At 36.7% G+C, this 72089-nt stretch overlaps 1 protein-coding gene across 1 annotated transcript; it reads right to left on the bottom strand.

Annotated features, from left to right (window-relative positions):
- Positions 1–15342: 15342 nt before the first annotated feature.
- LOC141394100 (uncharacterized) lies at positions 15343–71275 on the bottom strand. Its single transcript, XM_073967959.1, has 6 exons — positions 69425–71275; positions 35042–35616; positions 34219–34542; positions 33962–34136; positions 31055–31156; positions 15343–30987 (listed from the first exon to the last, which is right to left on the bottom strand). The coding sequence occupies exons 1-6, from the start codon at positions 70380–70382 to the stop codon at positions 17291–17293; spliced, it is 15831 nt and encodes a 5276-aa protein (XP_073824060.1). The 5' UTR covers positions 70383–71275; the 3' UTR covers positions 15343–17290.
- Between the last annotated feature and the right edge of the window lie 814 nt (positions 71276–72089).

Below are 72089 nucleotides of genomic sequence, written 5' to 3'. Positions count from 1 at the left end.
ATGTGTCAATCTCTGAACCATGCTAGCTCATCGTTTGGGAAATCTAGTATAAATTTGAATTCTGTTATTTTATTTCAAAAGAAAAAGCTTATCGTATAGTATTTACCATGTTATGGTCTCTTTTATACTTATTTTACCGGTCTTCTACTTTGCATCTCTAGCTTTGTATGCCATGTTTTGTGATATCGTGATCTTTCCATTGGAGTTTTGTTCCCTCGGGTCACATAACGTCAAATGGCTCGTATTCATATGCCGGTGGCATCTTTATCCATCCTGTTAACATGGCCCAACCAACCCAATAATTGCAGCTCGATATGTTTTACTATATCGGTGTTGGTCGGCTGGGGAAGCTCGTGGTTTATAGACCGGGTCTTTTTCATACTTCTTTTTAATATCCACAAAACGGAACAGGTTTCCAAACACAAAATATATTTGTCTTTTGTTTTATATCAATTTACATTGTATTTTTAATTAAAGTATGTAAATTTTGCCACTATCTATCACTTTCATCTGACTTTTTTTCATTTTAACAATTACTTTTGCAAGTACACAATTATTCGGGTACATGAGTATTTGATAATTTAATGTGCGGGTACTTATCAATTTATTTAAACTCATGACAATATTATGACAAAGATCGGATCTTCCACCACTTCAATTTCACTCATGAAAATTCAATGAAAAAGGTCGGATCTTTCACGACTTCAATTGCACTCATGAAAATTCGATGAAAAAGATCGGATGTTTCCCGACTTCAATTGCACTCATGAAAATTCGATGAAAAAGATCGGATCTTCCACGACTCCTTTCGCACTCATGCAAAAGAACCAGTGAAATCATGATTTCACATGGAATCACTTCCATTTAATTTTGCTGGGTTAGGTTAGGTTTAGGATGCGTAGCTGCCATGTTGGCAGCTACTCCACTCGGAGACCTTGAGGTCCATTGTGATCATCCAAACTATTGAATTATGTGTGTTGTAGATGTGAAAGATGTTGTAGTGATATGTGATTTGGGCTATTTGATTGTAGATGATGGATATGGCTATGTGTGTTGATGTTGATTGGGCGATGGTGTATGAGAGATGTGATGGTTATGCATTGTGGTACGGCTATGTGGTGTTTTGTACTTGTAGATAGTGATGATGTGTAACTGATGGCTATATGGTGATTTGTGCATTCAGGTGATGACAAGGAGATATGTTATATATCTGTAGATGATGATACGTGGCTATTTAGATGATGATAGTGTGTGTGAAGATATTAGTGGTGTGGAAGACAAGTGATGTGGTGCCTGTTGGGGTTAGAGCTATGTGGTGCTGCGTGACTGTGGGTGATGATATATATGTCTGTTGATGTGCTGTGTGGGAGGAAGATGATTAGGTTGGAAAGGTTGGACAGGAAGGGAAGCGGAAGTTGGTATGACAGAGAGAAGAGTGAGAATAAATAGAATAATTAGTGACTGTATTGGAGAAGTCAGGTTATTTAAAGAAGGAAGATGGTTTAGTAGCTAACTACGATCTAGTTACTAATGGTTTTAGGTCTGTGCTGGCCTGCCCCAGAGCATCTTAAGGCTCTTACAGTAAACCACCAACACTGTAGGGTCAATAGAGGCGAAGTAGGAAAGAGATTCAATCACATATTCACCAAATAGTCTATGTCTTTTGACCATCAGTCTAGGACATCTACATAGAAGGTGCTCGATTGTCTCCGTTTCCTCCTCATCCTCACATAACCTACAGTACTCAATGTTATTGCCATCCCACTTGCAAGTCATGGATCTTATTCCGCAGTGACCGGTTATTACCCCCACAACGGTTCTGATTTCTGATTTGCACAGCTAGAGGAGGGACGAAGTTCTACGCCATGAGATAACCGGCCAGATTGACTTAGATACCTTACATTCAGGCACATCTTGCCAAACTTTAACGGTTTTCTCAGCGTAGAGCTTACTGAGTTTGTCGAGGAAGAAGCAGAGAGGTGGCTTGACACTATCCTCTACCGTGAGGTCCGAGGATTGGGATCCCCTTCTAGCCAATTCATCAACTATCTCATTTCCCTCAACATTGCAATGCCCTGGAACCCAACAAAACCTAACAACTATGTTACATGTTTTTAAGAGAGACCTGCATCTTTGAACTATCCTGGATTTAATATTGTCTGACCCTAACGCTTTTAGAGCAGCCTGACTGTCCACATAGACAGTGACTGCCTTATCTATATGGTCCGTCATTCCCACTATTAATTCCAAGGCTTTCAAAACCGCATAAACTTCTGCCTGAAAAACACTACAATTGTCATTAAGCTTATATGAGCTCCTGATGTCTAATTCTTCGCAAAACACGCCAGATCCCGTGCCTTCCTCCATCTTCGACCCATCGGTGAAGATCGACAGACTATCGGGAAGTGGTCTGCCTCGTGCCCACTCACTCCTGTCGGGGATTAATACTTCAGCTGTGTCAAAGTCCAGGCTTGATGAGATGTAGTCAGTCTCATCTCCCCTGGCTCTTAGTCCAATCTGGCTACATATCCGCTGTAAAACACTAGCATGTCCAAGATGTGAACCACGCCACAGATTTAGCTCTTTAAGCCTCAGGGCAGATCGTGAAGCTCGATACTGTACAAGAATGTCCATAGGTTGGACATTCAGTATGGCATTCAATGCGGCCTGAGGGGTGCTTCTTGCTGCTCCAGTAACGAGTACTGACGCAGCTCTTTGCACAGTAGCTAATTTGGACAGATTGGAATTGTTGCCTAGGGCGTGCCACCAAACGAGACAACCATAGGTCAGAATGGGACTGACCACTGTCCTATACAGCCAATGTATTAAATGTGGTCTGAGGCCCCAGCTCTTGCCTATGGAGTTCTTACAGGAATAAAGCGCGATTAAACCCCTCTTGGTGCGCTCCTCCGTGTTCCTATTCCATCTTAGCCGATGGTCCAGAATCACTCCTAGGTATTTCGCCTCCGTAGAGAGATCCAGCCGCACTCCATCCAGTGTTGGGGGCACAAATTCGGCAATATTTCTTTTTCTGGTGAATAGTACCAGCTCAGTCTTCGCAGGGTTCACCCCAAGACCATTGTGGTGAGCCCAGCGAGAGAGCTTAACCAGCGCACCCTGCATCAGTTCCGACAGCGTCGACAAGAATTTTCCACTGATTAGAAGGACAACGTCGTCAGCGTATGCTACAACTTTAGTCCCTAGTCTATCAAACTCTTTGAGTATCCCATTCACCACTAGAAGCCACAGCAGTGGAGATAAGACTCCACCTTGTGGGGTGCCCCTAGTGACTGACTTCCTTACGGAACTCTCTCCAATACTGGAATTGATCAGTCTGCTTTCCAGCATTCTGTCAATCCAGTTGATTAGGATAGAGGGGACACTCAGAAACTCTAGAGAAGAATGAATGGATTCAAGCTTCACATTATTGAACGCTCCCTCTATGTCTAGAAAAGCGGCCAATGTGTGATCCGAGTTATCCATATTTTTCTCTATATAACTCACTACCTCATGTAGCGCTGTTTCTGTCGATTTCCCTTTCATATAAGCATGCTGAGAGCTGCTTATAAGGTCACAATTTATGTACGATCTGATCTCCAAGTCAAGCAGCCTTTCTAAAGTTTTTAATAGAAAGGAGGAAAGACTTATCGGTCTGTAGTCCTTCGGCAACGCGTGGCTTGGCTTCCCAGCCTTGGGGATATAAGTCACTGTTACCTCTTTCCACAGTGCCGGTACGTGCGACAGCAATAGACAAGCCCTAAAAATAACCTTCAGTATAGTGATCAATATCGGCGGTGCGTTCTGAAGCATCGCCGGAATGACACCATCTGGGCCAGGAGATTTGTAGGGTTGAAAAGTGCTGATCGCCCAAGAGATCCTTGATTCACTTATAATCCTATCGACGAAGAACCTCTCATCGGGTGTATAGGTTCTGTTCGTTTCCGAGCTCGGATACGAAACAGCGTCCTTGCATCCCGGGAAATGAGTCTCTGCCAATAGATCAAGAGTCTCTAGAGCAGAGTTCGTCCACGTGCCATCATTTCGTTTGATACTCCCAATAGGTTTGGGGTCCTTTGAGATTACCTTACGAAATCTTGCCGCCTCGTTTACTCCCTCTATCGACTCACTAAAGTTAATCCAGGAGCTTCTCTTAGCTTTCCTGACCTCACTTTTGTACTTATTGAAACTGTTCCTATACAGATCCCAATCCGTACTAAGTTTGGTCCTGTTCGCTTTATTATATGCTCTCCTGCTAACCTTCCTGAGGTTAGCTAGATCTTTGTTCCACCAGACAGGCTGTGTTCTCCTACCTGGATAAGTTAATGGGCATGTCTTTTCATAGCAATCCCTGTGGACATTTGTGAGATCTTCAACCCTTCTGTCCACTTCCCTCTCTGTGTGAGGTTCAGAGGCCATGGAGCTGAATTTCTCCCAATTAGTTCTCCTAGGATTTCTATGAGGTTGTAGCCGTTTACATCTACTCGGGACTCGAAAGTGTATCGTCCTATGGTCCGAAAAGGAACATTCCTCCGATACTCTCCAGTCCGTTATGGAAGTATCCTCCATATTTGTAAGGGTGAGGTCTATTACCTCCTCCCTTACCCTATTCTGGAAGGTGGCCGTATTTCCCCTGTTACACACTCGTAGATTATTAAATAAAATAAAATCGAATATGGACTCACCTCTCGTATTGGTGTCACTGCTGCCCCTGTGGAATAGAGTTGTACTTTTTAGCTCTTTTAGCTGATCGCTCTTTTTAGTTCAGCTCTTTTCAACGAACTAGGTCGCTCTTTTAGTTCAGTAGCTCAATCGTTCGTCGAAAAGCTCTCGTCAGTCAGCTCTGACTCGTTCGCTTGCAAGTTCGTTCATTTGTATACAAACACATGTATACATACATATGTATGTATACAGAAAAGGAACAAACAACAGGAGAATTTTTTGAAGAACTCAGCAACGAAAATTGCTTTGGTGTGACTAAAAAGCAAATTTGGAATTTTAAAAACTTTAAAATTGTAATTATTTAAGTTTAAATATAAATGAAAATATTAAAATTACAAAAATTACGATGAATAAAGTTGTGTGTACATATGCGTGTAAAATACAAAATGTAAAAAAAAATATTACCTTTACAAAGTCATCAGTTAATTTTGACGACGGCGTCATCGACGTGCTGAATCGTTCGTTCTTTAATCGTTCCTTCTTTGATCGTTATTTTTTTATCTTTCGGTCGGTGCTCAGTGAACTACTGAACTATAATGAACTATATCGACTGACCTAGTTTGTACGCTCTTTTCAATGAATCGTTCAATTGAACTAGTTCGTTCGTGAACTATACAACTCTACTGTGGAAGTGATGGGCATTTGCATCACAGCCCATTATTAGATTAAAACTGCCCGAGATCTCATCCACTAGCTTGCGCACCAATCGACTAGGTGGGTCAGGTACCTCGTACGGCATGTAGACCGAGGCTAGCACCAAGGCCCTTCCGGAGCCTACTTCCAGCCTCACTACCGCCGTGTCACCATCACTGTAATTATAGAGATGAATAGGGTTTAAACTTTTCTTCACTATAATACAAGATCTTACCTTCTCCCCATTCGATGAATAGAACAGGGAGTACCGCCCATCGTTTAGTCCAGAAACCCTATTTTTGTAGAGATAGGGTTCCTGGACCAAAGCGATGTCAATTACCGAATTTGTAAGGGAGAGAAGGAGCTCTGCAGCCGCCGCCTTGCAGTGATGCAGATTGATCTGCACCACGCGAAGGCCCTGCTGCCCGAACTCCTTACTGGGGCTGCGAGAAGCGGAACCGAAGCCAACCCAACCCGAAGTCCAGCTCTCCCTTACAATTCTTAATGAACTCTGCACTTGCACTGTCCATGGTGAACTTCATCACCGTGCCTCCGCCTTCTGGATAGGATTTCACCAATTTCCAGCTGTCGGTCTGGATGGGCCTGTTTTGCTTCCTGATCAGCTTCAACACCTGTGCCACATCCGAAGCAGGAGGTGGCACCCATGTTGTAGCCGCTACTCTTGATGGGATCTCGGCGATGGGAATCGCAGCCAGCCTGCATCCGTCCCACAGAGCGTCAGAGCTATTTACTGTTTGGGTGAGGAAATCACGCGATTCCTCATCCTTGCAGTTGATAACTTTGACGCCCTTGTATACGGGTGCCCTGCCAAAGCCGGTCTTCCTTTCATCCACATCATCGGAAGTAATGACCTTCCTCAGAAGACCCTCTACCAGCAACCAGTGATCGTCACTGATCCTACCTTCAGGATCAGTTCTATCAATGATTGCCACCAGAAGGTCATCTGGGGCCGTCATTCTTGTAGGCCTGTGTGGCTCATATGGCTTCTCTCCAGCACGTTTAGGAAGTTTTTGGCCCGGGCTGCCCTTACAGGCCCTCCCTGGTTGAGCTTCCTTAACCGTCTGTCGAGCGGCCATTTTTGCGTACGAGGCCGGTCGATTATCGGACTGGCGACCACCCAGCCTCTTAGCATCTGGATGCGGATCCTCAGAAGACCTCACTCTCTTCATACATGATTGTAGCGAAGAAGTAGTCTTCTGACCGCTAGCCAGCTTTGAGGTTGAAGAGCCGTCAGTCCCATCAATCACCCGTCCTCCAGCACAGCCGATATTCCCTTTCGGGCCAGTTTTGTTGTTCCCCGAGGGGCTGGGTTTGTTCCTCGTCACTGATACCGCAGATGCCTGTTTATCAGGCTTCCGCAAATCAGCGGCCTTAGAACATTTCCCCCCATGTTTTCCCCAGCAGCTTTTGTGGAATTCACCGGCGGGGCTGTCACAGTAGCTGGGGGCTGATGTGGCAACTCCTCCCGTGACTTCCCAATTCGCTTCTCCGACTTCGGGGACCGTGTCGGTGGGGCCAGAGAGGTCCGGGTGTCTTCCCCTACCGCAGACACCTTAGGTGTCCGCAAAGGGTTCAAACAGGCCGGCACTACTGGATTTTGTACTATGGCTGGTTCCGGGGAAGTCAACCCAGTCATTGGCTGGCGCCTACCTCCGGAACCGGCCTCGGAATCCGGTCGATTGGAAGTGGAAGCTTCTCAAAGTGAGGGTATTTCCTTTCAATACGCCTCAAAAAGCGGAGCTTCAACCTTATCTCCCGGAATTCCGCCTGGGAGACCTCACTTGGAGACTTGTCTACAAATCTAGAGCAGTAGTTAACTGCTCTTTTGTAGCCATGCTTGTCCTTTCTTTCCCGGGCCTTACTACTCTTGATGGATGGGGAGGTGAGAGAATTTCCATTCTCCTCATCCATAACCTCATCCACCAAGGCGTCCTGCCTGGGAAGACTGGGTCTATCGGTCGCGACCGACGTATCATCCCCTGACGGAGTTACTCCCTTCCCATCCGGTTTTGTGCTCCCAGAAGCAACCGAGGGGGACATCTCCTTGTCTTTCTGAGATGGGATGACCGTAGTATCCATCTCGTCATCAGACAGGGGGATGTCCTCCCAGTTGCTTATGGGAGAATTTTCCCGACTCAGGTGAAGGGACGCACTTTCCCTCAGGAGATCGAGCAATTCCCTGCCCTGCGAGTTTATTGAGTCGCTAACTCTGTCCAGGGTCGGTGTGGAACAGTCGTCCCCGCCCAAATTTAGGTTAATTGCACTAGGTGCAGCAGTGTCCATTGTCATAGCAGGGGTCGTTATCAAGGGGGTTTGTTTTTTTGTTTTTTGTTTGTTTAATTTTGTATCATCCATAGAAAGATTTTTTGACTGGGGGAACTGAGTACAATCATGGCATAGCCCTCCACTACCATGATTGGGGCTTGACAACTAAGCCTGCTACTCGTTGAGGCGCCCAGGTATCAACGAGGCTCCGTTATAATACAGTCGGTACCCTGACTGCAAACCTGAAAACACCGATGGGCACGTGGTCGCTTAACACCCCGATGTTAGGGGATCTCGAATTATTTTGGTAGGAGATCAGTTACCAAATATATGTCACTCACCCCAAAAATACACTGTAGGATTTCAGTGTATTGTGTAGGTCTTCGACAAGGAGTGGATAACCTTTGGTCAGTCACAACCCCCCAGTTCAACACTCAAAGAAATTGAATGAGCAGATTGTGGCGTCAAGCCCCCGCATCGCGCCAAGATTGTTATCCCCGGCGGGGGATAACCCCTCTCCAGCAGCATATTAAAAAGATCATACGAATGTAGCCTTTTTGACAACAAAAATATTATAAGTGCTGATGTACATATTTTAAATCTTCTCAGATTTTTTAAAGATATGTATATAACAAGTCAATAATGTGATGCATCCTGACCTCATTCTTCCTGGGAGGTATACATTCAATACTATATTCTGGGATTGAGTCATCGCTACTGACGCAAGGGAGAAACCACGCTGTTGCTCATTTGAAACGCACATTGCACTGAAAATAGCCATCAGATAGAAAAGTGATGCATTAGGTAGATTTTGCAACGTTGTGCATTAAAATACTTTTACAATGCACGAACAATAACTGAAAATCGCGTTTTTGTGATAACTTAGAGAGACAAAGTAGGGAGCTTCTTGACCAAGTGGAAAAACTTGTTGCCAGCAAAGTCTACTACGGAAGATGAGGGTAAGAAAGAGGAAGGGAGTATGAACTCAGATGTCCAACTATCAGAAAACACAGTTCCACAAGGTAATAAAAACCCTGCAGACAAGCTTTGAGTGGCAATTATCGAGATAGCTGAAAAATCCAAAAAAGTCACTGGTTGCTAGTCGAAAATGTGCCATTGTTTCGGTGATGCTAAACCAGGCTGACTGGCAGTTCGGCAGCGCCTTCCTTCAAAAGGGCGTCAAGGTCATTAGTTGTCATAATAAGAAATCGCGAAAAAGAAAGAAAATACCATCCAGAAAGGTGTTTCCAGCATGAGTTCTCCCACCTACCGTCGACAAGGAGCTCATACTGAAAATGCTGGAGCACAGACCTTGACAAGAATTAGAGTCAGATAGTCGAGCGCTCCATCGTCCCTTCCAGTGACAAAAAATGTCGCTTTAAATTCAGGGGGGTTACTCTCTATTGCGATGCGTAAGAAAATCAAATGCGTATCCATTGCGTTTTCGTATGTCCTTTCGCAACTATTTTTTCCTTTCTGTAATACAAAAGCGTATGTCAAAATCGTACGTTAACGCAAATACCTTGCGCTAATAAAATATCAAACACAAACCCATCGCAATACAGAGTAACTTACCCTCCAGATCATATTTCAATCCTGCGTGTTATTCCAGCGGATGGAATTCCTCTTATGAGAGCAAACTTTCTATCACGAATGGTAAACAATTCAACCAATTACGTCCCAAAAACCCAGCTAATAGAGAATTGTGTAGCTCAGTGCCGAGATAGACGTGCTTGAGCATAATAGATGAAACATCTAAAGCAGTCAATTCGAAGCAGCTTTGATATACAATATAGAACTTATCTGGTTCTAAAATAAATAAAAATGTAACTGTTATCGTTTTGGATAATATCCAGTATTAGAGTTATCAATTACAAATTCTTTAGCATAAGTGAGAAAAAATGTTTTTGTTGAAAAAAAGCAACAAGGCAAGTGATAAGAATCTGTGGCGAGATCCAAAACTATAGTCTTCCCTTTGTAAACAATGTCAACATTTTCAACTAATAAATAAAAGTTGTTTTAATAAAATATTAAAACCACGAATCTGGGTTTAAGCCTATTAACAAAAATAAAATAAAAAGAAGGGGACAAATGACTCTTCTTTGGAAATAAAAAGCTTCAATTTAAATTCTCTTCTTCTTTATTTGCACATTCGTTTTTCGAATATTAGCGACCAATACAATTTAATTACAATTATCATATATGTATACATTATTTGTTTTCATACAATTATTTATCAAATCCGCAAATCCCTCTCTGTCTCTCGCCATGCTTAATAGATTTGTGACATCTCGAATACCAGTCCATTCCATGATGTTATCAAGCCATGTTAACTCTTTTCTTCCTCTAATGGGGTTTCCTTCAATTTTTATGCGGGTTATATTTAGTAATAATTTATATTTCTGATTCCTCATAATTAGACAGCGGAATTTTATGCAACCCCTATTTTTGGGCTTTTGGTTTCTGATTACATTGCAATCGAAACATATGACAAAATACCGAAAATCGGGAGGTATCGCTCTATGGGGGCTATATAAAGGCCTGAACCTCAACCGACAAATTTTAGGTGGAAAGTTTTTACCCCCAAGGAAGACTTAATACCAAATTTCAGCCATTTCGGAGGGATATTGAGGCCACAACCTTCAAAATACCGAAAATCGGGAGGTACCATTCTATGGGGGCTATATGAAGACGCGGACCTATACCGACAAATTTCAGGTGGAAAGTTTTATACCCACAGCGAAGACAAAAAGCCAAATTTCAGTCATTTCGGTGGGATATTGAGACCACAACCTTCAAAATACCGAAAATCGGGAGGTACCATTCTATGGGGGCTATATGAAGACGTGGACCTATATCGAGCAATTTCAGGTGAAAAGTTGTATACCCCCAAGGAAGACTTAATACAAAATTTCAGCCATTTCGGAGGGATATTGAGGCCACTACGTTCAAAATACCAGAAATTCGGAGGTACCGTTCAATGGGGGCTATATGAAGACGTGGACCTATGCCGACAAATTTCAGATGGGAAGTTTTATGCCCCCAACGAAAACTAAAAACCAAATTTCAGTCATTTCGGTGGGATATTGGGACCACAACCTTCAAAATACCGAAAATCGGGTGGTCCCATTCTATGGGGGCTATATGAAGACGTGGACCTATGCTAACAAATTTCAGGTGGAGTGTCTTATACCCGTAACGAAGACTAAATACCAATTTTCAGTCATTTCGGTGGGATATTGAGGCTACAACTTTCAAAATACCGAATATCGGTAGGTACCGTTCTATGGTGGCTATATTAAGACGTGGACCTATGCGGACAGATTTCAGTTGTAAAGTTGCATACCCCTAATGAAGACTTAATACCAAATTTCAGCCATTTCGGTGGGATATTTAGACCACAAATCCTTGAATATATTTTTGCATATAGTTTTGCATATGCTCATTTTATGCAGATATGTACAAATATGTCAAAATATGCACGATATGCAGAATATGCAAAATATGCGAAAATTTCTGGGCATAATTCGTTTTATTTTGTAATAAAACGAGTTTCTGTCTAATCAGATTTTCTCTACGACCATCCTAACCATATATGCATTTGCATAGGATTCCGCTGTCTACTCATAATATGTCCCAAATAAGCAGTTTTTCTTCTCTTTATGGCTGTGATGAGTTCTCTTTCGCAATGCATTTTCCTCAATACTTCAGCATTTGAAACATGAGCAGTCCAAGGAATTTTTAATATTCGCCGATATACCCATATTTCAAAGGCTTCTAACTTTTTAATATCGGCAGATTTCACTGTCCACACCTCCATTGCGTACAGTAGGACTGACCAGGCATATGCTTTGACAAATCGAGTCTTCGTTTCAAGATTGACGTCATGGCTGGTAAAAACTCTCTTGTATTTCAAAAATGCATCTCTCGCCAACTCTATTCGGCATCTTATTTCCTTCGAGGAGTCCCATTGTTCGGTAATTGTAGCTCCAAGATATTTAAAAGTCTTAACTCTCTGTATGTTTGAATTGTGTATTTTTAATATGGCGTTATTGTGTTCTTGTTTTTTGCTTATAATCATAAATTTTGTTTTCTGAATAGTAATTTTTAAGCCATATTTTTCACTGCAAGTTGAGAGTGTATCCACAAGGTTCTGAAGTTGGGATATGTTATGTGCCATCAGCATATCTAATGTTGTTTAAAACCGTGCTGCCTATATGGATGCCATTTCGCAATCTATTGATCGATTCGTGAAATTCACACATCCAAATTAGGTATAAATAAATTGAAAATTGTCTAGCAAAACAAATTTCCATTACAATTCCATTTGAAAAAATTAAATTTTTTTGCGAGTACATCTACGATTTTTTGTATAGAGTTTAAGGAACAAATTCTGGTTTCAAATCTGTTCGCGTTCACAAAATTGGCCACTAAAGTTATAGTGCTTTTTATTCTCTTATAAAGAAAACATATTTGAAGCATTGTGGCGTTTTTTTATTGGGATAGCGTTTGCAATTTTGTTTTTTCAAAATAGTCTGGCTTAATCCCATTGTTGTTGTTTTAATATTTTAAAACAACTATTTTATTAGTGGAAAAGATTTGGCATTGTTCGCCAAGTGATAAGGCAGGGAATACTATAGTTTCGATCCACGCCACTGGATCTCATCAGTTCCGTTGTTTCTTGTTTGTGGATATTCTCCACAATAAAAAACGCCACAATGCTTCAAATTGAAGACACTGGCACGACGTGTGTTGTTTTTGCTGTAAAGCAGACCAACCAAATTTTGGTGTGTGCATTCGTCAAAATTCGACGACACATACAAGTGGAAGAGGTTTGAATTGTTTTCGCAGACACTTTCGTCGGAGTTGTATGAGGTTGCCAAGGAAAAACTTCTCATTGAACTTTTTTCTTTGCTTACCTTTATACTTCGAGCTGACGATTGATGTTTGGGTATAAAAAGTTTCTTGTTGAAGAAGTAATTGAAAAATAACTTCGGTGGAGAATATCCACAAACAAGAAACAAGGGAACTGATGAGATCCAGTGGCGTGGATCGAAACTATAGTATTCCCTGCCTTACCCCTTGGCGAACAATGCCAAATCTTTTCCACTAATAAAATAGTTGTTTTAAAATATTAAAACAACAACAATGGGATTAAGCCAGACTATTTTGAAAAAACAAGAAAACGTATTTTAAAATTTCTTTTTTGTTGAATTACCTTAAAGTGGGTAAAAGTCGCGCAATGTGCATACGATTTTGATGCGCATCCGATTTCAGTAGCACCCATCAAAAATACTTCAATATACACCTATTTCAAATAGATTCTTCAAGAACCGCGGATGTGCCTCCACTTTTTATTTTGGGTAAAAAACCATATTACTCGCATTTCTCTGTAATTTATGACACGCATTTTCGCAATTATAATCGGCTATAAAGGATTCCATTTATGTACAAAATTTTAAAGAAAATCGCGGTTTAGTACGCGGATTTGTCAAAATATATTTTTACTGATTTTCCTATTTCTAAGGTAACTATATCCGCGGTTTTAGTGGATGGATCACGGAAGGGCTCTTAGACCCGCCGCGTAAAAAAACTAAATTCACGCGGGGTTCAAAGGAAATTGAATGACACTTGTAAATTTTAAACGCAAAAATAGGTTTTTTAAAATTCACGCATCAAATTTTGGCCATTAGACTCCAATTACTGGGATACTGTAAGGAGCACACACATATATAGATATACATTAAACGACGTAAAATCACGAGTTCTATAATCCTATTATCAGTTTGGAATATTATCGTGTTGCGCGTCCGGATTATTAAAAAACCGAAATTCCGGCTTCAAAATGTCAGCATAAATTTTAGGTGGATGCAGTGGATTTATCGAAAAATCATGTTGCCCATGGAGTATTCTGTGATTCTTTCTTTGGGTATAGGTCTACAAAATGTAAGGTTAAGCCAGAAATCGAATCGGAAGGGAACATAAAAAACTTTTTGGCTTCAACCCATTTTTCTACATTGATGCCAACACAGCTTCCACGAAAATTACAGTCGAAATCGCTTATAACGTCGTCGTTTATAACGTCATATCGGTTATAACGACGATGTCCAAAAGTCCCAAATCTCTGGGGCCCTTTATAGCCCTATCGCTTATAACGACATATCGGTTATAGCGACAAATTCCGTCGCCCCTTGACCGACGTTATAAGCGATTTCGACTGTAATTTTAATGGTCGACATTACTAGGCGTTTACACACATATAGTATTGGTAAGACAATAGCAAATTCAGCAAACCAATCGTACCGACATCGTAACGAAATCGGAACAAAATTCGGACGATACGTCCGATATCTGATCCGAAATCGTAGCGATATCTTAACGAAAGTTGTATGAAGTGGTTGACATAATTTCGGAACGAAATGTCGGAGCGACATCGGATCGATTTCGGTCCGATAACAGAAAAATCAAGAGACGTCAGATAAAGTTAAACATGTCATAAAATCGAAACTCCGCCAAAAATGTTTTTTTCGGCGCTATCGTAAAAACTATCATCTTTCATTTGCTAATAATATTATTAACGACATTCGAATTCGAAGGTTTTCCTGCCACAAACTGAGCGACGAATGAATCGTTTTTAATTCGTTCTCGAGTGTCGTTTTCGAACAAAATATCCGCAAAACTATCGAAAAACATTCGAAAACGGATCGTTTGCGATAGCAATGGTATGGGGAGTTATTCGAATGTTCGGCACAACTTTCGAAAACGATATCACATTCGAAGAATTGGCAAATGTTTTTCGGGTGTACACAAGCACGTTGTTCTTTTGTTCGTCAAAAGTTTAAAAACGATATCGTTTTCGAACATTTGGCGAATGTTTTTTCTTCACAAGAAAAAATGTTACGAGAAACATTTTTTACTTCGGAATTTTTTAGTTTTAAAAAATAATTTTATGTAGTTCGTATAAAATTCCCATTTGTTTTTTTCAAATATTTTCGATATAAATGCTACTTATAATATTAACAAGACAACAATGTTTATAAACTGTTACACGCATTGAATCGCAAACATTACAAAGAAGAAAAGGTACATAACCGAAAAATCAAGAGACGTCAGATAAAGTTAAACGTGTCATAAAATCGAAACTCCGCCAAAAATGCTTTTTCGGCACTATCGTAAAAACTATCATCTTTCATTCGCTAATAATATTATTAACGACATTCGAATTCGAAGATTTTCCTGCCACAAACTGAGCGACGAATGAATCGTTTTTAATTCGTTCTCGAGTGTCGTTTTCGAACAAAATATCCACAAAACTATCAAAAAACATTCGAAAACGGATCGTTTGCGATAGCAATGGTATGGGGGGAGGTTTGTATTTTTGCTATTGTCTTGTCAATACTCTGGCATTTGTAAACGCAGGGTTATGGGATCCCTCCTAAAACACTTCATTTTAAAGAATTTCAGTGATACCATATAGAATATGTTAACAGTTCGCGAATTGTGAATGGGTGAAACTCGGATTCATCGATTGTAATACATTATTGGTTTTTACCATACATATTTAGATCGAATTATTAAATTAATAAAAAATTTAGAAATAATGGCCTTCGCCCCAAAAAATACAAAAACTTAAGTAATAGAAGTCGTCATCCTAAAAAACACCAAACCTCTCCTAAAACTTTCCTTTAAAAATAAACAATTTAATTTTTTATAATTTTTATTTATTTATTTTTAGTAGTACATGTTTATGTTGTGATGTGATATATATTTTTGTATATATTGTATGTTTCTGTTTGTAATTATTTATTTGTAATATTTTCATTACATAATGCATACAGTTAATGCATTTTTCTTACAAACTATAACATTGAATTTATATTTAAGTATGCTTTGAGAAATGTATGTATTATCTTAATTTTATATATGTATGTGATATATGATTACATTTAAATGTATATTATATATGTATTTATGTTGTAGTTATCTAAAGCTATTTTTTACTAAAGATAAAGATAAATTGTTTTATATTTGATATAAAGGAAGTATGATATTTGCATTGGGGCATGCAAATTAAAAAAATATTTGGAAGTAAAATGAAATTCACTTTTTTGTTTAAAATATTATTTTTATAAAAGCCTTATTTATTATGTACATGTGTATCTTATATGCTTTTGCTCAGTTCCAGAGCCCTGCATGAGTCTACTTTCTTAAAATTTTGACAATTTTTCCTTTATAAAATTGTCAAAAAATTAAAAAATACATTCTTCAAGGTATTGGAACAGAGATTTTTCTTTATATTATATTCTTATATTTTTCATGAACAATTAAAAATATATTTATTTTGTTTTAAGGAACATATAACTTTTTATATTAACAAAAAATATGTTGTTTTTCAAAAAATATTTAAAAAATTGTTAAACATTGTTAGGGAGATATTTGTGTTAACGGAAAACTCAGTTCTCTTTTTACCTATATTTTTCTCTGTCGTTCTTACAGTACTGGAAAACATTTTGTTTTATTTTTTCGCAAAAGCATTAAAAGTCTTTAAAAATGTTTATTAACAATAAAAAACAAAAAATAAATATTTTTAAAACCAATTATCCTTATATTTTGATTTTTTGACGATTTTGTATTAATTCCCATATTATTGTTAACTTTCTAATTTTTTTTAAAGGATTTGAATATTTTCTCCATTATATCTTCTGGGATATTTGTGGAAAATATGCACTATGTTTTGTTTTGTTGTTTTTTTTTAAAAAAATGTAATATTTACACAAGTCATATTGTAAAGCTTTAGCTTTTTCTTTCGAAAACTAGAAATTGTATTAAAATATTAATGTATACATTGTTGTTGTGCCTATCTTTTATATGCGCATTAATAGTAATTTTGCTTATTTTTAGATGTGCTTTTTGTAATATTGGAATACATGCATTTTTATGTGTGAGTTCATGTATGTATGTACATACACACATGTAATAAAATACAGAAATTATTTGTCTGCCTGCAAGAATCTACTATTTTTATTTATTTTTTTCGATAATATAAAGGTTAACGTAGTAAAAATTTGTAGATTTTTGCAGGTTCTGGTACAGACATTACCTTATGTATATTTTAAATTTCAGTGTTTCATTTTTAAACGGACAAAATTCATATTACAATAATTTGTTTTAGCAGCAGGATTGAGTGTCGAGATTTCTTAAATATAATTGTTTATTGCATCTTTTGTTCATCATCTTTCATTTACATTTGTTTTCAACTAACTTATTTTTTTTAATCATCACTTTAATATTTTTCTTCGTCATCTTCACTGCAACACCAGACACAGAAACAATTTAAAAAGTATTTCTATAAATTGGGGAGCGGGTCGAGATAAACGAATCCACTCTCCTCCATTCTTATCCATAAATTCAGAAATATTTTATTAAATAGCTCTGTTCCAAGCTTCGGATTTTCTAAATTTATATAATTAATATGCTTCCTCTTAGTATTTTTTTTTTTCTTAAGTATTTCTAAATATTTACACAGTATATAATTCCAACACATCATCTATTTTTAACCTATTCCCGCTTCAGACTATCTATCACCACCACACAATCATCATCTGTTTTCATTAACAAATGTACGACGACGTCCTCATCTTGTTCTACACTATCATTCCTCGGGACCATAACATTCTTCAAAATCTTCATAATAACTACTATCATGATCTTCAAGATCATTAGGTGATATTAAATGACGTACCAATGAACCTTGGCTGCTACTGCCACGACTATTTTCAGCACCACCCGCAGCAGCAGCAACAGCCGCAATTAATAACCCCGGCATAAAATCATTATTGCCATCCTCATTATGCTGCTGCTGTTGGTTGGCGGCAATGGATGGTTCAAATTCATGTTGTAACTGATCACTATGACCCAAACACAGTGTGGGTATGGCCTCTGTCTTAAGCGCAAAATTTGCCTCAAAACATGCAGGTGTAAAATGTCTACGACATATTCTATAGTGTTCGACACGATATTGATTGAAATCCAATTTCAAATTAACAAACCATTTTTGACATAAATCCAAGCGCAGTGGAAATTTATATAACGGTAGTAGAGGTTGTATACAACCATATACCAGACACTGTTCACTGGGTGGATCATTGTGATGAATAAAAGAGTTTTCAGGTAGATTGAGATTTAATGTAGGTACTGCCCAATTGTGTAGCTTTAGATCGCTGTCACTAAAACAAATGGCCTCAAAATGTTCACTACAAATGGCATATTGATTTTCTTTATAATTCCGAGGATCAATTTTTAAATTAAAACACCATTTAATGAAAATTTCCGAATCACTGGGAAATTCTGTGTATAGTTTAATGCCTCGCGTCTCCGAGGTATTGGTGCATTTATTTGCACAGCAAAGATAAATGTGGGATTTTACCTCGGATATCACCAAAGAGGGGAAGATGGCTTGGTGTTGTTGTTCCCCACTGTTGGATGTTGTTGCATCCTGCTGTTGATAATATTGATCAGTTTCATCTATTTCAATTATTTCTTCTTTAATAGTTTGTGAGGAAAACATTAGAGATTGGTCTTGTGATTGCGATTGTTCTAATCTTTCGTCCTCTAGCCCATATTGATCCTCAATTAGTTCTTGTTTAATTTCGATATTATTAGTATCCTTTGTTACTTCAAAACAATAATCATGATCATTGCCATCATTCCAGTTACTTTCCTCAATATCAGGTTGTTCCTCCTCATAATCAAGTAGTTCTTCTTTTATTACAACATTGTTGATGTTTGGCATATCCTCATCATTTTCCGTGTCCAAACCCAATTTCAAGGTAGGCACTGCATCTTCAGATAATCTCTTTTGTTTAATAATATATTTAGAACGAAAATGTAATCCACAAATTTTCATTTCATCACCTTGGAAATTTTCACATTTAACATTTTTCAACCATTTGCCAAGCCTTTCTGGATCGGAGGGAAATTTAAAGAGCCGTGTCCTAGTTATTGCTTGAAGTCCCTTACTATTTAAACAAGTCGCTATGCAACATTGTCCAGTATATGCACATTTATCCTCTGGATTATTTTCTAATATTTCTTTAGAGTTAGGCGGCAAATTAAGTGTGGGTATGGCCCAGGAGTATATGGATCTTGCATTATAGCAATATGCCTCAAAATGACGACTACAAACTTTGTAATAATGCATTTTGGATTTGTCCATATCATCGTAATTCATCGAAAAGTTGTGACACCATTTTCTAGCCAACTCTTCAGAATTCGCAGGGAAATGATGTAATCGTATCTCATTATTTGTGTGTACGGGAGAGTAAAGGTCCGTTGTACATTTCGGCACCATACAACGTTTAAATACAAATTTACATTTTCCCGATATTTCCTTGTGGATTTTATGCAACATTTCCAATTCCTTTAGATGATGTTCCCCACCTCGATTATTGTTAAGTTTCTTGATTTGCTGTTCAAATTGCTTATAAAGTTTGTAATAATGTTCGTCACAGAAATGAATTACTTCTCCTTCTTTGCTTATTTTAAGGTTAATACTATTTAACCACAATTTCTTTAAACTTGCAATTTCAGTACATTTGTATATCTGTGCCTTAGGTTGTTTACAATCGGGATAGTTACAACCGTACCGTATGGGTGGTGGTGTATTCTTCTTGGGGAGTTTTTCAAAACTCAATAACTTTTCTTTTTTAATGGAGTGTAATTTCGGTAGAGACGCGGCAGAAGATGAAGAAGCTGCATTAGGTTCCATCACTTCCGTGGACGTTACATCAGGGGAAGTGATAATGTCGAATAATGGTTTATTTTCTGGTTCGGGCTTTACTGGTAAAAACTTTTTACCAATTTTTCTTTTATTGGTGTTTTCCATTATCTTGGCTATATTTTCTGGTTGTTTTTGGGATTTTCTTTCTTTAATATAGTTTAGCAAAGGTTTGTCTTCATCATCCAATGAAACTTCTTTAGCCAAGTTAGTTTGGGCAATTTTTTTGGGTGGTATCTTGAGAGAGGGAGGTTCAATGGTATCTGGAGACTCTACATTATCTAACAGAGCTTCTTTACTTAATTTAGATTGTGCTGTTTTTTTGGTTGGCTTCTTGAGAGGTGTTTCTTGTGATTTCCGTTCCTCTAGTGAAATTGCCAAAGATTTCGCACCACACAATGAAGTTTCTTTAGTTTTTAAAATTCTTTTGGGTTTCTTCAGAGGGGCTTCATTTGATTTCCCTTCCTCCAGTGTAGTATCCAAAGACTCTACATCACCCAATGAAGTTTCTTTGGTTAATTTAGTTTGTAAAACTCTTTTGGCTTTCTTTAGAGGGGCTTCATTTGATTTTATTTTCTCTGGCAAGTTATCTAAAATTTCCACAACTTCTTGTTTTTCAATCTTTGCAGACTCTTCTCTGGAAATTTCATATTTTTTCTTATTTTTAGAAATAAATTTAATAGGTTTCTCCTCTTTTATCTTGGTTGGTACAGTTTTTAACTTTGACTTTTCTGGCTGCTCTATTAAAGTTTCTTCCACTTTCTTCTTCTTCGGAATTTTCACTTTTTCTCCCTTATTTGAATTCGCTGCAAGTATTTTCGTTTTAGTCTTTTCCAAAAGTAAAGGATTCTTAAAGATACGAGTGTCGTGACCCAAATTAAGAGTGGGCACTGCAGTGTGCCTCAGCACCCCAAATGCATTCAAACATTTTGATTCAAAATGTTTTTCACAAATTTTCAATTTCTGAGTACCATCTAAATCTTGTTTTTTCAATTTTAAATTAAAACACCATTTCTTAAGTAAAATTTTCTCTCTGGGGAATGTATGCAATTGGGACCAGGGTCCCTCACAGTTCTCAACACAACATTTACGCCTAGGATTTCTTTTGGGATTTTTATATAATTCGCCGGGTGGACATTTGACACCCAAGGTGGGCATAGAATCTTTGCGTAATGCTTTCAATTTTGGTTCAAAACATTCCGTTTCAAAGTGGCGAATACAAATACGCATTGACGGTCGATAGTGATCATGTGGGATTTTAAGGTTATGTAACCATTTATGAAATGTGGACATGCGAGAAGGAAAACGAAACAATTGCAAATCTTCAGCTTTACGTTGTTGGCAAATACAACAAATAAATAAATCCATTTTGTATTGGGGATTTGTGTGCAAATCGGCTTTTTGATTATCACTCAAATGCAATGTAGGCACTGCCCAGTTTTTAAGTTTTATCACTTCTCCCCGATGATTTTCAATGAGACAATATCGTTCGAAATGTTTATAACAAACTCTTAAATTTAAAGTACATTGTTGTGGTCCCAAATTTAAATTATAAATCCATTTCTTGATTTCTAACGACTTTGAGGGAAATTTGAAAAATGGCCCCACATCAGTGTTACACGAGGAAACACAACAATGTTTGAGGTTTTCATGATGGGAAGGCAATGCTTCGGGAGGATTAACATACTGGCTCAAATTGTAAGGCAGCAATAGGGTGGGCAGTGACCAACGATGTAATTTTTTCTCACTAAAACAACGATTTTCAAAATGCAATGCACAAATTCGATATTTGGAACGCTCAGATGCTGGGAATTCCACCGAACTATTGTGTAACCATTTTTGCAATAGCGATTCATCTTTGGGAAATTTAAATAAATGTATATTTAAATTGAAACCTGTTTTACATTGGGGTACAGAGCATCTGAAACATTGTAGTTCTTTGAGATTTTTCAAATTTTCATATAAGTTCACAAGTCTGGGTGGTATAAGCGAACAATTTAGTTCATTAAAATAGCATATGAAATGTACACAACACATATATTCAACATCATTGTTTTCTATGTGATTTTCCAATACAGCTAAACATTTGTTTCTAAATTCATTCTCCTCTTCCTCCACAGCCTCTTCTTCTTTTGCGGCTAATTTAAAGCATTGATAATTTAACCAATAATTACAATTTAATATACAGCATTTTTGTATATCATTATTGTGGATATTTTCGTTGTCATTATGACCTAAATTTAATGTGGGCACAGAGCCCAATAGAAGGTTTTGTTGTTTATCTACGCACCTAACCTCAAAGTGATGGCTACAAACCCTTAGATTTTTTAATTCTTTAGCTAAAAAGCTTTCATCATAATTGAGTTTTAAATTAAACAACCATTTATCAATATCTTCTTTGTGTTTTGGAAATTTAAAAAGTTTCCTACACTCACCCATATCTTCAGCGGGTGAAACTTCATCACACGTATTATTGTGTTCTTCATAGTTACAATCCAAAACACAACATTTGTAGGATTTTTCCTCATATAGTTCCTCTTCATTTTGATAGAACCACGACTTGGCTTTTAGGCATTGTGTGGGTATGGCTTTTTCATGTAAAACGCCCTGCCTTAGGCAGGATTTTTCAAAATGTCTTTGACATATGCGTGTTGATTCTATATCTATATCTTGGCGTAAATTTAAGTTGTGTAACCATTTTTCGAGTAACTCTTTATTGGTGGGTAATTTAAATAGTTTCACCTTATCTACACTACTGGACTTTCGGCAACTTTCCACCACACATTTGCGACAATCTTCTTCATTTTCAATTTTTATTAAAACTTTTTGATTATCTTCTTCCTTTATGCCCAATTGCAATGAAGGTATGGCATTCATTTTTAATGTTTTGGTGCCCAATTCAAAACTATCTGCGGTGAAATGTTCTGCACACAATTTGTAATGATTACTTAAGGCTTGCCTTAGAGGGATTTGTAAATTGTTACTCCAAATACGACGTAGCTCTGAATTTTTGGGAAATGCAAAAAGTTGCTGTGGAGACTCACGATTGGGACAGGAATTTACACAACATACATCCTTTGGTTCTAAACGTATTTTCCTTCTTAATTTGGCATCATTTTTGATTATACGATCCGTGTGGCCTAAATTTAATGTAGGCACTGCACCTGCCTTTACATTTTTCTGTTTGTAAAATACATACGGTTCGAAATGATGATTACATATTTTTAGATCATCATGTGGGACTTTTGAACTTCCCATTTTAAGATTTATACACCATTTTCGACGCATTATACTACCGCGTGGAGGGAAATTGATTAAAAATGTATTTGTCCCAAGATCCTCTTGGACGCCACAATGTGGCACACAACAATGAGGTTTATTAGCTGCAGTGGGTTTAAGAGGTGCTTTAATTTGTGAAGTTTTCTTATTAGGTTTAGCAATTTGCACTTTTTGTGTTGTTACTTTCTGCTCATCGCCTTCATCTTTAGTTTCATTTTTGAATTTCCTTTTACTTTTTTGATTAACTGGCGGATCCATGGGCAAATTAACACCACTTGTTTCTGGTATTGTTGTGGTTGACTCATCATCATTTTCATCTTTAGTTTCCTTTTTCAATGCCTTTTTTCGTTTTTGATTAGTCGGTTCTTTTGTTTCTGCTACTGATGTTGTTGTTGTGGCGGTCGTTTCATCATTTTCGTGTTTAATTTCACTTTTCAATGTTCCTTTCTTTATTTTTTGTTTATTGGTTTCCACATCATTATCATTTATTTCCTTTATCTTCTCATTTTCATCTTTAGTTTGAACTTCTAATTTTCTTTTCCTCTTCAAATAGGGCACAGAACCAGCCTTTAATTTCAAAGTGCCTTCCACAAAACATGTTGGCCTGAAGTGTTGCCTACAGACCATTAATGGTCTCGGTAAAATTTCCTTTCTATTAATTCTTAATTTTCGAAACCAAATTTGCCTCAACTCCTTATCTTTGGGAAAGGAATAGCACTTAAGTTTTTCAAGATTATTGCAATTGGCCACACAACATTTATGTTCCAGCCTGGACATATTTTTAATAATTCTCTCACTGTGTCCCAAGTTTATTGTGGGCAGCATACCGCGTTTTAATTGCATGTCGTCCTTGAAAGCACGTTTTTCAAAATGGTGATTGCATATCTTGTAATCACCATAATCATCCTCACATGTTAGTGGCAGTTTAAGATTCAAACACCATTTTTTTAATGTGTTGGGGGTATTTTGTGGAAACTTAATTAGAAAGGTATCATTTTCAAAGTCTTCACGGCGTTGACAGTGGGTTAGAAAACATTTTTCCCGCGATTTTACCTTGGAGGGACATTGAGATTTATTTTGCTTTGATTCGTCCGCTTTATTTTCCAACTGTGTTGCTTCCTTTTTAATTTCTTCTCCACTTTTTACCTCATCCTGGTTTAACTTTAATGTCGGTATAGCCTCAATTTTTAAATCTCTGCAATGCGAATCGACAAAACTATCTTTAGTAAAATGCTCTGCACAAACTTTAAAATGTCCCTGGAGAGCATTCCTCAGTTCAATTTGTAATTGGCTGGACCATGTGTGTCGCAGTTCAAAATTTTTGGGAAATGAAAAAAGTTTCACATTCTCCCCTGGCTGACATGACTTAACACAACATATCTCCTTTGGACCGACAGGTCTAATTTGTCGTCGTATCTTCGGCGCATTTCTTATAATTCGACCATTGTGACCTAAATTCACAGTAGGCACTGCTCCGGAACGTAACATTCTATCTTTATAAAAGGCACAAGATTCAAAATGATGATTACACAATTGTATTTGAAAATGTCTTACTTTTTTCCGGCCCAATTTCAAATTGAAACACCATTTTCTTTGTAGATTTTTATCATGTTGAGGAAAAGCAATAAAGAAAGTATCTTCGTCTTCCTTTCGTTTGCAATGCTCCAATGAGCATCGGGAATTGTTGTTAATTGATATTTGATTATCTCGTCTTGGTTTAAGTTTAAATACTGGTGGTGTTTGTGATTCATTTAAATCGAGAGTTGGTATTGCTTTGGAACTTAAGAGACCATTTTTACGTATTAGGAAAGATTCAAAGTGATTTGAACATAACCTCAATTTTGACAAGTTTTCAATTTCTTCTGGCAAAGCTAAATTGGTACACCATTTCTTTAAAAGTTCCGGTTTCTTTATAGGAAATTTATATAGTTTGATTGGTTCTTCCGCTTCCGCCGCCTCCTCCTCCGCCCTCAGGTTCGTGGTTTGTTGTTTCTTGCGTCGACAGTGTTTGAGGCAACATAGCCGAAAAACCGATTGTCTACCAGTTTTAGGTGTACCATATGGTGGTGGAGGAGTCAATAGTTGTTCACTATCACCCGTTCCACTTGGTTTAGTTTCTTGTTCCCCGAGAAAACCTTTTACTTTACTTATTTCATCATTATTGTGTATGGGCTCACGGGAAGGACCCAACTTCAATGTGGGCACTGCCCCCGGTTTAAGTCTACGTGTACCAATCACCCTTAACTCAAAATGATCAATACAAACACGTCCAATACATTCGTCAGGCTGTAAACCCAAATTGTCACACCATTTCTGCAGGAGTTGAGGATCCTTGGGGAAACCATAGGTGGTTAAATGTTGATCCCGTGTCTTTTCTCGACCACAGTATTTTAAACAACATCGAGGGGAAATGTTGTTAATTTTTTTGTCTGTACGAAGAGCAGTAGTTGTTGCCGTCATGTTGTTGGAAGTCAATGTTGTGGTGTTGTTGGTACTAGAGGAGTTTTCATCCAGAAATTCTGAAGAATTCAAATTAGTGCCACCATTGAAGCTAGCTGGTGTTTCAGCCCGTAAATCTTTTATACTGCTGGCTGGTGTTATGGAACGTTGATCTCGACCGAAAGAGGATCTGGAGGACATGTCTAAAATATCTTCCGGTGTAAGGGGTACCAATGTTACTCGCAATTCTTTCATTTTTATTGATGTCCACAATTGGTTTGTGCCACGTAAACGAATTTTAGAAATGTCAATTTCTTCTTCTTCCTCCTTCTCCTCCTCCTCTGCGGTTTCTTCCTTTTCCTCATCATCGTTATTATACTCTTCCATGTCATCATCAACGTTCTCCTCCTCATCACCATCCTCATTATTATCCATTACATAACCATATTCAAAATCTTCATCGTCAAAGTTTTCCTCTTCATCATCTTCTTCCTCATTTAAGTCCTCCTCTTCTTCATCATGTTCATCTTCATCCTCTTGCATTGCCTCATCATCACCATTTGCCTTGGAATCCCCACTTTGCATTAATTTCATTTTTAGTTTCCTCAGTAGATCTTTATTGTCATATGGTAATGGTTCTTCATGACCCAAATTGATGGTGGGAACTGCTCCATTTTTCAATTTCTTTTCACCCATAACTTCCACCTCAAAATGTTCTTGACACAAACGACCCTTACATTGTGTAATATCTAATTTTAAATTCTTTGCCCACTTCTCCATATACCCGGATACTTTGGGAAATACAAATGACCTTATATCATCCTGGGACAAATGATGATTCTTGCAATGCTTTAAGATACACCTCTTCAGCATCAGCATATTTTGTAAACGTCTAGGGTTATCGAAAATCGGTTCGGAATGACCCAAATGCATTGTGGGCATGGCCCAAGGTTTAAGAGTTTTACCATCCAAACAGCGTTTGTGGAAATGCAAATTGCATACCTTTATATGTTGCAGTTTTGCGGCCTTGTGCGAGGGTATTTGTAAATTGTGCAACCATTTACGTCGCATTTTCTCATGACTGGGTAGTGAATAGAATCGGACCCCATGCTTGAGTCTCGATCTGCGACATGTTGGTATATAGCATTTTATAATATCCAACGATTTTTTAATTTTCACCTGCTTCAGAGCAGCTTCATTATTCTCAGATGCGGCATCTTCATCATAAACCTCCTTTTTAATGGTGGTTTTATTGTAGAACTCTGGTCCCTCGTTGTGGCCCAAATTCAGGGTCGGCACAGCCCAAGACCTTATGCGTATACTGCCAAAACATTGCTTCTCAAAGTGTCTAGAGCAAATCTTATAGAGTGGTGTCAGATGCCTTGACATTTTTAAATTTGCACACCACTTCTTTAGCATATCATCATCTGAGGGAAAATTGAAAAGTTTGAGGCGATTTATATCAGCAGTTTCCTTATGGTTCTCGCAATTCTCTACAGCACATTTCATAATTTGGGGACCAATCATACGCCTATCCAGACGTGTAAGGTCAGGATTTTTATAAATATTCTCCGTTGAAGAATTTTTCATTAGCTGCAATGTTGGGATGGCCCAGGGTCGTAGACGTTGGGTCTCTGTTATACAGTAGGGCTCAAAATGTAAGGAGCAAACTTTGTTCATGTAGCGTCGATGTTCATCGGGTATTATACCGGTATTGTGCGACCATTTCCTTGCTATTTCCTTGCCATAGGGGAAATAGAAGAGACGTAATTCCGATTTTAAAATACTAGAAGTACAGCCCTCAACACGGCATTGAAAGCCATTTATCAGTAATGACATTTCCGTCTTTTGATAGGCCATAACAAGTTTTGTATAATCAGCTTGAACGTCTTCACCTTGTTCGTCTTTTATCTGTTCCATTTGTCCCTTTAGTTTACGGAATATTTCTTGAAAGTGTAAACCACACAACTTGCTTTCCATTGGTAATTCTTCTTCACGCCCCTCATTGATTTGTTGACACCACAGTTTTCTTAATTCTTGTGATTCTGGTAAATCGTAAGGCTCCCGCATAAGACTTTTTGGCCCGTGACATTCTTCAACACAACATTCAGCTGGTGTGCTCAAAGGATCCAATGACTCATCTTCTTCCGCCTCTTCCTCATCCTCCTCCACAACATCCATTCCCAAACTTTCCTGCTGATGCCGTCTCTCCTGCTCACGTTCTTTCCTTTCTTCTAATCTCATTTGTTGACGCTCCATGCGCTCAATATCTCGCTTTTTGATAAACAAATTCGGACGTATGCGATCGGGGTTGATTTTATATAAATCCTCATAATCATCATGACCCAAATTGATGGTAGGTATAGCACCAAAGTTCAGCCTTGTCTTACCCACACAAATCGGCTCAAAATGGTCATTACATATTTTGTATTTTTCACGTTCTTTAAAGTCCAGGAAATCAAGTTTCAAATTATGTTTCCATTTGCGGAAAAGTTTCAAGTGTTTGGGGAAGCTATTCATTTGGGCATCATCATATTTACGTGTCTTACCACAATTGGGCACACAACATTTGTATATAAATTCCCCTGAACGTTGATCGGGTGGAGGATTTGGTATAATCTCCAACTCCTCATCTTCGCTGTGGCCCAACTGCAAAGTTGGCACTGCCCATTTATATAAATGCTTTGGTCCTTGGCATTCAGCTTCGAAATGTTTGTAACAAATCCGCACTCCCACACAGTCCATGGCATTCATTTTCAAGTTATGACACCATTTCGCCAAAAGTTCATCATCATCGCGAGGGAAACGATATAGACGCATCTCCTCTCCTTTTCTTGAATCGCAGCCCTTCACTACGCATTTTTCCAAATCAAAATATGAACGTTTCTCATTCGGATACAGATCATCGGAATCATGACCCAATTTGAGTGTGGGTATGGCACCGGGTGATATTCGCCTACCACCCACTGAGTGAGATTCAAAATGATCCGAACATACCCTCATCAGGGTGGTTAGCTTACCCTTAGGCATATTTTTAATGTTATGACGCCATTTCTGCATTAACACGCGATTGTTGGGGAAACGGAAAAGTACCACGCCATCGGCCCGGGTTTTACGACAACCCTCGACAACACATTGCCGCTGGGTACCACCAATTCTAGGCTGCTTCAAGCGGGCAGGATTTTGATAGATTTTATATCCAGGATGTGTGTTGAGATTGAGTGTAGGTACAGCGAAATTCATGGGACAACGTTTTGTTAAAACCGAAGGTTCGAAATGACTTGAACAAATACGTCGATGTGAGCTACCCACCAGTGGCAATTGTATGTTGTGGCACCATTTGGCCAGTGTTGCCCTATTGGAATATGGAAAACGGAATAGCTGGACATTATCATGGACTCGTGTTTTGCGACAATGCGGCAAACAACAACGTGGTGACCATTTTATTAGTTCATGTTTTGAACTGCCACCAATACGTTCAGGTTTTTCCTTCTTCTTATACACCACCTGAGTGGGAGGAGGATTTTCGAATAAATGCTCCACCTTAGAGGCTAAATTCAACGTGGGCATGGCCCAGTTTAGCAAACGTTTACCAATACAGTGGGATTCGAAATGTAAATTACAGATTTTCATCAACGGTAGTTGGCCAGCATCCACCTGCAAATTGTGGGCCCATTTCAATAACTGTTCCGCATCTTCGGGAGGTCGATACAATTTAATGTCATCAACTTGAGGATTACGGCGACATGTGGAGACACAACATTCTCCCTGTTCATCACCGTTGTTGGGTGCAAATGGTTTAGTCCAGTGTTCGGCAACTTCCTCTTCGGTGGGCAATTGATGGGGTATATCTTCATAACCCAAATTTATGGTGGGTATAGCCCATTTCTCTAAACGTTTATTGCGCAAGCATCTATCCTCAAAGTGTACCTCACATACAGCATCATTGAATAGCTTTGTGCCATCCGGTACGGGTTTGTGTAAATTCTCACACCACTTCTGTAGTAGTTCGGGGTGTGTGGGGAAACGATGCAGATTGGCATGATCTCGATCGCGATTTCTCTTGCAGGTGGGTACACAACATGTTTCACGAATATTAAGCTTCTTAATGACATCTGGATTACGATAGATATTCGGATCATCGTGTCCCAGTTCCAAGGTTGGCACAGCAAAAGGTCTCATGCAACCACCAATGCAATAACTTTCAAAGTGAGCACTACAAATGCGAACACTTTTATGCAGCTTTTCCAAATCCATTTTCAAATTGTGGCACCACTTCTTTAATTGTTCTGGTCTCTTGGGTACCGTGTGCAATGTAATATTATCAGTGTGACGGGTTCGCTTGCATGTGGGCACTAAACACACATCACCTAAATCTAGTGCATTACTTCCTGCTGCACCAGCAGCTCCTAGACTTGAAATCTTTGTTGCCATTGAACTCATAAAGACGTCGTCATATAGTGCCGTTGAAGAACCGCCAGATCCACCCATTTCATGCTGTTGTTTTAATAGCTCGGCAAACTTTTTCGCTTTGGATGAAGTCGAGGCATGTGATGAACTTGATGATGGCGGTGGTGGTAGCGGGGGCGTATATAATTCATTTTCATAAATATCAAAGGTATCGTTGTGTCCCAAATTCATGGTGGGCACTGCGCCTGGATTCAATTTTCTTAAACCTAAGGCCTCTTTTACAAAATGTGAGGAACAAATTTTATGATTTTTACCCCTATACATATCGGGATCTAAACGCAAATTGTAACACCATCTTCTAAGCAAAGTTTCATCTCGTGGAAATCTATACAACGAAAGATTACAATCGTAGGAACGGCTACGTCTACAAAATGGCAAAAAGCATTTCTTTTCTTCCTGATAGATATTAGGATTGTCATGGATCTTGCCATAAACTGTACCCAGACGCAAAGTGGGTATGGCCCAAGGCTTAAGTCGAAATTTACCAAAACACTTCTCCTCAAAATGTCGCGAACAAAAGAAACGATTTTCTTTACTGTGTATGGGTAGACGGGAATTTTGGCACCATTTTATTAGTGTTTTTAAATCTCTAGGAAAAACATGGAACTTAACATTGGTTTCACCCCTCTGGGACAAACAACCCGGCATATAACAACGAGCCATTTCACCCGATGGAAAACCTCCAGAACTTTCACGATTTTGATATAAATTACCCACATCATCGTGGCCCAAATTAAAGGTGGGCACAGCCCAATAACTTAGCGAATAACGGGCAATACAACGCTTGGGAAAATGTAAACTACAAACACGATAAACACCATAATTGACATTTGGATCATAGGTCATTTTCAAATTATGACACCATTGTATTAGATATTTTTCATCCCTTGGAAAGGGAAAGAAATTCAATGTGGGAGAAGTGAATTTTCTCACCCCACATTTGGGTACACAACAATAGGCATCATCGTCCTGTATGGCTTCTGAGTTTTTGGAGCTTTTTGATGTTGGTGTACTGGTGCGCTGTTGCGGGTTAAATGAAAACGATGAATTTGTAGAACTAGAAGCATTATCATGAAAATCTTGTAGAAAGGTTAAATTTTGATTTGAACTTGTTGCAAAATCCTGAGAATTAGATGAATAATCATTATCGAAACTTCCAAAATCCGTTTGATCCATGGGTGGATAAAAATCTGGTTCTACTTTAATTTCCGTTTTTATTTCCACCTGGGGTGCAGCAAAATCGGGTATATCATCATAATTATCTGCTGGAGATGTTGGTCGGGAAGTAGAAGAGTATGTGCTATGATGTTGGGCAGATGCTGTTGATTGTTGGTGTTTCGAAGGCAATCGTGTTGGTGATGATGTATCTTTCATTGAGGTTATATCTGTAAGAGAATTAAAAATATTGAATATACAGACATACATATTTGTTTACAAAAGCGTTTGTGGTACCTTTTATAAGGAAGCTTGTGAGATTCTCAGTGCGATTCGTTGTTGCTGATTGTAGAGATGAGTGTTTGTTGGTTTTTGCAAAACATTTAAGATTTTTGAATTCTGAAAAAAAATTAAATAATTGAAGAAATTATTTTGAGATCTAACTTATTTGTAAAAAGTAAAGGCAACATATTTGAGTGAACTAGCAGAATCCTAATATAAGATAAATGTTTAATTATAAGGTGATGCAATAAAAACACTCACGCACAAAATCATTTGAAACAAGTAAAAAAGGGTTAATTTTGGCCGGGAATAATTAGCAGTCTTTCTTTTTTTACGAAAGTATAAATGTCCCACAACTAATGTTAGTTGTTTCGGTCAGCTAAAATTTTAAAATACCTGATAGCGGGGGTTATATCACAACGCACAATGTCGCGAGTTCATATTAACTGTGGCCAAAAATAGAAGGAGTTGTCGTAGGTGCATCAATTTTGGTATACGTACCTATTATTGACTTGCAATCTTCAGGGCAAAAAATTGGGCTGGTCGGTCCACGTTTTGATATAGCCCCCATAGAACCGTACCTCCCGATTTTCGGTATTTTGAATGTTTTAGACACAATAACCAACCGAAAGTATTCAAATTTTGTGGTTAGTCTTCGGCAGAGGTATCAAACATTCCAACAGAGAATTGTGGGCTTAGGTCCACGTTTTGATATAGCCCCCATACAGCGGTACCTCCCGATTATCGGTATTTTGAAGATTTTAGCCTCATTATTACACCGAAATTGATGAAATTTGGTATTTAGTCTTCGTAGGGGGCATTATATCTTCACCTTGAAATTTGTCTGCATAGGTCCACGCCTTCATATAGTCCCCATAGGACAGTACCTCCCAATTTTTGATATTTTGGAGGTTTTAGCCTGATTATCACACCGAAATGGCTGAAAATTGGTATTAAGTCTCCGTTGGCGCTATAGCCAACACCGCAAAACGATTTGTTAAAAAAGGGGGTATCCTGTCAGTGAGGTGGTCGCTGAAAAAGAGAAATGACATATTCGTCTGCAAACCTCTGCAGCTGGGACCTTTATATATTTGAAGTACTCACTTTTTACTACTCATGCATCAAAAAATATCGATATACACTTTTATACCATTTTTTCCCACTCCACTCAATTTAAAATATGCTTCAGAAAATAAACTTAGTAATACATGTTTGGGTAAATGTAAACACCATATGATTAATATTTACATGCAAACAAAAGTGTAGCCAAGTTTATTACATCTCAAGAGAACTTAGGAATCAAATTTGCAGCGACCGTTACTTTTAAATTTTAAATATTAACGCATAATATAATTTATTAATTTTAGAAAAAAAAAACACAAAAATGCGTTTTAACAAAAATTGTCGGATTTAAATCCTCATATAGCAGAAACTACTTCACGCATCAGTACCAAAATTCAGATTTTTTTTAATTAATATGTTTTCTATCACTCCCCATCAATAAATTTGTTCAACGAAGTATTTAGTTTTTACCATTTTTGGCCACGGTCGTGACACTGTGCAACGTGGGCCTATGTACAACTTTTGGCGGAGATGTTTGTTGACTACTCGGATTCCTAATGCCAAATTATAGATAATTTGTTCCGAAAATGTAGTAAAATCGTGAAAATACTTGAAAAACATGGGGGGTTATCATGAACGGCAATTCCCCGTGATTTTTTTCACTTTCTCCCTTAAGTTGCAACGGCGGAAAGACAAAACTCACGGGGAAATTTCATTCATGATAACCCCCATGATTTTTGGGTGAACGATCTTGGCACCGGGTCCTATCCTCGATGACATACATATGTGATAGGTTAAATGTATACATAGCTGAACTAGTGCAGTTCTTACATCTGAGGAACATGAAAATATCCGCCGCTAAATCCACCGCCACACTGTTCACCACTTGGACGGCTGAAATGAGACTGAACTGAACTTAGTGGTCGATGGTACACTGATTCCGACCTTATTTTCAGCCAATTCAAAAACCCCACTGTGCAGGTTTCACTTTTTTTGCTCATTTTTAGCCAATTCAAAAACCCCACTGTGCTCTGCCCGTTGCGCTTTTTTTGCTCATTTTTAGCCAATTCAAAAACCCCACTGTGCTCTGCCCGTTGCGCTTTTTTTTGCTCATTTTTAGCCAATTCAAAAACCCCACTGTGTCTGTTTCACTTTTTTGCTCATTTTTAGCCAATTCAAAAACCCACTGTGTCCGTTTCACTTTTTTTCTCATTTTTAGCTAATTCAAAAACCCCACTGTGCCCGCACAAGACACAGCTATTTACGATAAGATCAGAAGTAAGAACAGCCCTTAGGTTAGGTTAAAGGACAGTCTTGGGCTTGGGCTGTGGTATACAAATGCTAGCGATACGCAGTGGAAGAATATTAAAATCTGCCAGAATGCCGCCATGTAGTGGAATTCAGTAACTCATTTTTCGAGTTACCGACAAAAATCGTAAAATTATAAATTCTTATAACATCGGTAATTAACGAAAATTTTCGGTAAGTTAACAACCAAAATAAAGTTGTCGCTAATTCCCACTTATCTCAACAGTGTTGTCAACTTTATTGATACTTTTCATTAATAATTTTGCGTTTTAATTTTAACGATTTTTGTCGGTAACTCAAAAAATTAGTTACAGAATTCCACAACTAAGACTGCAACAGGGTGCCTCCTCATGAAACCTGTGATGGTCCACTGGTAATTCATCTTCAGTAATCACTAGACAATTCATTTTCCAATATATATGGGATAAAAAAAGAACACAGAGTTTCCAAGTGGAGTGGGCATGAATAATTTATGTAATCTAACCATATTTAAAAAGATTACCCTTATTTGTTACCCTTATTATGTATGTAGTCTTTCAACACAATACCTACCCTCCTTGTCGTAAAATTTTCCACAAAAGTCCGGATTCCCCATATAATGGTCTTCCAATTCCATTAAGTCCTGGAAACATAAACGACATATACAACAATCATAGCGTGGCTGCTGACGATGGTCCACAAGATGGGAAAATAGTTGATCACGTTTTGCAAAGGAGACACAACATATCTGGAAAAAAAATTAAATCATATATACGTTAGTTGGACTCATTCGTAGCACACATTCGTACACACACACGCACGTTACTTACATTACATTTAAACATTTCATATTCATGCTGGCCAAATTCATGATGTTCACACTCATCAATTGTCTCATAGTATTTGCCACAGTATTTCTGACAGAAATAACGATTCGAACGATGTAATTGCTCGTGGGCTTGCAATTCCTCATTGGACATAAAGGACATGGGACAAATGGAACATTTGAAATCATATTCAACAATACTGCATGTGGAAAGCGCAACATGTTGTGCATAGTTTTGGCGCTTTAAAAAGACCTGCTTACATCGCTGACATATGGGCAGGGTGGAGGAACGTTCCGTTTGTAATTTGCGGCGAGGAAAGTTAAGGGTCTGAAAACAAACAAAAAATCACAAAAAAAGAATGTGAAAACATAACTGAAGAAAAGTGAAAATACATCGACAGCAAAAAAACTACTTGTCAAGCAAAGGCGGCATATAAACAAAACATTACACAATGTCGCTTATTCTCCTCCCCCACTACTACTATTTCCATTCTACCCCAGACAACATCAGCAAAAATGTGAATGAAAAACATTTGTTTATATTTTTGCTATGTGTGGTACATTGCCCTAGTCAGTCTCTGCCTGCTGCTTTACCATGCATCCAGTCAGTCAGACATTTAGTATCACAAAAAAGACCGAAAGACCTGTAGAAATCATGGCAGCAGGCACACAGCAGACAGACAAGAGAGACATCGACCGTCTAGTGTAGAATAGTAGTTCATGTTATTGTTTACATTTTACCCATTACCCATAACCATTTTCATTTTTTTGTTGTTATTGCGATTTTTTTGTAAAGCGTTTTGTGTTTTTGTGCCATTCTCTTTTACCTTGGGTTCGCTTTTTATATTAGCCAAGGATATTGGTAGTGTCTTTTCCTCTGCCATTGTGACTGCTGCTGATGATGATGTTGATGCTGATGGCGGTGCTGGTATTTTGGAATTTTCAGTGTTCACTGCTGCTGATGTTGGTGGTTTTTCTTGTTGCAATGGTGTCTGAGGTTCTTGTCGTTGTTGCTGTGCTATATTTTCATTTTGATAAGCAGGAGGCCTTTGATGTTGGACTTGCTGCTGAGGAGGCTGTTGATGGTGATGATGATGTTGTTGTTGTGGCTGGTATTGAGTCTGTGACTGTGGATGCTGCTGATGATGAAGTTGTTGTTGATGATGTCGATGCTGTTGTTCCTGCTGTAGTTGAGGTTGATGATGATGAAGATGTGGATGATGTTTTTGCTCTTGTACTGCTGCTTGTTGTACACGTTGTTGATGTTGTAGCTGCTGATGTTGTTGTTGCTGCTGATGTTGTTGTTGCTGTTGTTTACGTTCTTCATTCATAGTAAATGTTGTATTGTTTTCAATTTGTGGCGCATTTTTGTGATATGGCGGCATTTCATCCAGTGGTTCAGCTGCAAAAACAAAGACAAAAAGGACAAAAAAGTTTGTTAGTCTTCGATGTTAACAGGCATCTATGTACTTCATTTAAACAATACAAACTTATATACAAATTTCGCCGGAAACCAGTTACATATAAATTTATTATGAATTGAAGGTCACTAAATACGACGACTGCGACAAAGAGAAGCCAGATATAACGACGACCAAGGGAGAGAAAGTAAATCTGAATATACGCAACGATGACAGCATCATAATAGTCATCAACATTATTGTGGTGGCCCATTTTTTCCCAGAATTGAATGTATGTACACAAATGAGCCAGACTGAATAAGAAGAGAGCCATAAAAAGGGGGATGGAGGGAATCAACTGTCTGGCAGACAGGGAATAGAGTATAGGCCGGCTGGAGGTAGTATATGTATTTACATGCACGTGTATATCCTGTTGTATATACACAACATGCTTTTCAAGGTAATGGTGAGAGAAACGCTTTCACATGGAAAATATCTTTTCCAAGAAAACAATATGAAATTCTGTTGAATTAAAGACTATAGTAGTATGTACTGTTGTAATATTCGTATGATATCCTGAATTCCTGGAAATGAAAATACACACCTACAAACATATTTTGTGAATGAATTATTTCTCGTAAATTTAATAGTTTAAAGAGTTAATGATAAATAAAGTGAATTAAAATAGTGAAACATAAACATTACTAAACCTCGGAAAAGACATTACCTGTAGTGAGTCAAACCTTGGATAAATCGTGGAATGTGTTAAGAAAAGCAGAATCGCATCACAATGCAATGAAGGCCCTAAAAAAATAATTATAGCAGATGCAAACCAATGTTTCTGAACATTGCTGTTTCAGAATCCGCAAAAACTTCCCAGGAGTAAGCGGTTTTTATTTAAAGTTAGTTAAGGCGCAGCGTCATGACATTGTTTTATAAGGAGATGATACAGTCAGTGAATTGTCCCAATTTGAACTTTTATATCTCAAAAATGGTAAAACCTACGAAAATATCATAAAGGTCAATCTTTTAGAAAATTTTCAGTGCTACAACATTTTCTTTAGATTCATTTTGATAGGGCTTGCGGTTTCACAGCTACAATATTTTCCCTAATCCCGTTTCGATAGGACTTGTGGTTTCCAAGCAAAATCGTGAAAACCTAACAAAACCTAAAATGTGAACTTTGATCGCAATTTATTTAAAAAGCGCTCCGGCGATTTTTTTTTTTGCTTTTTGATTGTAGTTTCAGAATCCGCAAAAACTTCCCAGGTGTAAGTAAGCACCCTCCATTTAAAGTTGATTCAAGAGCACCGTGGGTGACAACGATAGATCGAAAACGAATTGTCCGATCTTCATATATGTTGGTGGTCGTGTTAAGAACCCACTAATCTTGTCTTTAGTGAAATATAATTTTTAAATATCTACTTTAAAAATGTAGTGAACTGTCAAAGTTAAAATTTTGGATTTAACAAAAAATAAAATCAGCCAGTTTTTTGATAAATTTTTTTATGTATTTAATAAGCTCCCTAAAATATATATACATAAATTTTCTCTTTTTTGATACTATTCTCAAAGAGTACAGTAAGAAGTAATCCATAACAAATTTATTTTAGAGAAATTTAACATGTTAGGATTAGATAAGAACACATTTGGTACCAAAAATAGACTTTCATTTTTTAATTTTGGCCAATGGCTGCGGCCAATGTGCATTGTAAGGTATACTAAAATAATGCAAAAGGAATTGGTATAATAAACCAATAAACTGCGCCTCCACACAAAATACTCCATACAATACGTCTATGGTTACAACGTACTGAGGAAGGATTGCATCAGAAGTGGAGGTGGGGGATTAACTTTCCTATTGCACCTGTCTGTTCAATACAGACCTATCTCGCTTGAGCCTGACCGTAATGACACGTATGTACATAGAAAGTATGGGGGTAGCAGTCAGATGTGGAAATGCCGAGGTAGAGTTGCTGAACGCCTACCTGCTGTCGAATATCCGTAGTGAGGTTAAACTTCCCATCAGATGCGACGGGACTACCAAATGAGCGTGATGAAGTTCGTCGTGCCAACCCCAGTGACCAGGTTCAGAGACACTGGAAGTTAACAGGTTGGTCGGTGAGCATAAGCGGAACAAGTGATTAAATCACCTGAAAAGTTGCAACATTGGAGTCGGAATAAGTGAGTTCTGGGCAACGGTTAAGTCACTCTCTAACCCTGGAAAGAAGGAAGATAGGACCTCAGTCACGTAGCAAAGACCCTTGAGTCTTTAGTCCTCCCCAGCGTCAGAAATGACAGCATCTCACGACAACAGCGCTGCACGCCATCTGTACACATATTAGTTGAGGAATCAACCAGAGCAAGCCGTGTGATAGAACAGTGATGGTAGCGCTTGACTTATCTAAAGTCTTTGATACTGTCAAACACTCCACGCTGTTTGAGGACATCGGCCAAGTTTAAAACATTGGATAATCAATTATATGTGTGGTCGCCAGTCTTACGAGGAATCCAGCAACAATAAGTCCAAGCCCCGTAGAATGAAACAGGGAGTTCCACAAAGTGGGGTGATTTTTCCGGAACTGTTTAACCTCTAACTCTCCTGTATTTCGCCTCCCTCCAAACGGCATTGATATCGTAACGTATACGGATGATTGTACGATCTTGAACTTCCATTTGACTAATCATAACACTTTTTCTACGCAAGAAATATGCAAAAATCCGCCACTAAATCGACGGCCACTCCGTTCACCACATGGGCGGCAGAGGTGAGAACAGAATTCCGACCACAAACTACCCCAAAATTCTAGCGGTCACATTCGACAGCATATTCATGTCGTCCGCGCATATCACAGCTATCTGTGACAAGGTGAGATGTAGAAACAAGGTCACTCAAGTTCCTAGCCGGCAGCACTCGAAGTGAGATAAAGAGAAACCTTGTTGACCCCATATGACGCGATGGGTCGATCTGTGATAAGCTGTGCGGCGCCTGTGTGCTCCCCGAAATACATAAGTGCAACGCAATGGAAAAATATTTAAACCTGTTAGAAAATGCCGCCCTGAAAACTGCAATATTGTGCCTCCTCACCATCTTCATGAGGTAACGAAGATTCTTCCAGTACGGCAACACAATGGTATGCTTTCGTTACAGTACTTGCTCGGATATTACCGTGAGAGCTATTCTATTCACCATATGATGGATAGGAACCCTCCCCCCATGCAGGCATGTCAGGAGGGATCTTTATGATCTAGAGAGGTCCAACATTACAAGAGAATTCCTAGATCAACAAGCCTATCAAGGAGGTTTAAATGACATTCACACTAGCATGAATTCGCAGTGGTTACATCCCATCGAAACAGACACATTCCTAGAACTGGAGGTAGACCCAGAGCCGGATTAGCCCACTTAAAGCCACTGGCCATCAATTTAGAGTAACAATAATGCTCCAAAAGAGACAACTGTAAAGAGATTAATGGATAAATTTGCCGAGACTAGGTCTGTTAGTGATTTAAAGGCAACAACGCGCCTTCGACCAGTTCGATCAACCGAAAATATCGTACGTGATGATGTCGCTCAAACTCCATCCACCTCAATTCGACACCGAGCTCAGCAAATTGGTGTCTCCAAATCCACTATGCAGCGAATTTTGTCGAAAGATTTGCATCTTCATGTATACAAAGTTCAATTGACTCAGGAACTGAAGCTAGTTGACCATGGACAGCGAAGGGAATTGCTTAATTGGTTATTGGAGAGACAACATGAAAATGCTGATTTTGCCGATAAAATCATCTTTAGTGACAAGGCCCATTTCCATCTTGATGGCTTCGTTAATAGACAGAATTGTCGAATTTGGGGTGAGAAAAATCCTCGAGTGATTCACGAGAAGCAAATGCATCCTCAACTTGTCACTGTGTGGTGTGGTTTTGGGCTGGAGGAATCATTGGACCTGTCTTTATGAAAATGAGGTAGGTCAAGCGCAAACAGTCAATGGTGTTCGGTGTGAAATGATAACCACTTTATTCTTGCCTAGAATTGAAGAAATGCATGTGGAGAGCATGTGGATTCAACAAGACGGCGCCATTTCAATTGCTGCATCATTTCCAGGTCGTGTTATTTCCCGTTTTGGAGACAAGAATTGACCGCCTAGATTTTTTCTTTGGGGTTTATTGAAGTCGTTGGTTTACGCGAAGAAGCCGACGACGACTCAAGCCTTAAAAGATGAAATTGGACGCTGCATTAATGAAATACCGCAGCATTTATGCAAAACGTTCATTGAAATTTTCATAAAAAGATTGCGTGTGTGCTAGCAAAGCCGCGGCGGCCATCTGCACGATATCTTGTTCCATACATAACCTCATTCTGTCTACTTTACGATATAATAAAGTTTCACGATTTTTTTTAAATATCTGTGTTTTATTTAAAATTAAAAATGGCGTTCTAGTTGGGACACCATTTACAAAGCATGGGAAATTGGTGTTTTTTACAATTATGATTAGAGTAGTTTTTTAGAGCGTACGATGGAAAATATTTTTAATAGAATGAAGAAGATAGAGGATATCTTTAAAAATATAAAACGTTTACCTTTGTGCGTGCGACTAAAAATGAAGTTTACTTTATAGGGACAGACATATTTGTAAAATAAAAAACAGTTTCCCATACAAATTTAAGGTAGTGGATTTTGTCTTTTTAAACGTACACACTGAAAAACTATAAATTTTAAGAAAAAAGTTATTTCTTAAAAGTGCTTAAACAAGAAAATTAAAAAGAATTCAATAAAAAATAAAAATTCCAAATAAAACCCAGGCGCTAAGTGGGCCAAGCAGAAAAGTTCAATTTCTTAAATCGGGCGGCTCCTCCTTGGGAACATCAAATGATTAATTACAGCTGACTCGGTCAAAACACCTAAAATCAGGGGGTACTCTTATATAGGCGCTAATTCAACAGATGGACAAGTTTCGTGATCACTGGGAACCTCTAATGTTATATTATAGGTAGTTCGGCCCAAAATGTAGCTAAAATCTTCAAAATACCAAAAATCGGGAGGTATCGTTATATGAGGGCTATAACAAAACATGGGCCGATATAGCCCAACTTCGAACTAAACCTGCCTCTTGACGCTAGAGTGATTACAACTGACGGACATGGCGATATCGACTCAGAATTTTATCCTGATCAAGAATCTATACACATTATAGCTTCGCAAATGATTATTTCAATTCGTTACAAACGGGAAAACAAACTAAATATACCCCCCATACTATAATGATTATACAAACATATCAAATACTGTTACAACTACCTGTACATCAAAATAAGCCAATAATTTTGTTCCGAGATTTTTGAAAGTTTTATGTTGGGGCAATCGCTTAAAAGTTATTAATTTTTCACTGCTAAATTTGGATTTCGTGGTGAAAAAAAAAAAACAATTTTTACAGGTGTTTATTTTTGTTGTTTTGCTTTCGTCTTTTTTATTTATTTGTTATGTTTGCTATTCTTCATATTTTGCTTAGGTGATTGCAAGGCAAATTAAGCAGGTAATGGTGTCACACATGTTCTTCGAATATGAAGTGTCAAATCCCTTTGTAACAAAATTAATTTTGTTGTAATTTCCCCAACAACATAATGAAAATTTTCACATAACATTTCCGTCCATAAATCTTCCTTCATTAACTGTTTCTGATGTGCTAAAAAAGTGAAAAACTCTAAAAAACATAACATCCCCAGGTCCAGATGGAATACCTGCTTGCATATTAAAGAACTGTGCTGAAAATCTTGCACTTCCTCTTAGTATAATGTTTAATGAATCTATTCATGCCGGTCATTTCCCTTTAAAATGGAAACAGTCGTTTTTTGTTCCCTTATTTAAATCAGGGGGTAGAAATGAGGCTTCCAATTATAGAGGTATTGCAAAATTGAATTCAATTCCAAAATTATTTGAGAAGATGGTTACTGATTTAGTAGCCTTTAAAGTTTCTCCTATACTGTCCAATCATCAACACGGGTTTCGAAAAATCCGATCTACCATTACAAATTTACTAGAAATAACTTCAAATGTTAATGAGGGCTTTCGAAATCGTTGTCAAACGGACTATATTTACACTGATTTCAGCAAGGCTTTTGACAAAGTAAATCATGAACTATTATTACTCAAACTAAACGCTATTGGATTCTCGCCTTCATTACTTAAATGGATAAAATCATATCTCAGCGATAGAGAGCAAACAGTTAAATTTGGCACTGCTATATCCAATAAAATATGTTACATCTGGGGTTCCGCAGGGGAGCCATATTGGACCGGTATTATTTACACTATTAATGATCTGCCAAATGTTTTACAAAACTCCAATATTCTCATGTTTGCCGATGATGTCAAAATATTCCAATCATTCAGTGACCCATCGAATCAACATCTTCTGAATCCGATTTAGACCATTTCTGTCATTGGTGCAATATAAACATGTTGGAGCTAAATGTCCTTCAATGTAAGCCCATGTCATTTTTTAGACTAAAGAAGATTGATACCTCTTATTATCTTAATGATCAGATTGTTGAAAATGTTGTATTCATGAATGATTTGGGAATATTCTTAGACAACCGTTTAAATTTCAAGGAACATATTTCTGCGATTACAAATAAGGCCTACAGAAATCTGGGATTTATCAAAAGATGGAGTAGAGAATTGTTCGTTCTACATTAGAGTATGGGTCCATTATCTGGGATCCAAATTATTTAATCCATATAAAAGCAATAGAATCTGTTCAAAAGCAATTTCTTTTGTTTTGTCTTAGGGGTCGCGGTTGGACAATACATACACTACTATCGTACAAATACAGGTTAAACCAAATAAAACTCCCCACTTTGAAAAGTCGAAGAACTATGTTGAATGTGACCTTCATACTAAACATTATGCAAGGAACATTATTTTCTGATTTTATCCTAAAAAAACTTTTTTTAACGTACCATTCAGACAAACACGTAACTATCACTTATTATATGTAGATTACTATCGGTCAAATTATGAAAATAATGATCCCTTACGCCGTCTGCTTTTGGAATTTAATAAATTTTATAGTATAATAGATGTTTGTGAATCACGAGAATCAGTAAAAAGAAAAATTATAATATCCCTTAATGAATAGTATTGTTTTTCTCTATTTTTACTTTTTGTAAATTTGATATTTTGTATGCATGTACTTAGTATGTATTATAGTCTGTAAGGATTGTATTAATCTATAGACTTAAGAAATAAATAAAAAAAAAAAAACATATTTAAAATGTGTCGATACCACTACATGGTAAATTTGCCTTGGATGATTGTAATGTGCAACTGTTTATCATTTTATTTGTTTGTCTTTTACTTTGGAACCTGTCTTTAAGTTAATGTTCATCAATACTTTTTGGAAATATCACATGTAGCATTTATAGGTATTTGTAAAATGTATATGAGAATTATATACAACTAATTTTCGGAAATGAAAATAATTTAGCATTAGAAGTAAATGTCAGATTTGATAAACACAATATTGCGCTGTCTTCTGTGATTTATTTGTCAAATTTATGCAGTGGTTTCCAAATATAAGTTGTGACAAATATAGGTATTCAAAACAGAACTTCTCTATAACGTTGAACTATGATATGGGACCTACTGTTTATTGCCGAGTCCGAACGGCGTCCTTTAAGACACCACTTGTAGAGAACATGTACATGGCTCAAATACTCCAGAAACGTCGCCAAGATTACTGAGGGGTATTTGCGACTGTTGAAATTTTGTTGTTTCCTGGCCATAGAATCGAAGCCACGACCTTCAGCGTGCAATGCGAGTGTGCATACCATTGCACCACGGTGGTACCCGTGGCGGAAATTATATATTTTGTAAAAAAATTGAATATAAAATTTATGAAATTTTTAATAAAATTTAATATTTACTTAATATTAAAAAAATATGACAAAATATGTTTAAAAATCATATAAGAATATCATAATTTTTCTATTTGAAATTTGGAAAAATATGCCCATTTACTTATAGAGAAAATTCGTTATCAAGAGACTATTTTGTGAGAAAATTCAAATTTTGTTTAAAAAAACGATTCGTTATAGAGAAGTTTGACTTTACTTTTCTATGTGTAGAAAAAAAAAAACACAAAATAGTGTTGGAATATTCCACACTTTATCATATTAAAACACTATGCGGAAGCATTTCTTTCTATCGGTCTGTTTTACGCATTTTTTTTAACAATTTTGCTGAATAGTGGCAGATAATAATTTAAAGAAAGTATCTAAAACAGACAAACCCCCACGCAGGGTTTATGGAGTATCGACATGTCTTTCGAATAAGTTGCAATTATACTTTTTTTTAGAAAGCCACATCGTATATTTCTTTGCTATTAAAATGCTTTTCAAATATATTTGTATAAATATATCCAATTCGATCCAATTTAATTACAATGTAGAAATTATTTATAATGAGATTCGTTGGTAGAGTAATATCTAATGTCATAGGTGAATATGTTATTGGTAAAATAGGCGAGAAGTCAATATTGATGTAGAGATGTTGAATATTTTATAGAATTGTTTTCCATCATACCAATGGCATAGCAACTCCACATAATGTACATAATCCTAACCTCATAAATATCATAGTATCTGGTATACACAAAAACCACATCATAATGACCCGAATCGATCTCAGGGGGAAATAATAACATAGTCTGTGAGATATTGTTTTTACAAAAAAAAATAAATTCAAAATGGAAATTTTTCTTGAGAAATATTTAATTTTTAAAGGCAAAATATCAAGTGAAATATTATAAAATGTTTTAAATTTCAAAATGGATGAAATCATAAAAAATTCTTATCAGGTCAGCACCGAACAAAAGAGGAATGAAAAAATAAAACACAAAAATGCAGACAGAGAATGTTTGTATGTACTCGTATATGACGACGGATGGATGAATGGAGTAGGGTAAAGGGAGGTCTTATACAATGAACATTGTCAGTCGTTGTGACTGACGGAAGGCAGCAGATTCGACTTTGGACACAATCATTGTAGTTGTCGTCGCGTTAATCTTCTGCAATTGAAGACGACGACGACGATGAAAAAAAAAACTAGAAATACTCGTTGTATACAACAGAAACGAGAAACTATCCACTTATGTAAGCAAAAAGTTTTCATTCTCAAGTGAAATACTTTAAGCAATGTGAAAGGTAATTTTTTGAAAGGTACAAAAATTTGTATGTATCCAACATTTAATATACAAATAATATGTACGTCGTGGCAAAAAGCAAAATCCTAGGAAACTTATTTAATAATTGTTATTCCTGAAATGTTTTAAAATTTAGTTTGATGGTATTAAATTTCGATTTTGTTAATGCAGAGTCATGCAGAGAAAAATTTTTTATTGTTATTCGCTTAGTCATAAATTTCTGTGTTGGTTGGATAGAAAATAAAATTGTGCTCTGTGCGGGAAAAAATCTATCCATGCCAAAAAATTGCGACTCACTTAGTAGTGTAGGTTGATTGGATGGTTGGTTGCCAAGCATGTTGTATACAGGGAGGCAAACGAGAAGGCAGGCAGTCAGGCACACAGGCAAGCAGCATGAAGGCAGGCAGACATTTAAGCTAAAAACGAGAACTTCCCCAAACACTTCCCTGCCAAAGCCAACAAGAAAAATCGAAGCGTGTGCTATCTAACTTTACTGACTGGCTGATTGCCCTGACATTTATTTATTATACTTCTCTGTGCACCATATACAGCCAGCTATGTGTATGAGCAAGAAGAAGCTTTAAAAGTGGATAGTATTACATGCATTTATAGGGATACAACTTTGAAAAACGAGTCAATAATTTTGGGTGTGTATCTATCTAGAGATAGCTAACAAAACCCAAAGCAGGCAGGCAGCCAGCTAAAAGTTGTCGTGACTCTGTCGGTTTATATACCCACTAATACTATCAAACACAATTTATACATCTTTTGTGTATATACTACATATACAACTAGGTATTGTATTTGTGAAAGGTCTACAGTGTTGCCAATTTTTCCCAAGGCATAATTAACAAAATATGTATCCATGTTTAATTTTTTTATGAATGTATATGCATTTAGTTTTGTAACCACAATACGTTAGCTAAATTGACTATGTATTTCTCACTATTTTTAGTCCAATGATATGAGACCCCATTAAACATAGTAAGACGACTTCACTTGTAGAGAAGTTTTAGAGTTAAAACACATGGGTTTAATCATAGTTTAAACGGAAAATGTTTAATTATATCCCAGCAAAATTTCATGGCATCTTTTGCATTGGTTTAAACGAAGTCGTGAAAGATCCGATCTTTTCATTAGCATTTGAAACAATGCAAAGGAAGTAGTGAAAGATCCGATCTTTTAATCAGTATTTGATCCCATGCAAAGGAATCGTGAAAGATCCGATCTTTTCATTAGCATTTGAACCCATTCCATCGATCCAATAGAGATGAATTTAGTGTTTTTATTTATACACATTTTTCTAAATATATAAGATTAATTATTTACAATAGTCTTGATGTCATTGTTAAAACTCTCGTCGTAATGATAATGTCATTGCAAAGTGTTGGTGAAAATGACATGCCAAACATTGGTGAAAATGACATGTCAAAGCATTGGTGTAAATGACATGCTTTGGATCCAGAAATGAAAAGCATCTTTTGGGGTGCACGCTCATATAAAATTCATCGATGAAGATGCTAAAAAGATGACATGCCAAATCACTTGCACCCATGATTGAATGGGATCTTTGGCATCGAACATTTTGCTGGGTAGTTAAAGTTCATATTATGATGTTATCTTTCTGAAGTCTCATATCCTAAGAGCTACTATGTGTCCAACAAAGGCATTGCATAATATTCAATAGCTTTACTATTTCAAAATCGTTATAATATAATACAAAGATTGTAATAGTAGATATCTATAAAAAATTTTACGGCATGGTTGATAATAAATATTCTGCCGGAATTTTGAGTTTTATAATTCTGTTAATAATAAAATTCATTGATAAATATTTGCTAAGTGCTTCTTTAATATAAATAAATATATCAGACCAAAAATTATTTCTACTACGTCGATTATTTCTGATTCCCATAAAACACATTTTCCTGATATTTATAAATATTGGACACTTTCCAACAAAATATTGTATGGTTTTTATATCATAATGATTGCAGATTCAACGGAGGTTGTAAGGCTCGATTCTGTTGCAATTATTATTATTATTATTATTATTATTCTTATTATTTTTATTATTATTTTTATTATTATTATAATTATAATTATTATTATTATTATTATTATTATTTTTATTATTATTATTATTATTATTATTATTATTATTATTATTATTATTATTATTATTATTATTATTTTTATTATTATTATTATCATTATTATAATTATTGTTATTATTATCATTCATTGATTTTACGCCAAATCCTGGATATAAGGTAATTTCTTTTTCAATGCCTCTTCTCCAGCTACCCCTCGGCCAGCCTCTTCTTCGCATTCCTTGGGATTTCCAATCAAAAGCTTCTCGACATATACCATCCGCTGGTTTACGAAGAACCTTAACCATTACTGTGGCAATTGGCTTAATATAACACCCCTGATAAAGGTCCAAGTTTTATATTCAGTTATTTGGCCATCATATGTGGAGAAGAAAACGTAGGGATATATTTACGAAAGATTGTATCTTATTCGTGAGCTCATTCATATAGCAGAACTGACACAACATTGCTTTTAAATATGCGTATCGTTGTCTTTGTATTTAGTTGATTGAACCTTCAGATTTTATTCAAACCCGCAAAAACGACTTTAGCCTTTCGGATGTAATTCCATCTTGTGTTATTTGGCAGCCTAGGTACGTAAAGTTCACCACCTGTTCCATATTTTGTCCATACAAAGTGAGATATGTTCAAATGGAGTGATTTGGTCTTATCCACGTTATTCTTTAAGCCATAGGTAGTCGAAGTTGGTGCTATGTCTGTTATTTTACTTCGTACATCTGATAAACGCTTGGATATTAAAACGATATCATCAACATATACCCGATCGTTTAGGAGTTTCATCTTTGATTGGTGCCACATTATTCCTCGACGCGGATTGTTGTCGATTGTCTTGACAAGAATTTCATCAATAACAATAAGAAATAGCAGAGGTGACTGAACACAACCTTGTCTCACCACGGATTATATGGATACAACGATGTAGAGCTTATTGCCATGTCTCACTCTGCACTCAAAATAGTGGTATTGTGCTTTGATTAAGTTGTAAATCTTATCGGGAACACCTTTTCTGTTCATAACTTCCCACATACATTGGTGCTTAATTAGATCGAAGTCAATGACTACAAAGTGGATCGAGGCTTGCATTTCATTTATTTGTTCAGTGATTATGCGTATAGTGGCAATATAAATGACACAGTATTTGCGACTGCGGAATTCGGCTTGTTGGCGCCTTAGCGTATCAAATCCATCCACTATCCCTTGTAGCCAATCAATTGGAAATATTTGTGACGTCCAGATATCGTGGAAAAATTCATGCAAAGCCCAAGCGGATAGTTCATTACCCGGCAGGGTTTAAAATGCTAACGCCATGCTAGCAAATGCACCGAAAAATTGCAGCTTTGCATGCTAAAATTTCTTCGAAATATGTTTAGCAACATGTAGCAACACATTTCACAAAAATATTGCTAGTTGATATTGTTGCTATAATAAAAAACACCGCAAAAGCATACTCATATTTTGTAGCACACATGATCAACACATATGACAAAAGAGGATCAGCAACATAGTTTCAACGGTTTAGCCAGGGTTTGCTGAAAACCTGGCTAAATCGTTTCTGAGATCAGTATTGCCTATTGTAAGGCGTTAAAAATCACAATATTATTAATTCCACTTTTTCGTTCTAAGGTCATGAGAATTTTTGGTGCAGCCGTTTAATAAATTTTCTGGTTTGCCAATCGAGATACGGATTCAGTTACGTTGTCTATGTTCTCAGATGAGACCAGAAACAGTTTCTTCTGAGCTAAGAAGTGTGCCATCTTTAGCTTTTATAGGAACATTTCCATTTATTGGTTTACCTGACAAGCGTTTGGTACATTCATAAAGCATTTTAGAGTACCCGCTTACCGCTGCAGTTTCTGCTTGTGTTGCAATCGAACTATTCTTCACTAGCTTAACATCTCATATTCACGATTTGCAGCTTCCTTAGAAGCACGAGTTCTTGCTGCACTAAACGCTGCTTTCTTCTCGACGTTCATCAATAACTTCCCAGGCAGAGTTACGTATCCAATCTTTTTTTATACATAACACTATGCAACACTGAAAATGCAAACAACTTCTACTGGGTATTTTCTGAAAGTACATATTGAGACTACAAAACCCCTTGTAGGGTTTCATGTTTTTAGATCGGGTTTGGATATTTTGGCCTCATCTATATCGGGCTAAAATGACCCTTTTTTCCTCATCTATATCGGGCTAAAATGACCCTTCAGCAATATTGTAGTTCTAAAGTAATAGAAATTAAGTGTCAAAAAGGCGAACTAGTAAAAACCGCACCTAGCGCACCAGAAATAATAAAATATATGAAAGTTTACATAATTTCTGGAATTATGGTCAGTTACAGCCAAACTATTGAGAGTTGAACCAAGTAACCATTCGCAAAACTTTTCCTAATAATGTGCTGAGCAATTCCTCAGAACATTCTGGAACTGTAAAACAATTATTTCATGTTCATATCATACTTTCTACAAAACCTATTTCAAACAACGTTAACACAGACTGTTTATTCTCGTATTTGAAATGTCAATGTATTGTTGATATATTTATCAAATTGTCGTTGAATAATATGCTAGAAACAACGAGATAGAGGCCTTTTATAACAATGGTATGCTCTGAAGAGTTGTGTATTACATTCCAGTGAATATTTTTCGCAAAGATAACATTAAGGAAAATTTAACCGTTTTGGAAATACGCTGCGAAATGTATACAAATTACGGAATTTTTAGATATATTACAAAATTTGAGGATATAAATAACCCCATTCGTGTTCATTATTTTTCCAAATACTTTCTTTTTGTTCTTATCTACAAGTTTGCTGTGGATATCATGGAAAGATTCGTATTGGTTTCAAAGATATAAACCCGATTTGCTTTAAAAAGTCAATATTTAAATATGTTTAGATAGGGCCATAAAATCCGAAACCGATCTAACAAAACAAAACCCAATGAGAGTTTTGGTCTATTGGGTCAGTACTTTCATAAAAACCGCATTAGAAGTTGTTTGCACAAAATTACCTTGAAAATGTTGCACAGTGTAATCTTAATTATGCATAATATTTGGCTTTGTGAATATTGAATTGAATGGGAATATTTATTGTTATGATAAGTTTGTAGATACAGGTTTCACTTTCTTGTGATTTTTGAATATGTTGTGTATGGTTAGTACTCCGGATCTCGTGTAACAATTCTGACAAATTCTGTGCCAGCATTCTCTGCTCATATTAATTTCACTGTTCTCAATGTTGTACGAGTCTTAACAATCTTTTATATACATATTTATACCAAGAATTATTATTTTGGTCTATTTTAATAGCGAATATATGCCGAAGTCGATCTTGATAATATACAAACTGCCGAACTGATAAGTTTTATAATTCTGTTAATAATACAATTCATCGACTAATATTTACCTGTATTTAAATGCTTCATTAATATAAAAATATATCAGACCATCAGGGATTTCCAACACCGTTTAAAACGTCGACTTTTTTCAGGCCGCAATTATGGACCGATCGTCACGAAATTTGGTATGGAGGTCGGCTTCACATCAGAATAGATCGCTCTTTTAATTGGTGATGATCGTGAAATATTTAGCGGGTGAAATGGATCAAAAACATAATTTTTATCCGATTTTGTAGATGCTCTGTAGGTCGCAATGATAGTCAGATTGCCTCGAAATTTTTAAATAAGGTAAGAGTATATGACGAAGAAGAAGCTTGCAATTCAAGATGGCGATCATATAATATTTAGAGGGTTAAATGGATCAAAACTTTTGTGTGAAAATTTTTAATAAACAGCTTATATCTTTATTCCTGGAAGACACATTCCTGGCAATTGTGTTGGTGTACATGATAAGATAACAGAGTTACAGGCTATAATATACCCTCTCATTTGTTTGTAGTGTAATCAGAAACACGCTAGAGGTCGCAATTATAGCTCAATAATCACGAAATTTTGCACGATGTTAGGAGTTAGGTTGAGGAAGATACTTACAATTTTGGATGATGATCTGATTGTACTTAGCGCGTGAAATAGACCATTACTCTTGTATGAAAAATACAAAAAAAAAATATTTTTGGTCTATATTTTATTTCCTGGAGGGCATATACCGGCAAAGTAGACTGCATATGAAAATAAAACTACTGATCTTCCCCCTGATGAAAATTGCAATAAAGTGTCTGCTAGATAACGGGCCTACTGCTTAATATATAATGGGTTTTGTGTAGAGAACTACATTTTCACATTCCCAGTTGTTGCATTATTGTAAATTACATGGTGCCCTAACATTTTAATTGTCAAATTGGATTTTTATACCCTCCACCATAGGATGGGGGTAAATTAAGTTTGTCACTACGTTTGTAACTACTCGAAATAATCATTGTAGACCCCACAAACTATATATATATATATTCTTGATCAGCGTGCAATTCTACATCGATATAGCCATGTCCGTCCGTCTGTCCGTCTGTGGAAATCACTCTAGCGTCCGAACGGATTTAGCGTCCGAACGGATTGACGTAGGTGGATGAAATTTTGGGAAAATCTATTATTTGTACGTAGGACTTTTTGGTATTGAAAGCGGGCTTTGTACGTCCACGCTTTCGTAAAGCCCCCATACAAAATGGCGCGTGACGCGTCGTCGTTTTAAGGAATTTTTAAGATATTTGTCCCATTTTACCACCGAATTGATTGCAATTTGGTTTTTTGTCTCCAGAGGCCAAAAAACATTCCTACCAAAGTTGGTTTATATAGGTGCACGTTTTGGTATAGCCCCCATATAAAGTACGCGTCATTTAATAAAGCCCCATTTGACAACAGAATCGGTTGCAACTTTGTATTTTGTGTTTCCAGAGGCTAAGAAACATTTCTACCATAAAATGTTTATATAGGTCCACGGTTTGATATAGCCCCCCTAGGACGATATCTCCCAATTTTCGGTGTTTTGAAGGTTTTGGCCTCATTATCACACCGAGATGGCTGAAATTTGGTACTTAGTCTTCGTTGGGGGTATAAAACTTCCCCTCCAGAAATTTGTAGGTATAGGTCCGCGCCATCATATAGCCCCAATAGAAGGCTTCCGATTTTCGGTATTTTTGAAGGTTGTGGCCACATTAATCCACCGAAATGGCTGAAATTTGTGGTGGAAGGTATAAAAAGTTCGGCCCGACCGAACTTAACGCTTTTCCCACTTGTTATACATACATTGCAGCATGGGTCGCTTTACCACCTTTTTCAAAATGATTCCCCAGCCAGGCAAAATCAAATTTTCAACGGTTGCAAAATATCCTTCAGTAAGGTTTGCGGCATTTCCTTTGGCTACCTGTAAGGGATGAAAATTATACATTGCACACTTGCTGAATCAGCAATATAGTTATACCATTAATTAGCCCATTCATATGTACCTGTTAGTGAAATATTGAAAATTCAAGAAGTGCCGATAAAATCCGAAAAATACAAGCTTTTAAAAGTGAATAGTGAATGTAATTTAAAAAAGTAAATTATAACTGTCATTCAAAGCGCTTCTAACTCAGAGAAGAACACGGAAACCTGGACTAAGAACCTAGTTCAGTTTCAAGCACAAACAAGAAGATGCAACGTGGCAATAGACCACTGAGTGCACGGAGTTGAAATACCACTGAGTCAAAGACTCTTGGAATCCTATTTTTATAAAGTAAATAATATTTTTAAGTAATGTGCAATTACTTTCATTTAAATATTTAATAAATAAATGTATGTATAGGTATTATTAATATTTAATTAAATAACACACTGCATTGACAACACTGGTTGTGCCACAAACAACAACCAATACATATGAATGTATAGATTTTGTTGGTGATGGGGATACATCTCTTACCGCTTTAAAGTTGTGTGTCTTCAAACTGCTTCCTCATTCACCCATTGTGCCCAGTTTTTAAAGGCTGACCTCTTCCCCTCCCACTGCATAAATGCGACCCAGTTGATGCTCGCTCTGCTGGCATTATTACTTTATAGCATGCTGCAACAGCGGCAGCAGCTATTACTGCCGATGGCATTTGCCATCATAATACGGATAAAAAATGAGATCAACAAAACGCGAACTTTCCTTCGCAATAAATACTCTTTTATGTGGTCTTTTTCATTTTTTTACATTTTATGGTATTGTAAAAATATAATCGTAACACCTTGGAGGAGTTCACTCATTACATAGAATATATATCAACGCTTTTATTCCATGAAAAGTTTAAATTTTCCAAAGTTTTTCCTTTTAAAATTATTTCTTTCTGTTTTGCATTTTCTTAAAGCTTTAAAATTAAACAAAAATGTATTTTCTTTTCACTTTAGTCGGTTTGTAGTTGGGTAGTTTCTGTTTGGTGGCATTCGAGCTATGTGAAATACTTGTGTCATTACTGTGTAACCATTTATGTTTACTTCGTTGGCTTTGTGTGTGTTGAGGTCGTGTGATTGTCGGTTGTTCGTTTGTTTTTAGTTTTTTTTTTTACGAAGCTGACGTCTCTGCCTCCTCCATATGGCATGGCATGTTTGGAGATAGGTAGGTAGGTCAGTCACTTCGTATATACACAAAATGCCAGTACCAACCAGTAGTTGTTCTCTCCACATCATGACGGATAATGGCAACCCAACGACGACAAAATCGTCTCTATTGGGATTGTATTGAATTGTAATGGAACGATGTTGCCGTCATTGCCGACATCGTCGTCGTTGCTGTCGTTGTTATTTTGGGTTTTGTTGTGGTTGGGACCCATGATGCTTGTGGCTCTTTGTAAATATTTACACAGCTCTTGTTGGATACATACTAAAAATTATAGATTATTTTCTTTCCATTTACGAAAAATGTTCAATGTATATGCCTCGACGGTTCTGCTGCTCGCTCCTCACCGAACATTACCTGATTTGTCTGTACATGATATTTCTCGTTTTTCGCTCCAAGCAACACAATATACACAAGTAAATGCAATATGCAACCGATGATTTGGCTTTTTTCTGATTATATCATCATCAATTCTTGTCGTAAATTGCATTTGCAAAAATTTATTTCCATTTTCATTTTGCCCCATAGTATTGCGATTAAGTTTCTCTTCTATAAATTTTTAAAAAATTTGAAAAATAAAACAACTTTAGCCTTATATAGCGGAGAGCGGTCGATTGTTCAGTTTTTTTTTATAATTGTCTTCTGTAATAATTTTATAAATATTTGTTCTATTTTATATGAAAAATATTTATATACCATAAATATAGGAACTTCGATTTTTACCAATTCCATTTATTATGGATTTGTTATGTATGATGATGTTTATACATACATATATTTAAATATTGTATTAATCAGTCCTACTAAATTTGCGAAATGGAACAATTTATTTTTGATTAATCTCTCAACATTCATTATTCTTTTTTTTTTTTGCACATAAATATACAAATTTCGGACTGGACGATAAAAGAGGAAAAACCATATCACATAGAACCATCATCCATACATTGATATGAGAGGAGTCCCATTTGTCCTTTAGGGATACTAGTGGGAAATAGCATTTTTTGAGAAATATTTTGTAAAGAAATATTGGTTTGTTTGGCCAGGAAGGCTTCTATATTACACTATGAACTAATAAATAAAAAAAAATTTAAATATAAAAATAGACCAAAATATATTGTCAAAAATATGCAAGAACCAATAATTTGATCCAGAAAGTTTCTACTATTTTTGCCAAAAATAGCGCTGAATATTTAAAAAATTTTAAACAAAAAATTTGGGCGTGTAAAAAGTAGCCACATTTTTTCCATATTTTGATTGGTTGATATGTTGATTTTGACATTTCTTCTCAATTTTTTGACGTTTCACCCACTTTTCCATTCCCGTACTTTTTGATTTTTAGCTTCTTTCTAAAGAACATACGGACTTGTAAGCAATTTTGTCACCGACAAGTCTGGAGAGAACTACTTAAGAAGTCGAGAAGGGTGCTTAACATCAGGTTACGAAGGTTATGCCTCCGTATCCAACAAAGCACCAATAGGTAGGAAGCAGCAAAAGCTTAGCCTTGTGTAGATAAATATGTATCATTGCAAAGCTGTTGCTGCTGAACTCCTGAAAACACTCTCGATATTAGACATTGACATCGTTCTAGTCCAGGAACCTTATTTGCACAAAAATAAGGTGAACGGACCAATCGGCAAGACCTATACTGTGTTCTCCGCCTCTAATTAATCCTTCTATCTAATTACAGTAGAGGTGATGACTTCAGGCCTTTGATACTCCTTCAATCTACATGTATTATGAGGAAGCCGACCCACCAAGCAAAGTCACGCAGGAGCTGCTGGACGAACTGGGGAGCATAGGCTGGGTTATCTTTGGATGCGATGCAAATTCTCACCATTTCCAAGGGGGGAGCAGTGACACCAATGTCAGAGATGAGTCCATATTCAATTTTATTTTACAAAATAATTTAAGGTTATGTAACAGGGGTAACATCCCGACTTTTCAAAACCTATTAAGAAGGGAAGTAATCGATACAACCCTCAACAACATGGACGAGCCTGATATAGAGATGTTTTCCGAATATCTCCATTTGTAGTAATAGGAGATCGGAGTAACTTTTCCACAGTCGAGGTAGCTGTGGATTCTCTAACAACAATACTCTCCGGACTAGCTTTCACACAGTCGAGGAAGTCGAGAGAGCTTTGAATCTCCTAACCAATCTCTCCTGATTTGCTATGAGGACTTATGTCCAAACACCTATCCAGGGGTGAAATCCCAACCGGTTTGGTGGAGTAAAAATACAGCAAATGTGCGTAAAGTGGCTAGGAAACCCTACAATAAATCCAGGGGTGAAATAAATATAGCAAATGTGCGTAAAGTGGCTAGGAAATCCTACAATAAAGCCAATAAGACGAAACTGTGGGTTGGGATGCCAACAATAAGTACAAGAGAGAAGTAAAGATAGCTAAACCGAGCTCTTGGGTTACTTTAGTGAGTCTATAGTGGGGGTTAATGAAGCGGCTAGGTATCGCAAGGATCCCAAATCCATAGGTAGTATCAAGGGGAGCGACGGTTCTTGGACTAACTCTGGATCGAGAGTCTCTAGATCTATTATCAGGGGTCAATTTTTCGGGTTCTTCGGATTTTTATGGTGCCCTGCCTACAACAAATCATAATCAACCCCGAAATGCAGATGATGAACAGCTGAAATATGGGTTAACTAGGCTCTCAAGACTCCAATGGGAAATTAACAGCTTTTAGCATTAAAAATCACCGGTGGCGAATGGTATAATAACGGCAATAATTCAAAAGCGGCAGAGTCAGTACTAACGATACTGACGGAGATATTTATGACCTGCATACGTTTCTCGCACATACTTGGAAAGAGGTAAGGATGGCCTACATCCCCAAAACGGGAAAGCCAAGTCATACATTACCCAAAGACTATAGACCAATTAGTAACTCTTTCTTTCTAGTAAAGACGGTGCAAAGGTTACTGGATCTGAAAATTAAGGCTCAATTTGATCCCAAATAGATCAGTGGATCTCAGCACGCGTATATCAAAGAAGGAAAGGATCAAAGTCGGGCGGGGCCGACTATATAATACCCTAAACCACTGTGAACATGTAAAATATATATTGGAGCTAAATCCAAATCAGAACAGGTTTTGATATAATTTTTCACATTTACTTGTAGACCAAATTCCGTCACATAGTCTAAATTTCATCAAAATTGGACATATATAGCGTGTTTCGTGCATCAAATACCTCAAATAGGTCGAAAATATATATGAAAGCTATAATCAAACCTGAACCGATTTCGATATAATTTGGCACACTTATTTCTAGGCCAAATCCCGGCAAACATTCCAAATTTTATTGAAATCGTACATATATATCGCATTTCGCGCATCAAATACCGAAAATCGGCCGAGAATATATAGTAGCTATAGCCAAATTTGAACCGATTTCTATATAGGTTGGCACACTTATTTCTAGACTAAATTCCGTCGCACATTCCAAATTTCATTGAAATCGGACAAATATAGCGTGTTTCGTGCACCAAATGCCTTAAATCGGGCGAAAATATATATAGGGGCTATATCCAAATCTGAGCCGATTTCTATATAACTTGGCAAACTTATTTCTAGACTCAATTCCGTAGCACATTCCAAATTTCATTGAAATCGGACATATATAGCGTGTTTCGTGCACCAAATGCCTTAAATCGAGCGAAGATATATATGGGGGCTATATCCAAATCTGAGCCGATTTGTATATAATATGGCACTCTTATTTCTAAACTAAATACCGTCGCACATTCCAAATTTAATTGAAATCGGACATATATAGCGTGTTTCGTGCACCAAATTCCTTAAATCGGGCGAGAATATACAGTATCGGCCAAAACTAAAGCACCCCCTCAGTACATATTTTTAAAATGAAATTTTTTTTAAGAAAACGAAGTTGTAATTTGTATTTGTATTTTTCGTTTTCTTTATTTATATCCATATTAATAGAAAACACAATCAGAATGTATTCAGAATGTAATAAACAAAAGTTAAAATTCAAAAATCATTTTAGGTCGAAAATGTAATCGGACAAAACTAAAGCACCCCCCTATTTGAAGTATAACAAAAACCATTGAAATCATATTTCGTTGGACCTCCTCTATTCTGGATGACACAATCACATCTTTTAGACATAAAGGATTCTAAATAATTATTTATTGCAGGCGAAATAATTGATTTTCGGAAAATTTAGCTTAAATCCTCAAAATACTGAAAATCGGAACTTATCGCTATATGGGGGCTATACCCAAACGTGGACCTAGGACAACGATCTTTGGTGGGAACCCTAAGTACCAAATTACAGCTAATTTAGTGGGGAAATATGGCTTAAAAATTCAAAATACCGAAGATCGGAAGGTACCGCTATAAGGATGCTATACCAAAACATTACCCGATATTGTTTATATCCATTTAAAAAAGATACTACAGCCTCTTCTGTTCAAATACAAAATCGCTTAAGTTTAAAAATTAGCAAAAGAACGATTCACAAAAGAACGGTAGACGTCGGCTTATTCAGTCGACGACGACCAACAAGCAATATTTAGGATTTAACAGTTGCCCACTTGGTACACGTCTTTTACCATCTGAATACATTAAATTAAATATAGCTTCATCGGAAAATAGCAGTATCCTCCATTTTCTAATCCAATTCACTTTTAGTCGATATTAAAGGTTTCTTGCTGGTCGTCGACTGAATAAGTCGACGTCTACCGTTCTTTTGTGAATCGTTCTTTTTCTAATTTTTAAACTTAAGCGATTTTGTATTTCACCAGAGGAGGCTGTAGTATCATTTTCGGATGGATATGAACAATATCGGGTAATGTTTTGGTATAGCATCGTTATAGCGGTACCTTCCGATCTTCGGAATTTTGAATTTTTAAGCCATATTTCCCCACTAAATTAGCTGTAATTTGGTACTTAGGGTTCCTAGTGGTCACAAAACCTATCCACCAAAGATCGTTGTCCTAGGTCCACGTTTGGGTATAGCCCCCATATAGCGATAAGTTCGGATTTTCAGTATTTTGAGGATTTAAGCTAAATTTTCCGAAAATCAATTATTTCGCCTGCAATAATTAATTATTTAAAATCCTTTATGTCTAAAAGATGTGATTGTGTCATCCAGAATAGAGGAGGCCCAACGAAATATTGATTTCAATGGTTTTTGTTATACTTCAAATAGGGGGGTGCTTTAGTTTTGTCCGGTTACATTTACGACCTAAAATGATTTTTGAATTTTAACTTTTGTTTATTACATTCTGAATACATTCTGATTGTGTTTTCTATTAATATGGATATACCCAGTCAGCATTTTTTGAAAATTTTAATCAAATTCGAGTCTTTTTTGATCCGACTGCACGATTAAAAAGCTAGAATATGAGCTCATTTTCTGATCATAAATGACTCCTTTGTCGGTAGGAAAACATAACCTCAGGCGACTCTTCTAAACAAATCACAAATGAGTCTTTTTCGAGTCGTATTTCAATCATTTATTGGTGTTTTGTTGATTAATTTCGGACCCTTTTTCGAGTCTTTTTAGAGTCATGTTTATAATCATTTATGAGTCTTTAGGGAGTCATATATGAGTCTTTTTGTTAGACGAAATAAATTAAAAAATTTTCTTTTTATTCTTCTTTGTTTCTTTCCTTCATTTTATAGTCTTTTCTGCTTTGTTATGTCTTTTAATTATCCTTTATGTTGCTTGGTGGTTAGTATACTGCTTCTTCATTTCACTTGGCAAAACCTGTTGTGTTGTGTTTGTCTGTACCTTTAATATTATACGTTACATTTATATCAAAATTTTGTAGAAAGTGTATATGAGAATTTTATTTTTTATTTACAACCGAATAAAAATAAAACAAAGCAATCAGTTTTTAATCACCTAACTGTTCAAAATATGATCAGAGTATACATAATTATAATCACTTTTCAAACACCTGTATGACCCTTTTTTGATTAAGCATTTTTCAATCTTCCAGATGATCAAAATGTGACAATAAATAACAAAAAATTGTCACATTTTAAACACCTCAATGATTTATTTGTGATTGCTACACATTTATTGTTGTATTTTAAATTGAACTCTTTTTAATCACTACAGGGAGTCACTTTCGAGTCCCTTTCTGATCATACAAGCGACTTAATCAGTTTTTGATCACCAAGAGGACTCGAAAAAGACTCCTCATTGTGATTTTTGAAAAAACAGTCTTCCAAATGCTATCTGGGTAAATAAAGAAAATGAAAAATACAAATAAAAATTACAACTTTGTTTTCTTAAAAAAATTTTCATTTTAAAAATATGTACTGAGGGGGTGCTTTAGTTTTGGCCGATACTGTATATGGGGGCTATATCCAAATCTGAACCGATTTCTATATAATTTGGCAAACTTATTTCTAGACTAAATTCCGTCGCACATTCCAAATTTCATTGAAATCGGACATATATAGCATGTTTCGTGCACCAAATGCCTTAAATCGGGCGAAGATATATATGGGGGCTATATCCAAATCTGAACCGATTTCTATATAATTTGGCAAACTTATTTCTAGACTAAATTCCGTCGCACATTCCAAATTTAATTGAAATCGGACATATATAGCGTGTTTCGTGCACCAAATGCCTTAAATCGGGCGAAGATATATATGGGGGCTATATCCAAATCTGAACCGATTTTTACCAAAATAAATAGCGTTCGTCCTTTGGCCAAAAAAACTATCTTCCCCAATTTTCATGCGAATCGGACAATAAATGCACCTGTACTTTGTTTACAAAAATACATGGACGGACAGACAGAAGGACATGCGTAAATCGACTCAGAAGAATTCAAACTTCAAAAAAAAATATGAAGAATTCAAACTTCACCCTTGCGGGGTTTCACGATATAATATGAAGCTGGAATCCATCCATACTGCTCCCAGCAATACAGGAATTTACTCTATTATGGTGGAACAGATTGATAAGATCCTGAAAAGTAGAATAATCAATTCATGCAAAGGAAAGATTTCCATGAGGAAAGCTGTTAACAAAGCCACACCGCAGGGGGTGGGGTTCTCTCACCTCTGCTCTGGCTTTTGGAGATTAATCAAATTTTTGTGTTTTGTTCGGCTGAAGGGTAAGGTTACGCCCTTTAGCTATGATATGGAAGTGCTGATAAATGTCAAATTTTTACAAACCCTATCTGGGCCAATGACAATGGTCTTGGAATTAACACAGAGAAAATGGAATTTGTATTACACACAAGGAAGCGCAAAATTTTTAATTTCCTGCCTCCAGTAGCTGTATGTAACCGTTGTTCTGCTCATCTTAATATACGGTGGACTTTATTCTTGATATTCAAAGCTCCCAAACTGTTTGCCGTCAAAGCGTCTTGCAATGCCTGTTGGGTTATGCCTTTTTCTGCTAATTGATGCTGTATTTGCATCCTCCCAAAAACTATCTGTACTGCTGCCGGATGAATCCGAACTATTTTCGGAACAATCAGGTATCGTTAAGCTGGTAAGAGTGGAGACTGTCGCTTCCATTGCTATTCTTTGCTTGGATGGTATTGGCACCGGCAGTTTTGCCGCTGGAATAACCAACGCGGCCCCTGTTCTCAATTTGTAGTTTGTAGAAGTTCTCATCCTTTTTGCACATCAATTCGCCTTTAACCTTGGTCATGTCAAACAGTTCCTTTATTGAATCAAAGTTTTGTTTTTTTTTTCTGCAAAGCTCGTAGTAGAGCTGGCAAACTATCGATAGTCGGACTATCGTTTTGATCACTGTCGTAAACCTTTTTTTAAACCGGACTCAGAAGCAATTATGTTTTACATAATAACCGAAAAATAATCCAAATAACTTATTTTGGTAGCCGACGTAGCCTTCGTTTTACGACAACAATCAAAACGATAGTCGAACTATCGGTAGTTTTCCAGCTCTAGCTCGTAGTCTTCCTTAAATGTTGTTAGTTTTGAATGAATAGTCCGATATATGCGGGAAGTTCAATACTTTACTACACAGCAATTAGAACGATCCTCTCTGTCCGTCCTTTGGGAGTGGCGCTTCAACAATTGCCCGTCGACTCTTGTGAACCTAGTAAACTAAGTTCTTTGACCAGGTTTCCTTGTTCTCCACCGCGCTAGAAATACTCTTCTTGAAGATATATTGTAATTCAAATTTTTACTTCGCTATTGACTTTTAAAAAATGTAATTTTCGAGATTTTCTTCACATATTGAATGACACAAATCGATCAATGAACTCCTATTTATACTACTCATTTTTAAATATTTTACTGACAGGGCGGCTACATACCTGATTCAGCACATGTGCGTTACAAAATGTTCGAAGCGTTCAAAAAATTAAAAATTAAATGGTTTCGGTAAATAGTCAATTAAAAAATTAATTTCCTTTTCTTCCTTAAATTGAATGTAAAGGAGTAGCTACCATAAAAGAACCCAAAGAGCAATTCAGCATAAATTTTTCTCCCGAAAATTTTTTAATTGTGAAATTCATAAAAAGTGTCAACGTTACTTACAAAGAAATACATTCGATTCAAATCGAGATACCTGCACCTAATTGTGAATAAAAACGTAAGATTTTCACCGATTTCTATGACCAATGTCTCATTTTGTTCGTAGATTATGTCATATCCTTAGTGATCACTTCAGCAACCATCTGGATAAGATTATGCGGAAGTTGATTATGGCCACCAAATTGATATCATTGGTCGAAAAGTAGAAATAACGTATCCATTTAAAAGAGACAAAATCAGCTAAAGTGGGTCTGGCAGTAAACGCCGAAGCGTCCAATCAATTGGGACCAACTATGGAAGTTGAAAACTACAATCTAGTGGTAGTTAATGACAATATCTCCCTAAATAAATAAATAAAATAAGTAAATAATTAAATAAAATAAGTAAGGGAATAGACATTAATTTGGTCAAAAATAATATCTACTCCCTAAGCAGTTTAAAAATGAAGTCATTTCCTGCCAAACAAAAATCATACTTTACAAGACACTAATACCTGAAGCTACTCGATAATCAAGCAAAGAAAATGGAAATGTATTGGACATACACAACGGAAAGATAACTCTGATATCGCTAAAATGAGCTTACAATGGAATCCCCAAGGTATACGGAACAGAGGGCGCCCTAGAACAATTTGGAGAAGATCAGTGGAAGCAGAATTCCAACGAAAGGGAAGAACATTGCATGGAGAAAAGGCGAATGGTAAAAGACCGACTAAACTAACTAACATGTAAATCTACTAAAAAATGTCTACTTTTTGAAAATCTTCAGTTCAATAGAAGTATGAAAAATGCGCAGAATATAATAGGGCATAATACATATTATGTAATAGTCGGTTGTTACATTTTGAAATATTTGAAAGTATAAAATAATGATAAATTCTATAAGAAGTAGCAAACATTTATAATAGGTATGTATCTAAAAATGTAATAATACAAAAAAAAACTTTAAGCAAAACCATCGCAAAAACAAAATTAAACATTTAATAGTTTGCAATAAATTCTTTAAATAAGAAATTTAGGTAATGCGAAACTATTCCACAAAATGGAAAAGAACAAACAAAAACTCTGTATGTATAATAACACTAGTCCCCATTAATCATAAAAATGGAGACGAAGAGTAAGGAAAAAACTTATAGAGATTTTTGTATTTTTCGTGTATGTGCAACGTCGTCGTATCTATATATAGGTATAGTTGGATAGAGGAGTACACACATCTACATACATGGATGGGTTGGTTGGTTGCTGGCTGCAATACATAAGCGTGTCGTATAACTCGATTGAGAGGTCTGTAGGTAGTACGTACGTACAATCGTATCCAATCTCCTCTCTATCATGAACAACGGCACGAAATTCAATTGTACTTGCTTGTCTGATGATGATGGTTGTACGACTTGAATTCAATGCTTCTCATAAGAAAGAAATACTCGTGACTTAAATCGTTGTTGTGTACCTATCCACTTCAGAATTATTCCACTTATTTAACACGAAATAAATATTCCATTTATATTACAGAATGAATAATTAATTTCAATCTTTTAAGAGAAAAATAAAATTGAAATTAAGCTATTTTATATATAATTCTTTAAAGAAGAATGTCCACAAGCTTTTATTATCCTCACGTCCGAATCGATTCCTGCTTATCAAAACTTAAGGGAGTACTTGATTCATAAAAATTTTTATGTTTTCTTACGTTCTTAAATATGAAGAAATATAGTGTTAAGAAATACATAGCAAAACTAGAACGCGATCAAAATATAGTAAACATTTCCTTATGCATACATTTATTTTTATATGTAGTTTTATCGCGTTAAAATTTTTACCACTGGTAATCCTTGTTACGCTGATTACAACGATATACATATATTTTCCGGGAGCAATTTCGAACTTTCCGAGATATGAATTTTGACTTTTCGGAAATGTTTTACTTAATCCACTCGCATTAGTTCAAATTTTAATAATTATTAGTCCTTGCTATCCTGCTTACAATGTTATGTATCTAAACGGGAAACCCATACTTCACTGACGTAATCAGATGGGGGGCACGCGGTTCAAATTTGGATATAGCTCTCATATATACAGTGCTGCTCAAAACATTTGCAACTCAGATGTCTATATCACATTCAGTCTATTTTTAGGGACATTTTGAGTTTTGAAATATGTTTGCTTTTGTTATTTGATTTTTTTAATGACCATATTTTCAATATTTAAAAAGGATTATTCAGTTTGCATGAACACTTCAGTTTCAGTTTAGTTTATTTATTTGCAATACACTTTTGAACACTTTTGTTTCAAAAATGTGTGAAATATCGGAGGAACACATGTTTTTGCCAGCTCAAAACATTTGTAACTCCGTGTTACGAATATCTATTACGCCGTGTAACGAATATTTTTTTATTTTTTTTGACGAGTTTGATTGGCATCAAATTGTTTTTAATCAGAAGAAGAAGGCAAAAAGCTTTCATGAGGAGTACATTTTATCCCACATATGTTTACTTCTGATAGACAAGCATGCCGAAAACAAGACATGTCTAATTTTTTAAGAAAAAATTAAATTATGACCAGAAATTTTTATCAACGCTTTGCTAAAATGGTATTTTTTTGAAAAATGTGGATCCAAAAATAAACATATGAACATCACAATATCTAAAACAGATCTGGATACCGCGTAAAAAGAACTAAAATCGCCATAAGAAGGAAGGAGATGCGAGGACAACAACATCTACTGCAGGGGATGAATAATTATACGAATTATTAAGCAGATCTCTCAGAAGTCATCAACAGATGTTAAAAAAAGACTTGACACCGATAAATCTATACAAACACCTCCGATACATACCAATGATACCGTTATACCAAAATAGGTAAATTTTGGGAAAACAGTAATTTCCAGGAAAAATGGAATTTTTCATAGAAATTATGCAAAAAATGTGTGTTTATGTTTTTGGAGTAGTGAACCGAGTACTTCTCTTCGATTTAAATCAATATTTAAGTTATATGACTTGAAAAAATTTGATTGATCACCAGAACGAAGGACAATAAAATTTGTCCCCGTATACGAACAAGTTGACCCAAAATGTAGGGATGTTTTATATTACTCTGGAGGTATTTTTATGGACAGAAATGGTACAGGATGCATGAGGTCAAGATATTTAACAGATCCAAGAACGAACCGGAAAGATAGCATGTCAAAATCGCACCATGTACACTCCAGAAGTGTCGTATAACAGGATGTTTTGACATAATACCGCATATATAACCACGCAAAGCTAGTCATTAGTTGCAAATATGCTTAAGTTCTTATCGGACCCAATCAACTTAAGTAATCTAAATTCATATAGGAGGTCCCGGGACTCTAATCTGGACTCTAGACTATTAAATATCGAATAAAACCTTGGTATTTAACAATTATCCTTAGAGCACAGGATTCCAAAGGATATTTTAATTTATTTAGTTAATTGGTTTACTTTACAATGTCTCCAGATAATAAATAAAATGTATAATTCACAATATATTATCAAAACAAAAATAATTTCTTCAGATTTTGAATCAAATTTTCTCAGTTGCAAATGTTTTGAGCAGAACCACAAGTGAGTTGGAGCATTGCTTTGTATATTTTTTGTAAAATAAGTGCAATTTTTGGAAATTAAATTTTAAATCTTTAAAAAGGATCCAATAAACAATCAAACGAATTTGCCAAATTTTATGGAAATCGGTTTAGTTTTGGATACAGCTCCCACATATAAGTTCTCCCGATTTGGGGTAGTTTGAAAAGCCTCACCGAATTCGGACTAGAAATAAAAAAACATTCTTCCACAACATCCCATACATGACAAGGGAGACTTCTCTCATATCAATGAGGGCACAGCCTACTTGGTTACTTCCCGATGTAAAATTTAAGAACGCCGATACACATGTCACATATTTTTAGCTCTACTTTAATAATCTGCCCCCTACTTGGTTACTTCCCGATGTAAATTTAAGAACGCCGATACACGTTTCTCATATTTTTAGCTCTATACTCTGAGAGTATGCAACAGGGAAATACGGGCACTTTCCAGAATAGAGTAAGAGAGGAGATGATAGATCTCACCCTTATAAATATGGAGGATACCTCTATATTCTACTGGAGGGTATTGAAGGAGTGCTTCTTTTTGGACCACAGGGCGATACACTTCCAAGTCTCTTATAGATGTAAAAGCCAACTGCCTCATAGGAACCCCAGAAGGACCAACTGGGAGGAATTTAACTCTCCAGCTTCTTCATTACCATATGAAATTCCAAACTTTCACACGGAGAGGAAAGTTGACAGTCAAGTTAAAGATCTCATAAGTGTTCTTCGGGATTGTTATGAGCAATCATGCCCATTAACTTATTCAGGTTGGTGAGCTCAACAATTTGGTGGAATAAAAATCTGGCCAACCTCATGAAACTCAAGAGAGATTTTGCAAGGTAGTCTCAATTTATCCAGAACCTATTGGGAGCATCAAATCCTAATCCTAGTTTGGATACGAATAAAACTTACACTTCCGGCGACAGGTTATTTATTGATTCAAGCATATATTAGGCGATCATCATATTGAAGATGATTTTTGGTGTGTTTTTTCTATTGACGCCGCATACCGTTACTGTCGAAAGAGGTAACAGTGACTTATATTCCCAATGATGGGAAGTCAAGCCTCTCTTTACAATAGAACAATTAGTCTTTCTTTCTACTAAAAACTCTAGGGAGGTATAAATCGTGCTGTGGCTTACGTAAAAGGGAAATATACAGAAACAGCGTCACGCGAGGTCGTGGGTTACATAGAAAAGAACATAGATGACCCGAATCATAACTTGGCCGTCTTTCTAGGCAAAGAAGAAGCATTCAATAATGAACAACTAGAATCAATCCATTCGGCTATAGAGCTACTGATTTTCCCACTATCCTAACCAATTGGATTGATAGAATGCAGGATAGCAGACGAACAATTCTAACACTGAAGAGAGCTCCGTAAGAAAGTCAGTCACTAGAGGCACCCCACAGGATGGAGTTTTATCTCCTTCACTATGGCTCGTGGTGGTAAACGTAGTACCAACTCTGTTCACCACTGATATTGTGCCAACAATACTGGATGGCGAGCAATGATACCCTTCAACGGAAGCGAAATACCTGGCGTTGGTCCTTTACCATCGGCTATGATAGAAGAGGAACACTGAGGAGCGTACCAAGAGGGCCTTAATTGCACTTTATTCCTGTAAGAACTCCATAGGCAAAAGTTGGGGCCTCTGACCGCATGCGGGGAGGGGGATTCCAGTGTGAACATAAGCAAATGGAACTGACATTTCGCCAAAACTATGGCATAGCGGATGTAATAAACACTGATCGATTTTCACCGATGGGTCGAAGATGGAATCTAGTGTGTATTGTGAAGAATTGAATATCAGACGTTCGTATAAGTTTAACGAAAACTGCAGGGAAAAGCCTTAGAAAAGACCTTGCAGATAGGATAGTCACGGTCTACGTGCATAGCCATGATGTTTTAAAAGCTTTAAGATCATACACTATTAAATTAGACTGTTCAAATTTGTAGGTCTATCGTTGGTTTTGTTGTGTATCAGTAGTGTGATATGTCCTTTTTTCAGTTACAGACAGAAATCGGCGAAATTTAAACGCAAAATTATGAATGAAAATTTCGAAAAAAGTCGACAACACTGTTGCTGTCGATAGAAATTTACGACTACTTCCCAGCAAAATAAATGTGTTGTAGTGCAATATAGACTAGTTCTTTCAAGGCATATTTTAATGCAGTTCAAACGAAGTCGTGAAATGGGCACTTCAATCCTTTTCATTGAAAATGCATAATTTGATGCACTTCCAAATCACTTGTACATATGATTCAACTGCATCTTTGGAGGCAAACTTTTTGCTGCGTTCTTATTGTTCGATACCTTACCATAAAATATCGTTAGACACCGAATAAGTAAGCATTTTAATTTTACCGATTTACCTCGTCCCTTATCCCACTTCGTGGATCAGAAATCAGAATCGATGTAGGGGTCATTACTGGTCACTGCGGCATTAAAACTATGAAAAGCGTGTAAGTGCGTATTGCAGGCTATGGCTGACTTCCGAAACGTCATAAAACTGCATTGTTTCTGTTATGTGCAATAATGCTTTGTAAAAATACTTTAAAATGCACACCGTTGAAAAATCTACCTAATGCATCTGCATCCCCCGATGAAGTACGTTTAACTGACATCTGTTTTAAAATTTTACTCACTTTTACAATTCCCAAAACAAAAACAAATAACTTGAATCATATTAAAAATGATATTCTAGAAAATATTGAAGATTTTTGCATGCGATTTGGTTTAGTTGCATATGTTTTGACCATAAAATTTTAAGGTGTTTTATGTATTTTCAAAATTTTTCATAATTCTAGTTGATATCGTGTCAAAACTTTATATTTTCTTATACTTGAAGTAATGAGCTATAAACAATTGCAAAAAATACCAAAATTGTCTTAAAAAAATATTTTAAAGAACATTTTCTAAAACGTCCAATTTTGTTGCAAATATATTGGCCACGACTGTATATACTCTTCCTCTTTCCTGTCCTTCTCCCCTCCTTTATTTTCCTCTCCTACCCCTACATCTTTTCTAATTTCAGGGTGAACACAGTGGATCGTTGGTCTCCGAGTGAAGTGGCTGTCAAAAATTAACGGTAGCTGCGCTTCCTATAACCTAACTACTAAATTTCCCTTGCATATTTTTCAGCAAAACAATCTATGAACAACAACATGGCAATACTCTGGAAATTTAATTTCTTCATCATTAACCCAAAGCGCAATATCCACAAACTCATCATCATCACTACTTCATCTTCAATTCATGAAGATTATTATCTTCAACCTACCCTGGATGAACACTGGACCAACGGAAGTGAAGCAGTTACCAATACCATTAGATGGGTGCGCATCCTTAAACATGACCTAGCCCTTGTAGTTTTGATTATGTGGAAGCTCATATTTCCTGAGGTAATGATAGAAAAGTGCGTAGTTCCTGTTATATTCGATGAATCGATAGACATGACAATATTTCCCTAGACCACCGCGCTTAAATCTCCATTAAAAACTAGCCATTTTCCGTAATATTTGTTAACTATATTTTCCTTAAAACAACTAAATCTTTAGTCCTAAACTATACTTATCTGTGTTTCATTAGTCATTTAATAGTCATTCAAAGGGAACAACATGTGCTACATGTGTTGTGTATATTTCTTCCACTACTATAGCTATAACACATTGCCTTTTCAAAAGACAAAACCACCACATTTACTCTTACACAGAAGTCCGTGGCTCCCCTACAAGCAGCAAACATTTTTACATTACACTTTACCACTTATCTTCAATATTTTCTCTTCTCCTTATTATCATTCACTACTTCATCCTTTAGATATAGAAATACTTACGTTTTATGATAATTTCTTCCATTTGTATGGATGGTGTTATCGTTAATTGTTCCACTGGCTCTGATTTAATATTCGTTATCATTGGAGTCATATGTTGTGAATGTTGTTGCTGCTGCTGCTGCTGTTGTTGTTGTTGAAGACGATGATGATGGTGATAATAATGCTGCTGCTGTTGTTGCTGTTGATAAAGATGCTGCTGCTGCTGTTGATGATGATGATGCAACTGTTGTTGATGATGATGACGTTGACTTGATGTTGGTTGTTGTGAATATAACGAGCTATGAGAATAAGCATCATAGGCTGCTCCTCTTGCACTACCAATGGCCAACATAGGCGTAGTACCACCTCCAGCATGTTGTGTATTTACCATTTCAAGGTCATAAACTCTGTTACGACCAACAATGACACCACCCCCTCCGGTGCTAGTAATAACACTGCTTGCACTGCCACCTAATGCTGAGAAATGCTGTGCCGAAGCCGACGACGAAGAGCCAGATGCCGGCATAGTCGATGCTGTATTGTGCGTTGAACTTGTGCCACCTGCACCACCACCCACTCCCACTGGCATTCCTCCACCAGCATAACCACTTGTAAACATATGTGTTGGTGGTGGGGGTGCTTGCATTGCATGACCGTGTTGTGGCGGATGGTGGGGATGAGGAGGATGAAGATGTTGCTGTTGTAGATGGCGGGAATCTCTCATATGGAGACTATGGTGATACTGTGGTGGTGGCTGCGGCTGTGGTGGGGGGATAGTTGCTGCTGCTGCATGTGCGTTATACCATTGCTGATGCTGGGCTTGTTGCTGCTGCTGAGCATGATGTGAACTGGAAGAAGTTGGCGGAGGTGCCGACTGGTGGGCATGTGTATGATGTGTTGGAACCGGCGGGGGCGGCGGATGATGTGGATATGGGGCATGTATGTGATAATGTTTACGCGGCTGGTGTTGTTGTGACATTTTCAAAACCACAACAAATCCAGCCTATCCCAAACAAAAGAAAACAATTCCAAAATCACAACAACCGGCTTTAAAGAATCACCCAACGTCTCTCAAAGACGTAAATAACAACGTAGTATGTATGTAAACACTTGTTAACCAACACACAAACAAATAGCGCGTTGCTTTATTTATTTGATAACCAAAACAAAAACACTCTTCTTCATTCGCTCGTTTCACTCTCTCGAGGTATTCTCATTTGCTGCGAAGTTATTTACTTGTCGTGTCGCTGCTCTCTCTTTATATACCATTTTCCGTCTTGTTGTGTGTACGTATGTGTGACTTAGGTATATGTATTCATTTTTTTGCTGTAATCTGACTTCCCAATTAGACAATTTTTCATTTTCAATTTTTCCATTAAATATCTCACATTTTTCACAAAATACACACTTCAATTTTATGGAATTTATGCAAATTTCATTGGGGAAGCAGCAAATTTCAATAATTTAATGCATTTTTAGATTTTATTTTGATTTTTATCTTTTTGTAGAAGCACTTGAAAAACTAGCGTAGTTTTTTTCCGTATCTATTCTTTACACGACCACTCTGCTTTGTTTCACTTTGACAACTAGCTCGTCGGTCGAGTAAATGGGTACATTGAGGTAACCATAGCTCCATTTGATAAGCGATGCCACAGGGAGCAAACGAAAAATATGTTTGGGAAACATAAAAATATATGTTGGATATGTTTTTACAGAACTATAATTTAGTATATAGCGGTATAGTATTCATCTCTTGCAATACACACAACTAATCCGTTTATGGCAGCAATCAAGTTCGTTTATCTATTTAAGTTTTTATTATAATCAATATCTTAATTCATATAAAACTCGGGAATATTTTGAATGTTTGTGTTAATTTTTTTGTTGTCAAATGCCAATAGTTTGACAGCTGTGTATAGGTTTCACAAAACCTGTTGACATTGCGGTCTAGAATGAGATGTTGTTAGTGGTAACGTAACGTGACAGAATATTGTAAGTCGAAGGTCACACTAGAGTGGTTTCATTGAAACTTTTAGGGATTCTTAAATAGAGTTCCCCAATACAGCAACTTTATGATTTTACTCTAGTATGTCCCGGGCCACACTACAGTAATTTCATTGAAATTTTGATATGAACCCAGCAAAAAGTTTGCATCCACGGAAGCAGTTAAATCACTGGTGCAAGTGTCACGAAGTGCTTCTTTTTCTATGAATTCCTCAGTGAATTTTACAAGGGAGCGCGCAGAAAGGAAGCACTCCATTTTGCTTCCGCAGCACGCTGTTAGGAAGCACTCCATTTTGCTTCCGCAGCACGCAGCTAGGAAGCACTCCATTTTTACAATTTTTACCACTTTTACGAGTTTTGCGTTCCCGTACACAAAATTTGTATGAAAATCGTTTACGACTTTTACCACTTTGTAAAGTACGGGAACAGGCCATTAATAAGACATTTTAATTTTATTCTTATAGGCCGTTTATATATAACAAGGTTAACCCAGTGGGTCTGGGTTTCAAATGTCATTTCCATTGTATATACTTCAAACAAATCCTCATAAAGAAGGTTAACCCTGCAAAAAACTAAACGCCGTATTACTTTAATTTCATTTGTTGAATGAAAATTGAATTTTTTATCGTTTATACATAAAAGTGCTTGTTGGATGTAATCCAAATGTGAGGAAAAGGATTGC

Source organism: Musca autumnalis, unplaced genomic scaffold, assembly GCF_047663935.1.
Source record: "Musca autumnalis isolate F117 unplaced genomic scaffold, ASM4766393v1 scaffold_2, whole genome shotgun sequence".
Lineage (NCBI taxonomy): Eukaryota > Metazoa > Arthropoda > Insecta > Diptera > Muscidae > Musca > Musca autumnalis.
This window is presented reverse-complemented; position numbering and strand designations above follow the sequence as displayed.

Bases quoted from the DNA above. Each gene is read 5' to 3' on its own strand.
- LOC141394100 (XM_073967959.1), bottom strand. From the start codon at position 70,382: ATGTCACAACAACACCAGCCGCGTAAACATTATCACATACATGCCCCA. The intron at 35,617-69,424 runs GTAAGTATTTCT...TTGTTTTTGCAG, and splicing joins GGAAGAAATTATCATAAAAC to CTGAACCACTGGATGAAATG. The intron at 34,137-34,218 runs GTAAGTAACGTG...TTTTTTTTCCAG, and splicing joins ATGAAATGTTTAAATGTAAT to ATATGTTGTGTCTCCTTTGC.